This window comes from Panthera leo, chromosome B3 (assembly GCF_018350215.1).
Source record: "Panthera leo isolate Ple1 chromosome B3, P.leo_Ple1_pat1.1, whole genome shotgun sequence".
Taxonomy (NCBI): domain Eukaryota; kingdom Metazoa; phylum Chordata; class Mammalia; order Carnivora; family Felidae; genus Panthera; species Panthera leo.
In genome coordinates, this window is record NC_056684.1 from 129,021,087 (window position 1) to 129,093,175 (window position 72,089).

The 72,089-nt window shown below is 38.7% G+C and overlaps 1 long non-coding RNA gene across 1 annotated transcript; it reads right to left on the bottom strand.

The window, feature by feature from the left end:
• Window positions 1-16,173: 16,173 nt before the first annotated feature.
• LOC122221401 lies at window positions 16,174-43,434 on the bottom strand. The gene is made up of 4 exons (XR_006203193.1): window positions 43,340-43,434; window positions 42,003-42,206; window positions 17,815-17,965; window positions 16,174-17,670 (listed from the first exon to the last, which is right to left on the bottom strand). It is a non-coding gene; the product is annotated as an uncharacterized LOC122221401 (long non-coding RNA).
• Between the last annotated feature and the right edge of the window lie 28,655 nt (window positions 43,435-72,089).

Sequence of the window (72,089 nt, forward strand, 5' to 3'; positions counted from 1 at the left end):
GTTTTCCAGATCCAGGCACTATTATAGGAATAGATACACTAAAAAATTGAAAGAATCCCCACAATGGTTCCCTGAACTTTTATAGTAAGAAAGGGCATGTGGAAGTCCCTAGAAATGCCTCCCAAGACAATAAACCAAAAGCTATATGGGCTCCCTCAAAATATGACAAATTAGTACTTTTATCAAAGCCCTAATAGATGCAAACGTCTTGATTACCATATCATCCTTATTTAATTTGTACATTTTGGTCAGTAAAAAAGCTAAATGGTTCATGCAAAATGACAGATTATTGTAGACATAATCAGGTCATGCTGTAATTCACAATTATAAATCCAAATGTGTTATCTTTGCTGAAACAAATAAACAGAAATTTTTGGCACCTGGCATACAATTATTGGCCTAGAAACATTTTTTTCTACATCCCTACTATCAGAGACATTCAGAAATTGTTTGTCTTCAACTGGCAAGGACTTCGTGTCCCCATAGTCTCTTGTCTCTGGATTGTGACAGTTCTCTTCCTCTCTCATTATATATTCTAGAAGAAATTGGTGATCTTTAATCTTCCCCCCTCCCCCCAGCTTTAGTGAGGAATGATGGATAAATAAAAATCATATCTATTTCAGATGTATAATATGGTGTTTATATATATATATATATATATATATATATATATATATATGGAGAATTGATTACCACAATTAAGCTAATTAGCATATATATATCACCTTTTCATTTACCATGTATGTGTATGGTAAGAATACTTAAGATCTTCTTTGTTAGCATATTTCAAGTATATAATAAATCATTAACTCTAGTCACCATACTGTATATTAGGTGTCCAGAACTTATTGATCTCACAACTAGAAGTACCCTTTGACCAACATCGCCCCATATTCCGCCCCCTCTAAGTCCCATGGAACCACTCTTCTTCCTCTGTTTTTGTGAGTTCAACTTTTTTAGATTCTACATGTAAATACTGTCTCTCTGTGTTTGGCTTATTGCACATAGCATGATGGCCTCCAGGTTAATCCATGTTGTCATTCATGACAGGATTTCCTTATTAAAAAAAAAAAAACTGAATAGTATTTCATTGTATATACACACCGCATTTTCTTTATCCATTCATCCATCAACAGAAACTGAGGCTGTTTCCACATCTTGGTTATTGTGAATAGTGCTTCAGTGAGCTTGAGAGCTCAGATATCTATTTGAGATAGCCGTTTTATTTCCTTTAAATATAAACCCAGAAGTCAGATTGCTGGCAGTCCTATTTTTCATTTTTTTGAGGAACCTCCAAACCGTCTTTCATAATGGCGGTACCGATTTATATTCCTACCATACAAAAGTGTACAAGGAGAACTTGGTAATCTTGATAGCACAGAAAAGTGTACAAGGAGAACTTGGTAATCTTGATAGCACAGAAACACGGTCATTATCTTAATGATAGGAAGTTAATTGAACTGGGTAGGCAGGAAGTAGTAAGCATTCTAGGTAATTTAGTAAGCTGTACGCACATCAAAGAGTGACGATAATACTTGAGAGATTTCGGAGGCTTGTTCCATTGGTGAAGTTTCTAGGGATCGATTAATGTGATGTATGCAAGTTGTATATCACCTTTTTTTAAAGTTTGCTTGTTGTTTGTTTGTTTGTTTATTTAAAGAGAGCACAAGCAAGGTAGGGGCAGAGAGATAAGGAGAGAATCTCAAGCAGGCAACGTGCGGTCAGTACAGAGCCCGATGCGGGGCTGAGACTCACAAACCATGAGATCATGACCTGAGCCAAAACCAACAGTTGGATGCTTAACCCACTAAGCCACCCGACTGCCCTGCAAGTATATCATCTTTAAAGTGAGAAACGAGTGTTGCATGTTCACTGTTGACCACAAAGTAAGAAACACATTTGTGTTGGTCTGACCCATATACTGTATAATCTTCAGGGCTACCAATTCCAAGTGGAGTTCAGAACAAAACAAAAAATGACTTGAAGAGGATGTAGACTGTGATCCAAGTTTTCCTGCCACTTGGTTCTCATAACTCAACAGAATCCATCGTACGGGAAGTGTCTGTGGCATGTATACTGTATAGAGCCACTGGGAAACCCTCAGAAGAGAATCAGAGTAGATGCTACACTTTCGGAGAAGGACAATGCTTTCCACTGCCAACAACTATTCCCCATTGTTAAAGCAAAGGTTGACTTGCTCTGAGGCCAAGCAGAAATGAATGTCTTAACGTAGGATAGTTGGAGGCCCAGTGGTCATAACTGGTTGTGGTACTCACTGCCAAAACTTGAAAAAAAAGTGGAAATATTATGGAAGGCCAAACCTAGGAAGATTTTAAAGGCTGATGCAAACACCATGAGCAGATGGTTCAGGTTCTCGTGGTATCTGCTCTCACTGCTTTACTGCTTTACTCTTATTCCTTTATGGCACACTTACGGCTTCATCAGGAGTTCCCAATTATAAGTTAATGGAGGAGGAAAATATCAGACGAGCCATAAAATGGATCTTCATAATATGCTGGCACGAGCTAGAAGTAAACGCAACTCTACTTGAGGATGACCCTGTAACACAGCAGTGGAGGAAAATTCTCCCAGCGCGCAGGACTTTGGACCGATACCTGGTGTTCCACTTCATGAAGACTTGGCCTAAGGTATGCATCTATGGCACTTCAGAGGAATTGAGTGTGAGTTTTTCAAAAGGTTTGCAAGTTAGAATGAGACTGAAAGATTAATGGCAAGGCAATCTGGGAAGGAGGAAGAGGACACATCTCTTAGGATGTGCAGAGACTGTGCAGGTATTCAGGTCCTGGGTAAATGTCAGCCCGTTTTTAAGCACTGCAGAAGAGGCCCAAAATAATGAGGTGAAGTAGATGTTATTGGTAAATAACAAAGACTGAGCCCTGGGGTGTTCTCATATTTGGAAGTCCAGGAAATAGGAGCCACAAAACATTAACTATCTCTCTGATCACCCTGATCATTATTGTGAAAGTAATGATTTTAAGACATATCTGACCAAATTACTTTCCTACTTAAATCTGTCTTTAGCTTCTGCCTTTCAATCAGATAAAGTCCAAACTCCCTATTATGTCATATGAAGTATATATTGCACTTATTTCATGTCTATAGCTGTACCTCTGTGAACGAGATTCAATTCACAGTGTCTGAGATATGGGAGGACCTCAGTAAGTTCCTGACCACAGTTATCTAGAAGACTTGGATGGTGCTACTCAGCCGGTGAATGAATGTTGTGTTGGTTATGCAAACTTTTAAAGGGATACTTCTTGTGTCTATAATCAGACTGGAAAGTCTAAAGCACGATGTTTAATTTTGTGTGTCAACTTGATTGGGCCACCGAGTACCCAGATATTTTGTCAAACATTATTCTGGGTGAGGATGTGAGGGTCTTTGTGGATGAGATTAACATATGAATTAAGAAACTGAGTAAAACAGATTGCTGTCCCTCATGAGGGTGGGCCTGATCTAATCAGTCAAAGGCATGACTAGGAAAAAAAAAAAAAAAAGGCTGATGGACGGTCCCCTGAGTGAGAGAGAATTCTTTCGGCCTGATTACCTTCAGACTGGGACATTAAATTTTTTCCTGCCTTTGGACTCAAGCCAAAACTTTGGCTCTTCCTGAGTCCTACGCCTGCTGGCCTTTGGACAGGAAGTACATGATTGATTCTCCTGGATCTTCAACTTGTTGACTCACCCTGCAGACTTGGGATTTATGCACCTACATAATTTCATGAGCAATTTCTTATAAGAAATCTCTTTATATTTCTCCTAATGGTGCTATATTTATTCACTGAAGAAATACACTATAACAACAACAACAAAAAGGAGTCACCAGTTCAGATTTTTCTTTTCTGTATACAAATGCCTACAGAGGTAGCACTGCCATTCAGTAATTTTAATAATTTGTTGAATTGCAACAACGTAGGAAATAGCAATCTGAACCCCGTGTGTCTATGTAAATCCAAGACTCTTTCCCAGTATTCTAACTGGGTTTAGGCTAAGATGTGACTCAAGGTGGAAAGATGCATCTTCTTTTCGCCTCAAAAAGCATGTGGAGTTTAGTCTTTAGGGACCAAGGCAATATATTTTAGGTGTATTTCCAGAACCCCGTGAGCTTGTATAACGTTCTCTACACTAAAAGCACCGAGTGAGTGCTTATCAGAGGGGATCGATAAAACAATGACTGGGAACATGTGGATCCTAACAAGCAACAGACTTAAAAAATTCAAAAGAAAATGGACTTCGAGCTACAACCGACATGAATCTGAAGCATGTGTGAAAAAGAAACACATGTTCAGACCTGAAAATCTGCCATTTCATGAGATCCTCCCTTAAATTTTCTCTCTCTTGAGTGTACTCTGAGTTTATTTATTGCTTCTGAACCATTACAGAGAGTCTCCTGATTCTAAGCGGAGTCACCATCCTTAATGACGGAGTGACATGTCTATTGGATTATATTTCATCAACGGACAATTCCAGCCACTGTGTACTTTGTCCAATCCTCCAATGCATCCGATGATGTGTTTCTCTATCTAATTATGTTTCCAAATATTAGCAGAGATAATCTTTCCTACGTCCCTAGGAAAAGACGAGACTTTATACTATTCTGAGTCCTTTTTTAAAGGAGCAGTCCTCTCTGTGTTTTGCCCTGAGGCATTTTCATTATGTGTTCCCTGCTCAAAGGCCAGACGCCCTTTGCAGATAGAAAATACACACCGTCCGTTAAGGGCCGCACATTCAGTTGTTGCCACCTGGATTCTAGTTAAAAACATATTCGTGTTCCTGCTCATTCTGTGTCACAGGGTTTAGTAGATGTGTCAGCTGTATGAGCCATTGTGAGTTTCTTCTCCTATATACGGGCTTTCAAGCTAGATGTAAGGACCCAACCACTTACAATGTTTTATTAGAAAATAATTTCTAAATAGAGCTCTAATTCATTATTCTTTTAAAGTTCTTTGAAGCATGGAGGTTAAAGAACACCCTACTAAAGAATGAGTGGGTCAACCAGGCAATTAGAGAAGAAATTAAAAAATATATGGAAACAAACGAAAATGAAAATACAACAATCCAAACGCTTTGGAATGCAGCAAAGGCAGTCCTGAGAGGAAAATACATTACAGTCCAGGCCTATCTCAAGAAACAAGAAAAATCCCAAATACAAAATCTAACAGCACACCTAAAGGAAATAGAAGCAGAACAGCAAAGGCAGCCTAAACCCAGCAGAAGAAGAGAAATAATAAAGATCAGAGCAGAAATAAACAATATAGAATCTAAAAAAAAACTGTAGAGCAGATCAACGAAACCAAGAGTTGGTTTTTTGAAAAATTAACAAAATTGACAAACCTCTAGCCAGGCTTCTCAAAAAGAAAAGGGAGATGACCCAAATAGATAAAATCATGAATGAAAATGGAATTATTACAACCAATCCCTCAGAGATACAAACAATTATCAGGGAATACTATGAAAAATTATATGCCAACAAATTGGACAACCTGGAAGAAATGGACAAATTCCTAAACACCCACACTCTTCCAAAACTCAATCAGGAGGAAATAGAAAGCTTGAACAGACCCATAACCAGCGAAGAAATTGAATCGGTTATCAAAAATCTCCCAACAAATAAGAGTCCAGGACCAGATGGCTTCCCAGGGGAGTTCTACCAGACGTTTAAAGCAGGGATAATACCTATCCTTCTCAAGCTATTCCAAGAAATAGAAAGGGAAGGAAAACTTCCAGACTCATTCTATGAAGCCAGTATTACTCTGATTCCTAAACCAGACAGAGACCCAGTAATAAAAGAGAACTACAGGCCAATATCCCTGATGAATATGGATGCAAAAATTCTCAATAAGATACTAGCAAATCGAATTCAACGGCATATAAAAAGAATTATTCACCATGATCAAGTGGGATTCATTCCTTGGATGCAGGGCTGGTTCAACATTCGCAAATCGATCAACGTGATACATCACATTAATAAAAGAAAAGATAAGAACGATATGATCCTGTCAATCGATGCAGAAAAGGCCTTTGACAAAATCCAGCACCCTTTCTTAATAAAAACCCTCGAGAAAGTCGGGATAGAAGGAACATACTTAAACATCATAAAAGCCATTGATGAAAAGCCCACAGCTAACATCATCCTCAATGAGGAAAAACTGAGAGCTTTTTCCCTGAGATCAGGAACATGACAGGGATGCCCACTCTCACCGCTGTTGTTTAACATATTGTTGGAAGTTCTAGCATCAGCAATCAGACAACAAAAGGAAATCAAAGGCATCCAAATTGGCAAAGATGAAGTCAAGCTTTCGCTTTTTGCAGATGACATGATATTATACATGGAAAATCTGATAGATTCCACCAAAAGTCTGCTAGAACTGATACATGAATTCAGCAAAGTTGCAGGATACAAAATCAATGTACAGAAATCAGTTGCATTTTTATACACTAACAGTGAAGCAACAGAAAGACAATTAAAGAAACTGATACCATTCACAATTGCACCAAGAAGCATAAAATACCTAGGAATAAATCTAACCAAAGATGTAAAAGATCTGTATGCTGAAAACTATAGAAAGCTTATGAAGGAAATTGAAGAAGATATAAAGAAATGGAAAGACATTCCCTGCTCATGGATTGGAAGAATAAATATTGTCAAAATGTCAATACTACCCAAAGCTATCTACACATTCAATGCAATCCCAATCAAAATTGCACCAGCATTCTTCTCGAAACTAGAACAAGCAATCCTAAAATTCATATGGAACCACAAAAGGCCCCAAATAGCCAAAGTAATTTTGAAGAAGAAGACCAAAGCAGGAGGCATCACAATCCCAGACTTTAGCCTCTACTACAAAGCTGTCATCATCAAGACAGCATGGTATTGGCACAAAAACAGACGCATAGACCAATGGAATAGAATAGAAACCCCAGAACTAGACCCACAAACGTATGGCCAACTCATCTTTGACAAAGCAGGAAAGAACATCCAATGGAAAAAAGACAGTCTCTTTAACAAATGGTGCTGGGAGAACTGGACAGCAACATGCAGAAGGTTGAAACTAGACCACTTTTTCACACCATTCACAAAAAGAAACTCAAAATGGATAAAGGACCTGAATGTGAGACAGGAAACCATCAAAACCCTAGAGGAGAAAGCAGGAAAAGACCTCTCTGACCTCAGCCGTAGCAATCTCTTACTCAACACATCCCCAAAGGCAAAGGAATTAAAAGCAAAAATGAACTACTGGGACCTTATGAAGATAAAAAGCTTCTGCACAGCAAAGGAAACAACCAACAAAACTAAAAGGCAACCAACGGAATGGGAAAAGATATTTGCAAATGACATATCGGACAAAGGGCTAGTATCCAAAATCTATAAAGAACTCAGCAATCTCCACACCCGAAAAACAAATAACCCAGTGAAGAAATGGGCAGAAAACATGAATAGACACTTCTCTAAAGAAGACATCCGGATGGCCAACAGGCACATGAAAAGATGCTCAACGTCACTCCTTATCAGGGAAATACAAATCAAAACCACACTCAGATATCACCTCACGCCAGTCAGGGTGGGTAAAATGAACAAATCAGGAGACTATAGATGCTGGAGAGGATGTGGAGAAACGGGAACCCTCTTGCACTGTTGGTGGGAATGGAAATTGGTGCAGCCGCTCTGGAAAGCAGTGTGGAGGTTCCTTAGAAAATTAAAAATAGACCTACCCTATGACCCAGGAATAGCACTGCTAGGAATTTATCCAAGGGATACAGGAGTACTGATGCATAGGGGCACTTGTACCCCAATGTTTATAGCAGCACTCTCAACAATAGCCAAATTATGGAAAGAGCCTAAATGTCCATCAACTGATGAATGGATAAAGAAATTGTGGTTTATATACACAATGGAATACTACGTGGCAATGAGAAAGAATGAAATATGGCCTTTTGTAGCAATGTGGATGGAACTGGAGAGTGTGATGCTAAGTGAAATAAGCCATACAGAGAAAGACAGATACCATATGTTTTCACTCTTATGTGGATCCTGAGAAACTTAACAGAAACCCATGGAGGAGGGGAAGGAAAAAAAAAAAGAGGTTAGAGTGGGAGAGAGCTAAAGCATAAGAGACTCTTGAAAACTGAGAACAAACTGAGGGTTGATGGGGAGTGGGAGGGAGGGGAAGGTGGGTGATGGGTATTGAGGAGGGCACCTTTTGGGATGAGCACTGGGGTTGTAGGGAAACCAATTTGACAATAAATTTCATTTATTGGGAAAAAAAATAAAGTTCTTTGAAAGACTAGAGATTTGCCTTGAATTATTTCACAGCAATTTAAGTTGTTCAGTAAGTAAAATTAAGCTGACATACACTATAAAATACTGAAGCCACTGTTTCTTAGAGGTATTAAAATGTTGTGTATGAGGATAATAACAATGGTTGGTATGAACTGACGTGAAGATCTCAAAACATTTTTACATTTCTTTTACTAATACTATCCCAATTTTGCTGTGTTATTGTCCTTTGCTAGTTGTTTTTGATTCCACTTGAAGCACATTTAAGGGATTACATATGCATTATTAAAACGTAAAATACTCATCAAATTTGGCATAGTTCCTGGAAATCTGAAAGAGGTACACATATTCCTATAAAGAGGTAAATCTTAAAATGCTTCCTTCGCTTTTCTATAGACAAACGTAGAGAAATCTGGAGAGAGCTTCTGAAGATGATAGCCATTTCCCTCCGATGATCACATTATTTGATGAAGATGAAACATCATTCTGGGTTTTCCTTTATTTTCTTCTCACCTACACAAACTTTGCATATTTATATGATGCATGATCATGGTTACAAATGTTTTCAAAACCATTCTTCGAGACAGAAATACCAATATAACTCTAGTATCATGATATATGATGTAAGCTTAAGACTGTGAATTAATTATTTCCAAATAATATGCAACCTACTTGTATTTGGTCATTTTTTTAAAAAAACAAAATCCATTACTTACAATGTTAGGGGTGGATTCTTGGTCTTTCCTTCAAAAAACTGTTAATATGAGTATTTAGAATCTGAATTGCAGAACAGAGTTTGCGGAGTAGAGAGCACCTTGGGGGGGCGGGGAAAGCTTCAATCTTGGTGCAAACTACTTCTTTTTATCTATAGCTTTTTGTAGTGACCCTAACTAAAATAGCAAATGATGTGAGACTATTATTTATAAACACAGACAGCAATAAGAAAATTAAAAGGCGGGATTGAATTAGTCAAAACACAAGCATATATATGCTATATGTTCACTAATAGCTACACTAATATAGCTACACTAATATATAATATAAAATAGCTACACTAATAAAAAGTATCTGTCAAGACAGAGGGCCAGGAGTACAGAAAAAATAGGTGGAACCATCCTGCAAGCAGGGACATCAGGGCCCCAACTGCACATGGGTCTGAGAGTTAAGTTTGTTCCATTCATCGGATTATAAATTGATGACATGGCAACCTCTACCAAGATACCAAAATGGAGACACTTCCCAACAGTTTTTACTCTGGGTTAAAATCCTATGGGCGACACCACAATTTACCCACTCTCTTATCTACGATTATTGGAGATCTGTTGGCACTTGCTATATTAGCCATGACCTGTGGGTGGAGGCAATATATGGAAAGCAACATTTCATTTTCCTAAGACAAGGTCCAGGAACACAAAGTTTGCATGCCCTTTTCCTTCCTGTCCTTTCATCTCTCTTTAAAACATTGATTTCCTGGTAAATGGATAGGAAACATATTAATTGGTGTCCTGGCAGGAAGCAGATGGCATATTTAAACCAGTGATTTGAAGAAATTAAAGTAAAGAGAACCTCTAAAAAGAGCTTTGGAAGAATTCAGGAAAGTCAGTATGGGAAAGTATGAGCTAGTGACAGACCAGTAGGGGCAAAAGATTGAAGAAATTCAAGGAATTTGGAAAAAGGTCACTGTTAGGACAAAAGCCTGGTTGAGGAATGTGGCCAGACATCAGTCACCTGGCAGGGAGGAAGCTGGCCTCCTGTCCTCACTCACTTACCTCCTGTTGGCTAAAACCCACAAAATGACAGAGGCTAAGGGGTCCTTTGATATAATCCAAAGGGCTCATCTGTCAGGGGCCCATGCAGAGTGGAAGAGGAAGCACCAAAGATCGTCGGGGACAAAAATATTCTATAACACATAGAGTATAATAAAGTTTTAAGGAACCTTCACATCTGCTTTGGAGCAGCCCAATCTGACGCAAACAATACAGTAAACAGTTTTTCTTCAGATTTTTGAAATTCTATTACAGCCATTCATAACATTCAAGGCAAGGTCAATATAGAGAAAGGTTTTTGGGGACTGATCCAAAATATAAAAGGAGTTCAGAGAAGTTGGGGTAAAACAGGGGAAGATGTAGATTTAGAAGCAAACTGCACAGGTCTGCCGCATCTGAGTAGGTACTTGTCTGCTCAGAGTAGAATTCTCTGGAACCTGACCTAGGTTTGAGGGTGGACCTCTGTCTGACTTCACCAAGCTTCTCCTCTCTCATGACCCAGTGTAAGGATTTATTGAATGTCTTCTGAAATTATAGCACCTGGCCAATTCATTTGAATTTTTTTCTCCCCAGTTAGTTTTGTTGGTGGAGAACCTGGTAATGTCTTTGAATCTCTAGATGATGTTCATTCTGTCTTTCCTCCCCTCTCTGACTGTTACTTAGGGAAAACTTGGTCTGAGCTGCATGGAGGAATGGCTTTATCATTGGAGACAGAGTGACCCTTGCTTCCAGCACTTGCTTTCTCTACTTAGAGAGAATTTTTGAGCCAGTAATATCATGTACATTGCTCTAAGAGTGGCAGGGCAGGGACAGTCAGAGGGGGCCCATACGCAAACACAGCACTATAAGAGAGATATGTACAGTGAACACCCGGCATACATAGAAAGGGTAATTTGTGAAAAGGTGATTTTGGTGAGTCTTCATAAGCTATGTGATAACCTTTAAGCAAATAAATTCAATTCAACAATATGTTTATACGTGGTAGTATGAATTTGCACTCAGCGAATTGTTAGGTGTTACAGAGGCGACAATGTGTATAATACATGGTCTGTGCATCAAGGGCCTTTCCACCTGGTTAAGATGACATGAAAATCCATTAAGCGATGAATTACAGGCTGTGTTGCATTGCTGTTTAAGTGTCCAGTGAGTGGGACTGGTATAAAGTATTGAAAGAGAACTGTATGTAACAAGAAAGTCTAGACAAGATGAAGGTCAGACCATAAGCTTAGAAACAGGGACTGTAAAGATTGTAAGAGGAGATGGTTTTCCAAAGGAAGTATAAGCATCTACCCCTTTCAAACTAGAGCGATAAAGAATAAGGGCAGCAGCAGAGTTGGCAAGAATAATGATTCCTGACCTTCAAAATCTTCCCTATCTATAACTCTCATGGATTTCCATCTGTCTCAGCAAAGATAAGACTATGAATTCTTTTGCAGTGTGGTCTTATTGATTTGATACGTGTCATAATTTATGGTGTCTAAGAAATACAAAACTATGGCCATTTGGGGTTCATTTTGGAGTAAATCTAGAATGCTTGTATTAAATCTATCTCTATTTGTGTATGTATAAAATATCATATTTCTAAATATGAGTATCCAAATACACAATTATGAATATATTTATAGCATTATCAAGTGTTATGAGTCTTTGGTATTACGAATAATGTGCTATTAGACATATAAATACCACCCAGGATTTAGAAAACTCGTAAATGTTATATAATCATTCTAAACATTTTAGTAGAAATGTTCAGTTTCCTTTGCTTTGCTAACTCTTCATCCATGTTCAGTTCTCATAAAAAATAGCGTGTTTTTCCTGGTTGGACATAAAATTTCTTTCCTAGTGCTTGATTATTTAATTCAATATCAGATCTTGGCAAGATCTTTCAGCATCCAGGAAGTTAAAATCATGCACAGAAAATTACATTTTACTTTGTTATGAGAGCAGCTCTTATCTTTATATGTTGTCTCTATTGTAACATATAGTATAAGACAATCTTCCATTTAGAAACCACATGCGGGTACAGTTATTTTTATTTTGGAGGCATCCTTAGAAAATACGCAACTACCAGAGTTAGCAGTCAGATTCTGGATGCTCTTTGTTAATAAACATTACCTCCGTTCCGATGCGTGGCATTACCATTTCCTAAATTATTGGAAAGTCTTCCCATCCTCCTCACCTCTAAAGTGTTTGTAAAGTATAAAACCCCATTGTTTTATATTGACACTGAAGCAAATTTCCCCACCCAATCTGTCAAAAATTCTTACATGGCTCTTGAATGCCTGTTGTTTTAATTTCTTAACATGGTATTAGAAACTTTTCATACTAATATCCAACATCTCTTGTACATTTTGGTTTCTCAGTCCACCGGTTTCTCCATTGACCACATAGACGTGCCAGTAAGACTCTGCACCTGTTACTAAGTTTTGTAATTTGTTTCTCCATGTATTTAGTTATATTGTACTTGTTCCCTGCAATTACCTCTCCCCTCTCTTACTCTTATAAAGTCTGTCCTTGTAGGCCAAAATTAAATCTTCTGGTCCTAACTTTTTTCCTTTTCTATATATTCATGTACCATTTATTCTCCAATAAAACGTGTCATTCTTGGTTCTATTATAAAAATGTATGTACATATCTCTCTCTCCCTGGCTAACATTTTACTCAAGAAACATTTAGTATGTCTCTACCGTGGGCCATGTTATTTTATAAGGAATTTGGAAACCAATATGAATGCAAAAGAATCCTTGTGCTAATAGAGTTATTTTGAATTTAGTAGATCAATAGCTAAACAAATGGTTACAAAATCGTCTGATATATATATATATATATATATATATATATATATATATATATATATATATTTCTATCTATCTATCTATCTATCTAATTATTATTATAAAAGAACATATAAAATGTTATATAAAAAGAGAAGAAAAACTACCAAAGTCAGCCTATGAGAGTCAGGGTAGTCATCATTAATAACAGGTTAATCAAACTCAGTCTTTACAGAAGAAGAGAAAATTTACTAGTCAGACAAAAATGAGGCAAGACACCTAGTAGATGAACAGATAAGTTGGGAAATTAGATTGCCAGATGCACATAAGGGATTCAGTGAAGTTAGATTCAGAGTGCTGATAGCAGAAATACAGTAGTAGTCAGGTCATAAAAAGCCTTTTGTGTCCTACTAAGGTCGTAGAGGATAGGAAAGACCTGAAAACATTCTAAGCTGAGCAGAGATTTGTGTATCTGAAACACTGCCCAGACTGTGGTGCAGAGAGAGAATGGCTTTGAGTACATTAAACTCGAGAAAGAGAGGGTAAAATTATATGATTGCTTATGTGGTTCAAGTGAGCCATGATTAGATAATAGGCCATGGCAGTGGCCTTGATCATGGAGAAGGGAGATAGATTTGATAACAAAAAGAGGTAGCCAGTAGTAATGGCAGGTTTAGTGGTTAATTGACTACAAGAATGAGAGAGACAGAGAGTTGAAACCATTCTCTGGTTCGGGACAGGGCAACTAGAGAAGCGAGCAATCCATTCCCCAACACAGGGAATAAGAGGAAAGGCTAGTAGAAGGAATAAGAGAATGAGGTAGCTTCTGGACAGGCTGAGTTTGAGTGAGGTGCATTTAGAATTTTCATGGTAAGTTCTCAATTTGGAAGCTGGAAGAAAAGTTGAAGAGCTGAAGAGAGAGAGATGATAAGATCTCCCAGGGGAGTGTGAAGGTGTTGATTTAGGACCGGGAAGCAACACAGGTAATTAAAACGGTGGCATGCAATGAAATGTCCACAATAAGATTATGGAGTGAAAAGGGTCAGAGAGCACTAAAAACTGTCATCATAAGAGGAGCCAAAGGTAGCTTATGATCGGTAACAATAAAACAAAATGAACAAAGAAACAAATGAAAAACAAAGAAGGAGGTTTCAGGGGAGTGTGGAGTGATGGAACTCGAAAAAAAGAGAACGTTTTCGATGGTGTCACATGCTAGTCAGCTAAAAGTGAAATATTAGTCATTGAATTTGGGAGTTAGGGGTCCTTTATGTCTTCATCAAGCCATTTCCAGTGGGGACAGAGGCAATTTTCAACAACTCAGAAGAGGAGAAGAGGAGATAGTGTGTATTGGGTTCTGTTTTGATAAAGTGAGAAATGAGGAAATAGTGCATGATACGACAGCAGCCAAAATGAAACATTTTACTTCTGTTTTTGTTTTGTAGGTGAGACGTCTCAAGTATGAGTATATTCTTAGGAGAATGATCTAATGGAAAGCAGTAAAGTTACCCGCTTGAGAAAGAGGATATTTGATAGCAGTTGAGTCAAGATGAATTATACGTATTAGAAAGAAAAAAGTGATGGGATGGTCTTTGAACAGTGTATGGACAAAGGCAAGATTTTAGATGAAAAAGTGAGACACTCAGGGCTTTCCCCCCACCCCCCTTGTAGGAGACTAGGTTATCTACTGTGATGTGCAGAGGAGAAGGGGCCTTTGAAGACATGGCTATGTATTTGGAGTAACTACTGTGTGGATACGGACAAGGACTTGACCAAGTGCACGTGACAGGATGTCTGCATAGTTTTCTGTCTGAAGGCAGACACCATAAGGTTTTAACGGTACCTTTATTAAGGATTGGGTGATTTTTCTTCCAGGTGCAGAAATACAAAAAAGGATCATGGGACCGTTCAAAGCAGATTTGAAGAATTTTAGGCGGAACACAATTGAAGCATATGTGCAAGGAATGTTGAGGTGAATCTATAAAAGATTGCAAGTAATGAACCATGAGACATTAAAGCCTTAGATGTGGGTGGTAAGTTCGGGAAAAATGAGAATTTCCTTTTGGCTGACGCAGAAGCCTGTTGTTCTCAAACCTATGTGTATATAAGAATCATCAGGGATATCATGTTAAAAGTGCAAGTTTTCAGGCTGCCTCCACAGACTTTAGGGTGAGTTTTGGGGAACTACATTTTAAACCATACCAGATGATGATGCGGGAGGTCCTCAATCAACTTATTTTTTGTTGTTATTATTAAAAAAGAAAGAAAGAAAATACTGGGAAAGGATGTCAGCTGAGAACATAGATTGGGAATGAGGCTGAAAAGGTAAATAAGGGTTGTGTTGTCATGGGACTTAAGTGTTTGTGTGAGGAATGTAAAAATTTTCCTTCAGATAACATATTAGCCTAAGGAATTTACAAAACAAAACAAAACAAAAACTCTAAGAGCTAATAAGTGATTCAACAAGGTTGCAGGACATACAACCCACAAATATCAATCAGATTTCTATATATGCTAACAATGAACATGTGGAAACCTACATTTAAAACAGAATACTATATATAATCATTCCAAAGAAATGACATATCTATAAACAACAAAATATGTATGAAATCTGTATGCTCAAAATTATAACATATTGATGAAAGAAATCAAAGAAGAGCTAAATAAGTGGAAAGACATGTGATTTTCGTGGATGGAAAGACTCCATATAGTAAAGATGTCAAATTTTTTTCAAATCGATCTATAGGTTTAATGTGATTCCTATCAAAATCCAAGCAAGATTTTTGGAGACATATTCAAACATTCTCAAATGTATGGGGAAAGGCACAGGCCCTAGAGCAGCTAAAACAATCTTGCAAAAGAATAATGCAGAAGGAATTGTTCCGTACAATATTAAGCTCTGCTGTATTCCTATACTGACCAAGACAGTGTGGTCGTGGTGGAGAGACAGACACTTAGACCAACCAGACTAGAGAACTTATAAATAGAACCACGTACACATGACCAACTAATTATTGACAAAGGTGCAAAATCAATTCTTTTTTATTATTTTAAGTTTTTGTAATATTTATTTATTTCTGAGAGAGAGAGAGAGAGAGAGAGAGAGAGAGAGAGAGAGAGAAAGTGAGCAGGGGAGGTGCAGAGAGAAAGGGAGACACAGAATCCAAAGCCAGCTCCAGGCTCTGAGCTGTCAGCACAGAGCCTGACATGGGGCTCACACATACGAACTGCGAGATCATGACCTGAGCTGAAGTCAGCCTGCTTAACCGACTCAACCACCCAGGTGCCTCAGGAGGGAAATCAATGCAATGGAGTAGACAACCTTTCAGTAAATCGTGACAGAGCAATTGGACATCCCCAGGGGGAACAAAAAGGAATCCTAATCGAACCTCACACTACACACAAATGATACATCAGGTGGAAGTTTTTGTAAGAAAAAGGGGAACAGGTTGCCCTTGTCTGGAACAGAGCTGGCACATCTGGAGTCTTTCCCTCCCTGCCCAGAGCCCCCTGACAGGACTCCTTCACCAGCCAATGTCACTTCTGAGTTACTTCCATGGTCCTCAAAGTGCACATGCATCAGTATCACCTGCAAAGTTTGTCAGAAGACAGATTGCTGGGCCTCATGGCCAGAGTTTCAGATTCTTGGTAGGTCTATGGTGAGAACCAGAAACTTACATTTTTAGGTTGTCTCTGGGCAATATGGATGCTACAAGTTGGGAGGCCATACTTTGAGAACTGCTGTTTTAGGTGTTCACAGGATAGGTGAAAAATTGGTGTTCACACAATAAGGTATCAAAAGACAAGTTTCAGGAAGTAACCAATATAATGAAAATGATAATACTTTGTCAATATTTGGAAGATGATTCTGGGTGGGAAGATATTGGAGGAACAATGAAAAAAATGCTACAGCATTTAAGGAGCCAGATATCTAATTGGAAGTGATTGGTAACAAACTGGAAGTCAGGAAAGAGAAGGCGGCATGCCAGTGATGTATAGAACATTTTAGCTTGAGGAGTTAAGTTTCCCTTCAATGATGTTACGGGGGGGACTGGAACTTTAAATCACCAATCAATGGAAATAAGTTATTAGAGGAAAATGTCTATTTCAAGAAGCTTCATCTTTTTTTCAGGTAATTCTGACTATCTTGCTGATTCTCTATGCTTCTTGAAGGATGCCATGTTGCTATTTGAGAAAGAATGGGGAGTATCGTGTCCTAGGAATCTCTGATTATTGTGGCATTGCCAGAGGATGAGTGGTTGAACCTACTGAGGTGTGACTGGTGTCACTCAGCTTTGCAGTCTTAGATGTCCCTCCCTCTGGTCACTGTCTGCCATCATCTGTGGTTCCCAATGTTAGTATTCAAGATGGTCTCCTTTTTCTGATGCAGGCTTTGTCGGTCCACCTGCCTGCTCATCATTTCTTGGTTCCATTAACAAGACAGGTGGTAACTTCTGTTCTCCTTCATGTCATGTGTTGACCATGGAGCACCGGTGGTGAAGCCCAGCCTTCCTTCTAGTCTTCTTCTCCCAAACAAGCTCCTACTCTGCACTGCATCTAGATCCCAGCCAAATACTGAGCTCCCATCTGAGGCTATTTGGGAAATCATACTATAATGTCTTCAAATTCTTCATAGTTTAATTTTATTAGCATGAGTGTGGGGGAAGCAGAGGACCTACTGGGCTCTGCTCTTAGCATTCCTCTTCTTTTTCTCATACTCCAAGGAAACAAAGGCAGCTAAGTACTTCTGATCAGTATCGAGCAGGGAACTCCCTTGTATCATATCCTGTTCATTCCTGAGGTGGTGTTCATCCTGTCCTGCTTCCAGAAGCTACGATCATGGATGAACACAAAAAGAAATGGATTTATTAATAACGTAAGATACACTGGAAGGCATGACATATGCAAAATATCCCAGTCCCAGAAAGGTAAAGAATATGAAAAAGGATCTACTTTGTTAGGGAAGGCAGCTTACTCTGCTTGAGCAAGGTTGAATTTACGTCTTGCCATCAGTCATCCAGATGGACATAATCCAAGAGAATTTGGGGATATAGATGCAGAGTTCTGAAATAAGATTGTGCTGAAAATACAGATACGATAATTCTCCAAGTAATTCTTCGGGTTGCCTGGCCATTTAATTAAAAGCAAAACAATCAGTTAATTAAAAGCTGTCTCTTTGGCTGGAATATATTCAAGCTAATTGGAGTGGTTTTACGGTCATTTTTTAATTTTTTCGGAATGTCAGACTAGTTAACTCTTTTGACTATAACCCTGGGATACACTACATTTTTAATACTTAATTTTGACATTTGGAATTTGGAGAATTAATTTCACGTGGTTAAATTACAGATAGTGACACAGTATTGTAGAAATGACCTTATTTATTTCAAAACTGATGTGGTTTCAACTTAGTTCTGGGTTGAATTAAAGAAAAGTACATATTTGTAATTACTCCTACTCACAGTTACAGCTCAAAATTTCTCTTTGATGGAAGATTTGTGAAAGCAGTCTGATTGCCATGTTAGCCTTTCTGGACTCTTCTGCTAAATTCCCGTGTTCTCTCTGTCCTTGCTCCTCACTTTCCACATTCCTACCCCAGGCAAGATTTCTGCTCTGCAATCCTGTTTTCCTTTTCCCTCACCAGCCACTTCTCAGAAATTGTTTTTCCCCTGGATTTTCCTTTTTTTTTTCCTTCCAATATCTGAATGTTGGAGCCCCAAGTGTCCATAGTGGGTTCTTCTATCTTTCGTCCCCAGAGATCTCATCCTGTTCTCCAGATTTTTATACCGTATTAATCATCACAAATACAATCTATTAGCAGAGAATTTACCTGTTATATCTCTGACTCTGACCTCTGTGAGCTGCAGATATTTTAACACCTGCCATCATGGCTCAGAGCAGAACATCTTGAATTTAAAATATCTATGACAGAATTCTTGATATATCTCCTGTATCAGTCTACTTGCACTGACATAACAAAATAGCACAGACTACATTGCTTAAACAGCAGCAATGTATTTTCTGATCGGTCTGGAGCTGAAAGTGCAAATTCAAGGTTTTGGCAGGGTTGTGTCTTGAGAGGATACCTCACATGGGGTGTAGATGTACCTGGAATTTCCTCAGTGGAATTGTGTGGGGAGAGAGGGAGCTCTCCCTTTGTCTTCTCAAGACCATCAATGCTATCAGATTAGGATCCCACCCTCATGACCTCATGTAACCTTATTTACCTCCCCAAAGCCCTATCCCCAATTATTGTTACAATGGGGGTTAGGGCTTCAACATGCAAATATTGGAGGGACAAAATGTAGCCCATCCCCACCCTCCTCAGCATGCTGAAACTTTTGGTATAGAATCAGTTGAAAGCAGAAGTTATTATACGGATAATTCCATTCTCTGGTGTCCCCTTTTTTTGGTAAGGACACTAGTCCCATGCCCTACCCTTATGACCTCATTTAACCTTAATTTCTTCCTTTTAAGTTTATCTACAAATTCAGCCACATTAGGAGTTAGGGCTTCAACTTCCACATTTTGTAACATACAAGCATTCAGTCCGTATTATCTCCCCACCTTGAATCTTCCTCTCCCACAGTCACCCATACCTCAGTCAACGAAGACATTGGCGGTAAACTCCGATTCACCAGTAATGCCATGGGGTCCATCCTCAAAATCCACACAGGTTTTGATCACGTTTCACCTTCTGCACACCTGCCTCTCTATCAAGGCCTACTGCAGTAGACTCCTAACAGATTCCCCTGCTTCCCCTTATGCTTGTCCACAACTTGTTTTCCACAAACATAAATCAGATCCTTTCACTTGCCTGCCCCCAGCGTTCCGTGCCTTTCATGTCACTTGGAAGGAAAGCCAACCTTCTGGGCTGTGGCTGTCAGACCTCGGGTGATGTGTGAGACTACTGACTGAAGTCTATCTCCTGCCCCTGTTTATTGTGTTACTACACTCCACGTACATCAACCTCCTTACGAGTGTTCATGCTTCTCCTTCCCCTACCTTTGCATCTGTTCTTTCCTCTGTCTGGGATGTTCTTTCCCTGTCTCTGTGCATGGTTTACCGCTTTCATTCCAGGACTGTGTAAACAATGCTGCTGCTCCCGGGTTGCCATCCTCCAGTCACCTCCCAACCCCCTGCAGCCAGTACCACATCAGAGAATCTGCTCTCATTAGCCAACCTGCTAAATCTAACAGAAATGATGCAACTTGTGTACAACTAATGCTTGTTGCAGTATTTGACAACATTGGACCCCTTCTCTTTCTCCCTTGAACTACTCCTCTTTGCTTTTCATTGCACATTCCTGATATGTCACTCCTGAAACTTGCATTCTTCTGAGGGCAAAAATAATAAACACACAATGGAATGTAGAGCATGAAGTCACCTCTGTAGGAGAGGCCTTTTCTGTGTACCTTGTCTAAGCCACAGTCCTCCTTTTACTTTCCACCCCATTGGTTCTATACTTATCGCCACCTTGTATTCTACTACAAGCTAGAATGTAAACTCTCTGAGGGCAGGGGGGGCAAGAACGTTTTTATTAGTCCTTGCTATGATTCTGGTTTTCAAAACCACCTACCATGTGGCCATAGTGGCTCAATAAATATTCTCTGAGTTACTGAATGAGTCACTGCATTATGAAGCCAAGAAGAATACCATTAGTTTGTGCCTTACTTCTTGGTGTAGTTTCGAGTAATTTTTTTTTCTTATTTTTGATGTGGACGATACAAGTCCTTGCAAGTTTTTAGAAAGTCTATACAGCGTCCGCATAGTCCTGAGGAGGTTGGGTGCATTTACACCATTACAATAAAATTGGAAAGAGGAGAGAGACGTCTGAGCTCACGTCACTGCCTGTCCCCAGGGAGAGGTTTACAGGGCAAAAGGTTGAGATGAAAATTATAGACCGTTTTGTCTTGATTTGAACGAAGTTTCAGTGTGCCTGAAAAACTGTTGCGTACGTCTGTGGTTCTGTGAGGAAGAAGTCACGGTGAGCTCACATTCAGTCTGTAACCTCTTCTACAATTTCCAGAAATAACTGCAATATCCATGGTGGTGCTATCCTTTTTGCTGTTTTCCAAGTATGTTTTGATCAGTTGCAGGAGATGAAATTAATTCCTCAGGCTTCAAGATTAACTGGCAAACTCCCAGTGAAGCTGACCAGATTATAAAGTGCTGGAAAAATACCGTGGTGTAGATCGAATGTGATAAGAGAATCCAAGTGAGAAAATGAATACATTTTTTGTTGTTTTTATTGTCAGAAACATATCAAATTGAATTAATTGTAATGTGTCAATATCCCCCCTTTGAATCCATAATGAAATCCCGATTTCAGTCTATGAGGGATTCACAGACAGTCATATGTAGACACACACACGCGCACACACACACACACACACACACACACACACACGCACACACATTCAAAATGAAGCATCTCGAGGATCAAAACATTGAAAAGTGTTATTTATGGCAGGATTTTTGTCAATTATAACTGGAACTGCTACATGACAGCACACCTCCCCATTAGCTTTTCTCACCTGGAAGGAAGAAATAAAACCCATTTTCTTTGCATTAATGGAGGCAGCAAGCTCACTAATTGTACCTGGATCAAGTCTCCAGCAGGGTGATGTGGATGGTTGGTATCTCACTTAGCTCAACTCCCGTATCCGGCATTAAATACTCCCCAGTGAGTAGCAGTCCGTCTGTACTAAGTTTCAGAAGTTCTGCACCTCATACCTCATACTGTAACGTCACTGCCAACCAAACGACCCTCCTAAGTGCGAGGTCCTTCAGCTGCAAGAACTTCAGAGATAAGACCTATTTTTAAACAATTTTAAGTGTTGCTTCCTTGTTACTATCACTACTGTATGTAGGGGACTGGCTGGCTGTGGTTAGGAGAGTGGCAGTTCCTGACTTGAGAAGATATGATAGGCACTATTTTGAGATGACCTCCAAGACTGTTACTTCTCTGGTCTATATGAACTTGTATACAATTCTTTCCCCTTGAGGATGGGAGGAATCTGGAATTTGCCTCTAACCAGTAAGATACAGCAAAGGTGAAGAGGATGTTTTCAGATATGATTAAGGTCCTTAATCACTTACTTTTGAATTAGTCAATGGGTGGTTTTTCTGGGTGGGCCTGACCTAATCAGTCAAGTCCACCTCTGAACTTAGAGACTCTCTTTGTTTTTGACTTTGAAGAAGCAGCTTCGAAAGCCATTAAGAAATGAATTCTGCCAACAGACTGAGGGAGCTTGGCAACAGATCTTTTCTCAACCAAGTCTCCAGATGACGACACAGCTCAGTCAACATCTTGATTTTAGCATTGTGAAACCATGAGTAGAGAACCAAGTAAGGTGTGCTCAGACTCCTGACCTACAGGACCTGTGTGGTAATAAATGTGTGGGGTTTTAAGCTCATAAGCTTGTAGTAACTTATTACGAAGCATCGAAAACTGATCCACAAGGGTTCAGGAATTTAAAAGTGGTTGCTGAGTGGGGCGCCTGAATGGCTCAGTTGATTGAGCATCCAACTTCAGCTCAGGTCATGATCTCATGGTTTGTGAGTTCAAGCCTCACGTTGGGCTCTGTGCTGACAGCTCAGAGCCCTCAGCCTGCTTCAGATTCTGTGTCTCCCTCTCTCTCTGCCCCTCCCCTACTCACGCTCTGTCTCTCTCTCTCTAAAAATAAATAAACATTAAAAAAATGTTTTTAAGTCGTTGCTGAACAGAGGCAAGATTTTAGGGTATCAGATGTGTTCTCTGCTATCTGGGCCAAAGAAAATTTGATGAAGAATACTGAAAAAATTCTGAATTTAGTGTTTCTGAGAATCTGAAGATCTAAATGGTGTTTTAGATGTGTCTACTTATTTGACTCACAATATCATTTATGTAAATTTTACATTATCATTCTCATCCTCTAAACCTGTCTTATTATTTATCTTTTGTATACTCACTAAACTGTGTAATTCATTTGTTTCTCGATTGTAAAAGGCACCACCATCTGGATAAAAACAGAAAAGAAAATCACTGATTTGGAGAGCTTCAAATATATAGATGTTTAGTGTTGAATAAGCTAACATTCTGGATGGTTGACTGGTTTGAATTTGCTTTTATTTGGATGTTTTGAGACCATGCAGATATACCACTCGAATCTGTAGTTAATGAGAAGAAGCCAGATTTGTCTGTTAGTGACGACAATATGTAATATGATAACATGAATTACAAACTTTCTAAGCCTGTGTCTATGTGTCTTTGATAAAATGTTTCTACCTTTTCCCCTACATCAGAGTTTAATATATTCTTTTTCTTAATGATTTTTTTTAAATGTTTATTTTTGAGAGAGAGAGAGAGAGAGAGAGAGAGAGAGAGAGAATGACAGAATGAGTGGGGGAAGGGCAGAGAGAGAAGGAGACACAGAACTGAAGCAGGCTCCAGGCTCTGAGCTATCAGCCCAGAGACTGACGCAGGGCTCGAACTCACCAGCAGTGAGATCATGACTGAACTGAAGTCGGACACTTAACCGACGAAACCATCCAGGTGCCCCAAGGGTTTAATATATTCTTGAAGTGAATGAAAACAAAACTTACAGACTTTCAGATACTTCAAATTACATTTCTACTTTGCTTCCCTTAAATAGAACTTCTTCTTTCTTTCTCTCTTTTCCACTGGACCTCAGTTTCACTCATTTGTAAATGCCCAGTTTTGTTGTCTGTGGTATATTATCATAGAATAAAAAATAAAGAAAGAACTGGAGGTTCAAGTTGGCAGAATAAGGAAAGCCTCCTCAATGCCCGTTACATTGAGGAGGGCACCTGTTGGGATGAGCATTGGGTGTTGTACGGAAACCAATTTGACAATAAATTTCATATTAAAAAAAAAGAAAAGAAAGCCTTACTGTGTTTGTGGGAGGAGATAAGCTTAGGATCTTTCTACACCACCTTCTTGAAGCGCTTTCCCTGAATAGACAAAGTCTTGTTGGCTCTAGAGTGGAAGATTCTGATCTGGTAGGATAGATCCAGTCTTTCATAATCAGAAATAGAACTAAGTGCTTACATGTGTATTGATTTATTGAGGAAGTGACTCTGAGGATTTACTGGTCACTGAAAATAATTCACAGATAGTAACACAAAATCTGTGCCTTCACATTTTTTCAGTGAAGTGGGTGAGACAGTGTTATTTCATAAATAATTATAATTTAAGTGAATGTGATAACATTTTCCTTCTAGAGGTACAGAGACTGTGGCAATTCAAAAAAAAAAAAAAAAGAAAGAAAGAAAGATGGGCAAGAGGGTTGCTACTTGGAAAGGTAGTTCTCAACCAATTTTAAAATTTAGTTTATTTTGAATACTTGATGTCTGAATCTCTGTGGCGTAGAGGAAAATATTTTAATTGTATTGAGCACTGGAAGTTGTATATATATTTTAGCACCGAAAATTCTTAACCACTTAAATGAATTTTTAGGTTGCACCTTTATACTTTTATCTGATGAATGGAGTAAATGATCAGTTGCATTGCTGGAAAATTGCGTTTTGGGAGGACTGCCTTCCAGACAACCAACACTGGTATGTCCTAGGAATATAAGACAATTGCTTCTAGGAATTTGATGGTGGCAAAAGGAAGGGGTGAAATTTCCTGGATTTGGCATTTCTATATTAGTCTCTAAATGTATTACCCTTTGAGGTATTTCTCATTACAAATAAATACTACTGTCTCACTATCTCGAGTAACACTTTTTCATGCAATGGTAATACTTGAGTTTTCAAGTGCTTCCATATTTGTTATTCCAAGAAGACATGATCTCCTCTAGGAGGAGAGAAACATTTTTGTTTTTGTTTCTGCTGAAGGTCACCTTGGGCGATTGAAAAGGAAAGCATTCCTATGCATCCAGATTCATTTATTTTTTGGCTTGAATTTGTAGCAGAGAAAAACCACCAATTCCCCACTGCTTCCTGCTCATAGCAGGTCCAGCTGCCAGTGGGTGGTCTGTACACTTATGAGAGTAGAGCCTCGTCATGGATAGAGAGAGAGGTTGCTCATGGTCTTCCAACTTTGGGCTCCTCAGCTGGAATTGCTAATATTTGGCACAAACTTTAAGGAGAGACTCTAGTTTGAAAAACTCTTTGCTTTAATTAATGATTATGTCTCAATCTTACTATAATTTTCCCTTTTTTAAAGCTACACTTACATTTACATATTGATTTTTAACATTGGTTTTATTGTGACATTGCCTTCAGTTAACACTTCTATAAAGAAACGGAAATTATATTTATTTGTTGTTTCAGGTAAAGCTGAATGACTTTTGTTTGAGTTAATGGATAGTTTGGTATCTTATAGTTTATAGAACATGGAAATGAAAGGTCATTGCAACTTAAAAAATAGATAAAAAATTTCAAGTCCAATCTATATAACTTACAGGCCATAATGTTGAATTTATGTTAAATTAGCAATGTGTAAAATGTAAATATTATACCTTTCTGCTTAGGTTACATATTTCAAATACCAACTTTCTTTCAGGAGATAAATGGATATATTCTTGTCTTTGTGCTATTTTGTTTTTAACGAAACTTCTAACTCCAGTACTATTTTATTTAGCAATTTTTTTCAGATATTTTGTGTTCCAGAAATTGTGCTATGTCTTGGGTATTCAGAGATAAATATCATGCACCTAGTAGTCACAAACCAATGGAGGAAAATAGTGGCATCTAATAGCAACGAAATGAAGGAAGTAGAATGATCTGCTTTAATTTACGTTTTATGCTGACGTCGAAATGCAAAAGGATGGCTCGCTTACCGGCGGTTAATCATGTTCAGTCAACTTGTATTGGTTGGTAGCCCTTTGGAGTCTGGCTGACCATACATGAGTTATTATTATCGATGAGAGGTTGTGGGCTCCACAGTCACATGGGCTGAGTGTGAATGCCAGCTTTGCCCTTCTTAACTCTGTGACCTCAGGCAGAAGAGGAAGCCCCTAGTGCTGCAAGGCTCCATTGCAACAGGAGGAGAATAATCATATCCGCCTACTGGATTGTGAGGAGTAACGAAACGATACGTAGAAATCACCTAGGACACTGCGTTAAGTATTACTACTGAACATGCATCGTGGGTTTAGAACTGCAAATTCCACGTAATATCACAAGTGACAAACATTTTAAACAAGTCCCTGGGTCATAGGCAAGTAGAATATTTTGATAAATACAAGATAACCCATCTGAAATAAAAAATTAGATGCAAGTACCCAGCGTTCGGTGAAATTGCAGTAACCAGTAGGAGAACTACCACGTTATCAATGATGAGAAAAATGAAGCGAGTGTAACATAAACTTATAGGAATGTTTTTTCTACGCTTGAAATCATGGCCTTTGGTAGGTCCCTTAAGCAATCTTGTTTAATATGCACAGGGTCTTGTAAAATTTAAATGATCTCCCCATTTTGTAGGTAAGTATACTAAGGTCTGTGCCATTTAAGTGAATTGCTCACAGTTATAAATCTAACAATATGCAGTTTCTGGATTTGAAATCATGACTTTTGACTCTGAAGCCTGGCAATTAACCATTTCTTATCTCCTTCAGGGCGGTTGAGCCTAGGGCTCTCTGGCCTAAACTAGTTCACATAGCCTAAATGATAAGGGGACTGGTCTACTTTCAGTATACTAGTTACCTTTGGGGATGCATTAGGTTGCAGTAACAGACTACTTCCTCAAAATCTTGATGGCTTTAAGGACAAGGGAAAGAAGAACACTGTTCCCTAGAGCAATGTACTATGACAAAATGGCAAAGGGACAAGGGAACGGTTTTCTTTCATCAGTTTCTAGAGTTTGAAATGTCTCATCAATCTTTATGTGAATCTACAAAGAAAAATGTTTCCTGCATGGATCTTGAATAGAAGGGCAACATTAACATTTCTTTTGGGAAAATTTCTGCTACCGCTCACTGCTTTCAGTACTGATGACGGCTGCCTACTGTCCCCTTCCTGTGCCTTCAGGCTTAGCCTGTATGTGGACTGAAAGTTTGTTTCCCACCAAACTCATATGTTGAAACCCAATCTGACCACTGCATTCTTTTTTTTTTAAGGAGATTTTTTTTTATTATTATCTTTATATATATATATGATATATATGATATATATGATATGATGATATTATATTATATTACTATTTTATTATACATATAATATAAATATATAATATATACATATATATACATATATATATATATATATATATATATATACACACATACATACATACATATATTTTAGAGAGAGAGAGAGTAAGCTGGGGAGGGACAGAGAGAGGGAGAGAGAAATCTCAAGCAGGCTCTGCACCATCAGCTCAGAGCCCAACATGCGGCTCGAACTCATGAACTGTGAGATGATGACCTGAGCCGAAACCAAGAGTCAGAATTCCCTGACCCAATGCCTGTGAATCTACCTCTAGTCCTGCAGTGTTCTTCCCTAATTGGCCTCCTAAAGGACCTGAGAAATGACCATTGTCAGAACCTGGGAGGGGCAGAGGCATGAGCACAGACGAAGCTTAGAATCTAGCAGATGGACATCCACACACAGGCACAGGTGACCCTTTATGCTGAGTATCAGAACCTGGGCTGGGAAGGGAAAAGCCAAGGTCCAGGATCTCTGGTCGTCCTCTTGCCTTGGGCCTGACAATTTTTAAAGGTGGGCCTCACAGGAGAGGGAGAGAAAAAGGGGGTAGGTGAGAGGAGGGAGATGCACGAAGTACACTTGTAATTTCAGGTCCTTGAAATTGCCTTTCTCTTTCTTAGGAAAAAGAGAACTGAATCCTCTGTGAAGAACTTGATAGGGTCATATCAGGGAGTTTCTGTGGCTTAATTGTGCTCTGATAGGAAGAAAGCACACGCAGGCACAATGAACAAAGAGAGAGAAGCCGAACGTTAAGATGATTATAATTGCTACTGGGAAACCAAAACTGCTGTTGTATCTTAAAAAACAGAGCAAAACAAAACTGTCCAGTTCCATGAGCCTTTAGATGTGACTACTGAGGCAGCTGTATATTTCCATCCTCCCCAGTGTATCCTTACAATTAACGCTAATTCCCTGGGGCTCCGTTCTGTTCCTTGCAAACTACAAGGGCTGAACTAGGGGAATAATTATCCCCAGCACCACTGCCACCTTCCTCATGCCTACAGAGACCCACAGCTAAGATGTTATGAGAGATCCCTCTGTGGGGGTTTGACGTTTGCAAAATCAAAGCACTTTAGCAAACTACAAATCTGCCCCCTGTTCTCTTCAGCTGATAGGAGGCAAATGCTTTGAAAGCCTTGGACAGCTCTGCAGATGGAGAAACTGACCCCGGGGGGGGAGTTTCACTGGCTTCAAGCAATGGTGGAGTCCAAGGCACCTGTTTGCTCCTACTTCCTCCACACCTGGACGTTCACGCTTCCTGACGGTACACGTTCAGTGAACCACCAACCTCTCCTTGGTCTATGTCAGATGTTTGGTAGAAAACACGGTTTCTGGTTGAAATCTTTCTTTTTCTGCCTTCTTCCCTGTCTTCTTTTTCTTTTACTTTTTTTTCCCTTCTTTTTCCTTTATTTTATTTTTTCAGATGCTTTCTCAAAATGCTGAGAGAGTCAACTCATTGACCTTGCTGCACAGGCCCATCCTTCTCCTCCAGTCCTAATTTCTGACTCCTGTTGAGAGCTATTGTGTGAGGGCATTGCTCGGCTTCCATGCCTGCTGGATCCCCAGCCTTTCTTCTTAAACTGCCAACAGCACCAATTAGTACCACATGTGGTGTGAGTTTGCACAGTGGCCGTCGTAGCCAAGTCCTTAAAGTGTGGCCAAAATGCTAATTGGCCTATAGACAAGTTCTTGGGTGTGAGTTTAGGGGAAAAAGTTTGAGGACGGCAGCATAAATACAAGTCCTTTCATTCTCTGTAGCTCCTGGCATGCTTGATGCCTTTAAAGTGAAGTGTGCAACAGGACCTGGAGAGCTCTCCAAGAGGAAATATGAAGAAATACCGAAATGGAATAAAATTAGAAGAGTAAATCTTTTAAAACTTAGCTGGTGAGCTTTAAAGAAAGACAAGATGTGGGGCACCTGGGCGGCTCAGTTGGTTGAGCGACCGACTTCGGCTCAGGGCACGATCTCGCGGTTTGTGGGTTCGAGCCCCGCGTCGGGCTCTGGGCTGACAGCTCGGAGCCTGGAGCCTGCTTCGGATTCTGTGTCTCTCTCTCTCTCTGGCCCTCGCATATGCTCTGTCTCTCTCTGTCTCTCAATGATAAATAAGCAGAAAGAAAGAAAGACACATGTCTGCAGTTTTGAGCCTGTAACTGCTTATCATCACAACAGAAATCACGCAACTCTGTCCATCCAACAGCAAAGCAAGGACCACTTGCCCTCCCAACCCCTTGAATCTTTTGCCAGTTACAAGAAATTAGTGTCAAGAACATTTGTGTGACCCTGTGCATCTAGTTGTGATTTCCCGGAGTGCCGCTTCTCTAGGAATGTGCTCTATCATCCCAAATTGTCGCAAAGCGTCCTGAGTTTACGGCCACATATTCTTTTGCTGTAGTTCTATCTTCATGCAGAGCTCAGGTCTGGGTCTGAAGTCCCTGGAGAGTGAATAAGGACCCTTGACAGGTCTCCTTCTTCATCTCTGCCCTAATCTGAGAAAATTAAATAAATTTGGGGGAGAGTAATGACATAATAAGTGGCCACTATTACATGCTACAGACTCTCTCAGGCACTTCATTATATAATTGATTTAATGATCACATGATCCCTACAATGGAATTATTGTTTCTTCCAATACAAAGGTAAAGAAAGTTCAATGAGGGAAGGAAATTTGTTCTAATTCATACAGCTACGAAGAGGTAAATCTGGTATGCAAACCTGGTTCTGTCTCCTTCACTAAATGCTACTGTCACATAAAACATGAGTGATCATAGAGATTACCATTTATAAAACACTACGAAGTACCAGGAATAATGTTAAGTGCTTTACACACATTTTCACTAAGCCTTACTGTAAAACCAAGGGTATTACCCGCAAGGTAGGCACAGGCAAGTTAAATGAACTGCCCAAGGCCACACAGCTGAAATTTGCAGAAAGGAAGTAAAACATCTTTGCTCCTTTCATTGCACTAAACCTTCTACACCATTAAGAAGTCCCAGGTGCCTGGGTGTCTCAGTCAGTTGAGTGTCCAACACTCAGTTTCGGCTCAGGTCATGATCCTAGGGTCGTGGGGTTGAGCCCCATGTTGGGATCGAATTCGCCTATGTGGGATTCTCTGTCTTTCTCTCCCTTTGCCCCTCTTCCCCAGTCTGTCTCTGCCCCTCTCCCCCGCCCCACCATAAAAAAAAAAATAATTATATTTAAGAGGCCTCAGTTGTCTGTGTGATACAATGGTCATTGGGTCTTCTTGACCTCTCAAGAGGAACAAGCAATATGGTTTTCCCTGGCACTGGGGAATCAAATCCAAAGTCATCCTATCAATAGGCTATCTGAAAGTCACCAGTTCTGTGTGCTCACTCATAAACTCAGTTCTCACTTTCTCCTTGTGGGAGATCTGCCAATACCCCCTTCACGAACCCTGATAGGATGTCTCTTAAGCAGAATGCACTCAGCCCTTGAACATCGGTTTCCACAGTGCTCTGATATCCTGTTTCCCCAGGTTTCTCATTTGTATGAAATTGCTGTGCTAAATGGTGCCTCCAGGAGAGACTATCCCCATGCCCCTTTTCTACTTAGTGGAAGATTATGCCCATTAAATAACCATATATGGGCTCAACTTGTTACATCCCCTGCATCACTCAATGAGACATATTTGTAGTTGTGCTGGCCAGCTGGCATTTTGGCCAAAACAGATTTATTTCTCTGTATTTCTTCTACTCACTACACCAACCAGTTGCCCAGATCATAGTTTGGGCTTGAATGAGGAAAGAAAAATCTTGCTGACCAGATCAACTAATTTTCCTAAGGTATCAAGTTTTCATCCCAAGATTAAAAATAATCATTCCTGATTCAGCTGGGTTTAGTCAGTGACCTGGGCTCTGTCTATATCCTATTACCAACGCCAAGCGGCACAAACCACAGCCTGTCTTAGTATTTGCATAGAAAACAACCCCAACCAAAGATTACGCAGTTTGGTTCGGGAAGAGCAATCCATTCCATTTACAAACATCTGTTGAAAAGGTCAGACACAGGCTGGCCAGTCCTTGGACTCTGATCTGGAGTCTACTTTGATTGTAAGTACTGCGTCCAAGGGAAATCAAAATTCAAAGCGAACCCAACTTCAGGCAGAAATCTCTGATAGTTACATCAAATTCCGTCCAAACTAAGATTTCACAGTCTTTTTCCAAAGGTGTTGGGCCAGAGAGACCAGTGAGATAATTTATTACTTTTATTCAATACATAGACAAACAGTAGAAAGTGTTTGGGGGGGGGGGGGCACATGTATGCATGTGTGTATTTCAGAGACAGACAGACAGAAACATTACTGTTAGTTCTTCTTAAATTCAGGATTTTGTTTCCTTTTCAGTAAGTCCATAAATAAATTATTTTCAGGTAACCAATGCCCTGCTAGCAAAATATGGATCATTTGATTTAATTTTTTTTCATGGAAAGCTACGTTACTATCCAAGGTAATTTAAAATAAAGTCCCCCATAATAATGTTCAGTTTAAGCAATGAAGACAACAGAGACTATCAGTTTCCATTTCAGAGTATTGGACTGAAACATTCTTCCAACTTGGGGTCAGTGAACACATACTGTTATAATTCCTACAAGCCTGTGCCCCAAAGAGCTCATTTCCCTGATCTGATCTGACCAGCGATGTATCTGTCAGGGAAATTCATTACCAGTCTCCCAGCAATGCCAAATGAAGTGAACCGCTCTGCAGGGCACAGAGCACATGTACAAGAATCAGAACCTACTACTATTTATTGGCTTCTACGAGAAGTTTCCTTTTAGGATCTGCAAATATGGCTTTAATTTAGTGGGGTTTGAAGTGGTGGGGAGGGATGAGGGGAAAGGAGGAGGGGAAGGTTCAGAATATTCTTTCTTATGTAAACGGAACAGCATGTTTCCATCCCAATTCTACTAACAGGAGAAAAACACCACTGTAGCAATCTTTCTTACTCATATCATATTCCGGTCTGTGCATTTGGGCTTCAATGTGATGAGGGCTGCATCCAGAGTGGGCCTTGGGAAAGGCGCCTCAGGTTGGCTGGGAAACAGCCATCTACCATCTACCTCTTTATTTTTACCATCGTCATTGTTGTGCTAATTACAATCTGTGGCAACTGCCTGGTCAGTCAAAGTGAAGAGACAGGATCTGTTTCAGGCTATGTTTGGGTTTGCATGGGTGCTTGTCAGCATGGTATGAAGTCTTCTGCCTTAATCAGAATTTTAGCACAGGGAGCATTTGTTGGGTTTGTATCCAAACTGTGATTTGAAGTCCAATGTGCTACAAGAGTGTGGTAGATTAAAACTAGTTGCAAACTCTTTGAGGGATGGCGTCTAATTCTACTCCCCTTGGATTGGCCTACATGACTTATTCCACTAATAGGGTGTAAAGGAAGTGGCAGTTGGATATTCCGTTTAGGGTGTATGAAGTGTGGGCCATTTGGTCTCTTGAAATGTTCCCAGGTCTCTTGAAATGCTCCCCCTGTTAGCCCCGAGCTGCCATACAAGAAGTTTACAAATCCCCACCCCAAACCAAGACACCATCAACTTGTTGGCTTACAGGTCAACATTCTCAACTGAGTCTAGCGTCTGGGTCATTCAGAGATGGGTCTTTTAAGGTGGGGGCTCTGAAGATGCCAGAGATGGTGTGTTCCCCCTGGACCAGTCTACCTACCTCCTGAAAATCATGCAGGTGACACTTGGAGCAAGGACAGTTTTCCAAGTACCTGTCATCTGGAGAACTATGAGAACGAGTAATAAATTATTGTTTTCAGCTTTTAATTTGGGGTAATGCTTGTTAAGTAGAAAGGAACAACTGAACTAAGCTTGATTCAAAAATAGAAGCACACTACTTTATATGCTGGAATGGTGGTCTAGTTTTTATCTTTTTTTGTGTGCATGTTTTTACCCTTTACATCTCAGATCAATTGTCATTCCCTCTTAAAGTCTGTCTCTAGCCTTGCTCAGGACAGATTAGATTCTCCTTCTCCTTACTGAGTCCTCCTTTCTCAAATTCAGTTCTCTGAGGAGAGGTAATTTTTAAATTGATTGACCATTTATTCTTCACGTAGGAAACACTTGCTGCACACCTAGCAAGTAGGAGTCATTTTGTTCCCTACTGGAAAAATTGGGGAGCCTCTCATTGTTCTCTTTTGCACTCCTTGAACCTAGCACACCTGTGGGTGCAGCTTGGTACCCATCAGTTTTTCCTAAATTCAAACTGTGGGCATCCTCTTTTCATTTATCCTCTTTTGTCTTTGATAGATCTGAATCGCTGCTTATTATTGTGTGGTAGAGATCATGAACATGGATAGCAGCAAATAAAACCAAGTTCAAATCCTGACTTGACCAAAGACAAGGCATGTAACTGAAGGGAAACTTGGCTTGTGCTTCTTTCATGATAAAAGTTACTTGATGAAGCCAGAGGCCTTGGGGTTAAACCACATTCTCACCACATGTCCGCCCATCTTCAGTTTCACCAGTAGTAAAGTATTATGTGACTTCTGCATAGTTATGAACACTAACTACATTAATGTGTACAAAGTGGCTTAAAAGAGTGCCCTTTACATAGTAAGCACTGGAGAAATATTTGTTAAACAAAATTATTTAAAAATGTATTGCTTAGAATAGCATCTAGTATAGGATGATAATGATTAGAATCATTTTTTCTCATATCATAGTCTCTTATTTTTTTTCCATCTTGAGCCTCTTGGCTCAACCTAAGTAAGTTATTAATGTATGTATGATTTTGAAAATAATTTGGCTTCCATACTATAGGGAAAATGTATGTAAACCCAGTTCTTTGTTAATCAAAGCACATACCTGTTAATCCAGGATTGGCTCATGTGAGAAGGCTCTCAAATAGGTAAGAGTCCAATGATTTCGATTCTCTCTCTCTCTCTTATTTTTTAAATCACTTCATTTATTGTTGGCTTGCAAATCTAATACTTTTGAATGGCAATGAAGTGATACTTGGTTAAATTTTAACCAATGCATTTACTCTGTAATTTCTTCCTTGAGTATTATTTCAATTACTTGCATATATTTTTTAATTTTTTTTACAAATGTTTTATTTATTTATTTTTGGGAGACAGAGAGATAGAGAGAATGTATTCATGGGCAAGTGGGAGAGGGACAGAGAGAGAGAGGGAGAAAAAGAATCCGAAGCAGGCTCCAGGCTCTGAGCCATTGGCACAAGCCCAACATAGGGCTCAAGCTCACAAACCATGAGATTAGGACCTGAGCCAAAGTTGGATGCTTAACTGACTGAGCCACCCAGGTGCCCCAATCACTTTTTATTTGAATCACTGTATAGAGGAGAGAGTCAGGGGGAAGGGAAAAAACAAGGAAGATAGGAAAACAGAAAAGGCAGACATGTTATAGGTTATATGATTCAACATCATTGGCTCCAAATAATTTCTATTTCACATGAATCTTTGTACTAAAGTCACAGAAGTTTAGTGATATTAACCTGATAATATATTCTTTAACCTGAATAAATATAGGAGTAGGAAGGTCTGATTTTTACAATTACTTATGGGTAGTAGATACCCTTAGAACTTTCCATTACACTGGCAAATTATAGTCATTGTGTATAGCTATATAAGTATGGATATACACATAAATGTATACATTTATTTCTTTGCATATAACACTGACATTAAGTGTTTTATTTAAGTCAATCATGTCCCAGTAAAATCCAGCAGTCCATAGATGGGGAAACATAAGGGTTTTCAAAAAACTGTGTGTGTATCTAATTTCTAGTGGGACATCAACTAGTGATTGCCTTAAAAAAACAGGAAACAGAGACTAAATAATTACAAAGGCATGAAATTAAATAAAGCAACTAGTAAACATTATGTAAAACAAATCTTAGAAGGGATGGGGATGCATATAATGAGTGAGGAGTTAGGAGCTCTTCCTCTGCTTCTACTCTGTAAATTCCTTCCCAGCTGTTGCTTCTCTCCTACAGAACCTCCCACCCTGTTCTCTAACTGTCCATAATCTTGACTTTTCTGATGAGACTCTGGCTTCCTCAAGATATGAATCTCTATGTGACTGTCATTGGTTTCAACTACATTGTGCTGACATGATTTGTTTGCCTGACTGCCTTCTCCACTTGTCTATGATCTTCTGGAGGGCTTCAAGTGCATCTGTCTTCTCCCCGGCTTATTATCTCAGGTCTAGCATGTATCTCAGAATGTCAAGTGGAACTTGCCTTCATATCTCAATTTACCTAATAACCCCAGGCTTCAGAAAACAGGTGACCAGAAATCCTGTGCTATAATGATAGCTGCTACCTACATCTCTGTAAGATTTAGTAACAGTTGGGCAAACTGGTCCTCTGACTACCAATACACTTACCCACCTCCATTATGTATAAGAAAAGGCTAGATATTTTAAAAAGTATTTTTTTTCTTTTTTTAATGAAAACACATTGGAGAAGAAAGGGCTGTGGTACTTCTGTCATCTAAAGTTGAAGGAAACAACCAGGTATTTCTCCCTCCTCCTTCTCCTGCCCCCACCACGCAAAATAAAGAGAACACCAGAAGCACCACCCATGAGCACTTGAGATTTTTTTTTCAAAATGGTGCGTAACCTCTCATACCCATGTAGACTCTGGCTGAAATATAGGCTGGTCCCATACTGTTACAGCAGCAGGCAAAACATGGGAGCGTTCTCAGAATCTGACATTTACCTATGAAAAGGCTTGTGCTTCCTTTTTGCCTGAAAAAGCTAGAAGGAAGGAGCGTATCTGAACCTGGAAAGCTGAATGTGAGGATAGATCTGCAACAGGGACAACAATTTTTACTGTTTATAAAAGCAAGAAGAGCTCTTCACTGGTGACCAAGGATACTTTGGGAAGGGACGTGGGCTTTGATTCCCCAGTGGGCCAAAAAGATTTTAGCAGGAAGATGCTCTGGGTGCATTGTCTGGGTCAGGATATGAGGGAGTTACACGACATCAACCATAGTCCATTACTTTGTCAGGAAAAAGTGGAATCCAGTCATTGGAAGGGAAGTGGAGTAGGCAGTGCCTGGGAAAAACGTGCCACATGAAATCTATGATCAAGGGTTAGCATTTTTACAGCTGTCATGGCAGAGGGTACCAATCACCCAAGGCTTTGTGCTCAAGACTTTACTCTTTTGCTTGTAATTCTACTCCTAATCTAGAAGAGCCGCAGCATTGGAAGACAAAGTCACAAGGGTGGGGGAAAGGCAATGGAAAAATTCGGTAGTACTAGACATTTTATTCAAAAACATCTAGTTTTAAGTGCATATTTTGATGATTTTTTGAAAAATGCATACATCTGTGTACCCATCACAAAATCAAAATATAGACCATGGCAATCATCTTGAGAAGTTCCCTGGTGCCCTTGACAGGCTTTTGCTTGCTAGTCTCCACTCCTGGCCCTAGGCAACGACTGGTTTACTTTCTGTTGCTATAGATTAGTTGTTTTTTTTTAATTCAAATTTCAAATAAATAGGATGACAAAGTGTGTGCTTTTGTGTTTTGTTTCATTCAGGTTCTTTTTTGAGATTTATGAACACTGTTGATGTATCAGTAGTTTCTTCCCTTTTTAATTCTAGAATTCAGTGGAATTCTATTGTTGGGATAGGCCACAATTTGTTCATTCACCTGTTGATGCACGTCTGGGTCATTTCCAGTTTGGGGCTATATTGAATGAAACTGTTATGTACAGTGGAAACTTTGTGTAAACTTTGCTTTTATTTTCCTGGGTAAATACCTAAGATTTTCTGAGTTGTATGGTATGTATATGCATTTAAATTATAGGAAAATGTAAGACTATTTTCCAAGTTGTATCAGTTTACAATCTCACCAGCAAATGTATGAGAGTTTTATTGGTGCCACATCCTTATCAAATCTTGATATTGTAGGTGTTTTTAACATTATCTAAAAAGGGTTAGTATCCAAAATATACAAAGAATTTATACAACTCAATACCCCCAAAACAAGTAATCCAATTAAAAATGAGCAGAAAGCATGAACAAACATTTCTCCAAAGAAGACATACAGATGGCCAACATATACATGAAAAGATGCTCAACATAATTCATCATTAGAGAAATGCAAATCAGAAATACAGTGAGATAGCACCTCATACCTGTCAGAATGGCTAAAATCAAAAAGCACAAGAAAAGAAACAACAACTGTAGGCTAGGATGTGGACAAAAAAGAACTCTCATGCACTGTTGGTAGAAATGCAAAATGATGCAGCCACTGTGGAAAATGGTATGAAGTTTCCTCAAAATGTTAAAAATAGAACTCACTACCCTATGATCCAATAATCACACTACTTGGTATTTACCAAAAAAAAAAAAAAAAATACAAAGACACTAAATCAAAGGGATACATGCACTTCATGTTTATAACAGCATTTTTTACAACAGCCAAATTACAGAAGCAGCCAAAATGCCCATTGATAGATGAATGGATAAAGAACAAGTGATGTGTGTGTGTGTGTGTGTGTGTGTGTGTGTGTGTATTTATTTATATGATGGGATATTATTCAACCATACAAAACAATGAAATCTTGCCATTTGTAATGACATGGATGGAGCTAGGGAGTATAATGCTAAGTGAAATAAGTCAGTCAGAGAAAGACAAACATCATGCGATTTCAGTGATATGTGGAATTTAAGAAACAACACAAATGAGCAAAAGGAAAAAGGAGAGAGAGGGAGGACCAGAAAGTTAGACAGACAGACAAACCAAGAAACAGACTCTTAACTATAGAAAACAAGCTGATTGGTTACCAGAGGGAAGGTGGGAGGGGGACGGGTGAAATAGGTGATGGAGATTAAGGAGTGCTCTTGTCGGATGAATACTGCGTGATATATGGAAGTGTTGGATCACGATATTGTACACCTGAAACTTATATAACGCTGTATGTTAACCACATTGAAATAAAAAAAAAAAATACAACAACATTACCTAAGTTATGACTAGTGGTATTTCATTGTTGTTTACTGTTGACTATGAATTTTGAATTTCTTTATGTGTTTATTGCCATGAATGCATTTTCTTTTGGTAAATGTTCAAAGCTTGTGCCTTGTATTACCTTAGTATTGAGTTATGTGAAGTTCGTATATATACTCAATACAAATCCTTTGTAAGACAAATGTTAACAAATATTTTTTTTCCCAATCCTATTGAAAGACTATCTTTTCCTCATCTGGGCACCTCTGTCAAATATGAATTAACTACATACAAATGGGTGTATTTCTGAACTATCTATGTATACATTTATCCTTATACAGATACCATAAGGTCCTGGATCCTGTAAGATTATATAAGTTTTATAATCAGGTACTCTCAGTTCTACAGTTTTGCTCTACTTTATCAAAATTATTTGACTATGCCTTGTCTTCTGCACTTTCATATACATTTTAAACCACGTTCCTAATTTCTACAAAAAAAAAATCTGCTGGCATTCTATTCAGATTATGTTGAATGTGTTAAAACAATTCGTGGAGAATCGACACCTACTGACTCTTCCAACCCATTGGCAGAGAATGGTTCTTTGTGTAACTGTACTCTTTTAAAAATCTCAGTTGTGGGGCACCTGGGTGGCTCAGTCAGTTGAACGTCCGAACTCTTAATTTCAGCTCAGGTCATGATCCCAGTGTCATGGGATCGAGCCCTGCAACAGGCTCTATGTGAAATGTGGAGACTGCTTGAGATGCTCTCTCTCCCTCTGCCCCTCTGCTCTGCTCATGCCCTTGGTCTCTCTAAAATAAAATAGAAGATTAAAAAAGAAGTTTTTCTCTCTGATGTTTTATAGTTTTATTCTCTATCACTTGCACATATTTTATTAAATTTTACCCTAATTATTTCATATTCTTGAAGCTATTGTAAATGGTAATAATTTGTAAGGATGGATTTCTAATATTTATTTGCTGGTAAATAGGAATACAATTGAAATTTGTATATTGACCACATGTCCTGATTAGTTCTAGTTATTTTTGGAGATTCTTTAGAATTTTCTGCATAGACCATCAAGTCTTCAGTCTATAGAAACAATATTACTCCATATTTTGTAATCTCTAGTTTCCTTTTTTTTTTTTTTTCTTAACTCATTTCACTAGCGGGACCTCTACCTGAATAAAAGTGGTAAGAATACTTGTTTCCCATTTACAATATTACTTGTAAGTCTTATATAGATTTCCTTTAAAGGTTGAGGAACTCTCTCTTTATTCCTAATTGTTGAGAGTTATTATCATAAATTGGTATTGAGTTTTGTCAAGTGTTTCTTTTCTCTCCATTGATTAATCACAGTGGATTTTATTTTGCATCAGCTAATGTATATTAAATTGATTTTTTAATATAAAATAATCCTTGCATTCCTGGGATAAATCCCATTTGTGCATGGTATAAGATTCTTTTTATATAAAATTGGATTTAATCAGCTAATATTTTGTTAAGAATTTTGTTTATGAAGGATATTAATTTCTAGTTTTCTTTTCTTGAAATATCTTTATGGTTCCATATCAGTGTAATACTGCCATTATAAAATGAGTTAGGAAATGATAACTCTTTATATCATGAAAGAGGTGGTGTAGGAATGACAATTTTTTCTGCCTTATATGTTTGAGATAAATGACTAGAGATGTTATCCAGGACTACAGCTTATTGATATAGCTGCCAAGTTCCAGAAAAATCTCAGGGAAGTGTCCAGGCATGGTTAGTGTGGCTACGGGATGGGGTGGTGGAGAGGTTGGCATTTCTATGACCAGGTGGGAGGCAGGGAAACAGCAACTTCACCATAAGCCTTGCCCTCAGGCAGTGCCTGCATGGAGCCCAGGGGTTCAAAGTGCTCACTCCCTTATAGACTGGATGATTCAAGCCTGAAAGAAAACTTGTCTTGATCTCCCTGGGCACATGAGACCCTGGAAATCTATAGAAGAAGTACAAAAAATTCTAGGGAGTTAAGAATAAGACAGACTCTATGCCCCTTGAAGACCCTCATCAAGCCATATTCATTGCAGGGATGAAAGACAAGATAGTCCAGTCCACCTTAGTACCTGATATGGGACACTACATTCATGCTGAGCCTAGTCAGGGGACACAACATTTATGATGTTGGGCAATCCATTGGAGATATGGAAGAAACTGACAAATCCTGGAATGGGTACAGGCTGTGGGACAGACCTGAGACAGAGAAGGAATTCAGAAGCCAAAAGGCTATCTCAGTTGGCCATCCAGGGCCCAGGAAAAGCAACCCAGAGGTGAATGTGGTTTGACCTTGTGCTGCTGAGGCCCCACCTGAGAAGACAGACTTATAATTTGACATTGGGTTGTCCAGCCTGTGGAAAGCCTTAATACCTCAACAACAGCTCAGACCTGCCCCTCCCGCCCCCCCCCCATCCCTGATGCCCCACCTGCTCCAGCAGAGGTCTCAAGATACCATCCTATTCAGGATGAGTGCCTCTCATGCCCCAGGTATAGGATGCAGGCCAAGATACCTCCAGGTGGAGGCTGCTGAAGGTGATTGGAGGCCCATGTTGTGCTCACTATTCACTGGTCCCCCAGAAATAAATGAAGGTGATGGCTCTGGTGGATACTGAAGCTGCATGTACTCTAATACACGATAGCTGTCAGAAGTTTTGGGGGCCCCTCAACAGATTTGATAATTATGAAAGGCAAATGTTATGGTCGGGAAGATTCTTCTGATATTGCAAATTAGGCATTCTCCTCTGCCTATGAGAATACTAAGTTACCTCTCCAATACCAGAGAATATATTGGGCACGGAAATCCTACAAGGTCAAACTCTGCAAACTTCTATCAATGAATTTCACCTCTGGGTTAGAGTAATCAAACCAGTCCTGAAAGGGGACACGAAATGGGCACAGGTAAGTTTCCCACCCTTGCAAACAGTGGTGCCTGGGAGACGTAAGAAAGTAGGAGACAGCATCCAAGAACTGCACCAAATGGGTATTGTATACCCTTCCCAGAGTGCTTTCAATAGACTGATATGGCTAGTAAAAAATAACATTTGTGTTTTAAACAATGCAATGAGGCAACTTCCAAATGAGTCTGGAACCATCCACTGCAATTCTTAACAAATGAAGGATTAGCAAATTGATTATATCAGCCTTCTCCCTCTGACTGAGGGTTCTGAACATGCCTCAGATTTTGTGGACACTATATCTGGCCTAACTCAAGCTTTCCCCTGTCATTATGCAATCAGGCTGCCACCAGCAGGGAATTAGAGAATCCCAGTACCATGTACAGATACCCTCACTGAATAGACACTTATCAGAGGTCACATATCAAAGGTCATGATGGGCAAAACTGTGCAACGGAACATGGTATTGAATAGAGGTTCCATCAGCCCTATCATCCTCAAGCAGCAGATTAAATTATGAACAGGTAAACCCACTTTGGCCAGGTAGACTAAGGTACTATCCCAGGTTTTAATACCTTTGAAGGATCAACAGTAGACTCTGTTTCTCCTTATATCAGACTGGACGCCTCTGTCCAAACACCCAACCCCTTAAAGGTATGGAGTCACAGGAGACAGTCATCGTCCTGCCTTTCAGCATGGGTCGCGTGCTGCGGTGCTGAGCACACAAGTCCCATCATACCCGGGAAAGGAGCCATCTATTGGAATTTGTAATGGGATGCTCCACAAAAGTGGGTAAGTAACTTTGCACCTCTGAGTAAAGGAAAACTACTCAATCTCCATGAGGATCCCTCTGTCCTGCTGTAAGCAGGACCTGTTCAAAGGCATTAAATGTGGAATGGAGCATGTACCATTGGAAGAGGGGAGACGATGAGGGTCCTGGTCTGGCACATCCAGCCCCCAGGCCGTCTCCTCACATCCGACAGTGCTGCCATCCCCAGCGAACATGTGTGGTACGCATGACGAGGTCAAACTCCTAAAGTTACGGCCACATTAACATCTAAAGATCAGACCACGAGTGCAATTCTTATAAAAGGAGGAGACCTTACCTTACGAGTTCCTACTAAATACCTGTCTTTTCGATCTTGAAGTTCTGCTGCTCCTGTGGTGTCCAATCATGTGATGGGTTCCTGATGGAAATACCTTTCTGCAGTGGGTCCCCTTTCATGCCTGACAGACCAATCCAGATGTTGGCAGCTGCCCCTCTCTCGCTTGTCAGGGTTGCCATGGTGGGCGTCAAGCATTTGCTTTAGGGCGTCAAGTCCCTAAAGCAGTCTAGTAAGGAAGAAGAAGCTAGGATTAGAACTCGTAATTTATCCGATATTACCTATAGTGATCCAGAAACCTGGCCCCTGGCACACACTGGCCTGGGTATCTTTTACTGTCAATCAAACTACACAGGCTGTCCATCAAACTGCTGATAAGAAGTGCCGTAAAAATACCACCAGTAGATTTGGAATGTGGTTCACCGTGGGTTATGGACATTGGAGCATCTGGGCACCCCTATGTTGGGAACAGAAAAATCACTTTCAACAGAATCAACCCACTTATACCAAGGATACAGAATGGATATCACCAGAAGCATGAAGTCATTCTGTCATAGTAAAGGATAGCAGCTGGTTTGGCACTGGCTGGGTGGCCCCCAAATGTGACCCAATGTATGGCATAAATCTTTGCCCACGGGTGGTTGAGCCCTGGGTTTTCGCTGATGTAGAGAATTTGCCCTATAGTAACAACAATTTCCAGCCTCCCTCTCCCCAAGGCCAGATGGGCACGTTCTATTTCCACTGGTAGGATCATTTGGCTGCCCTCTCTGTCCCCTCTGTTGGCCTGGAGGACATTAGAGCATGAAAAGAAGCCCTTACTAAACTCACCCAACTGGCCTTAAATGATAGCCAGCAGAACCTGTCTGTACTGAACAGCTTTTCTCCTTAGAGAACAGAATGGCCTTGAACATAATTACTGCATTAGAAGGAGGCACCCGTGTCTTTGGTTAAATTTTTATTTTGATGTGTATTTATTTTTGAGGTGGGTGGCTGGGGAACAGGGAGGGGCAGAGAGAGAGAGAGGGAGACACAGAATCTGAAGCAGGGTCCAGGCTCCAAGCTGTCAGCCCAGAGCCTGATGTGGGAATCGAACCCTCAAACCACGAGATAATGACCTGAGCTGAAGCGGGACGCTTAACCGACCGAGCCACCCGAGTGCCCCAGCACCCATGTCTTTTTATCCCCAGTGCTGTACGTTCATACCTGAAGAGTCTGCTAATATATCCACTTTATTAAATCACATGAATACGTATGGGAATACCCTGAGTTACCCCACCTCAGCATAAGGGACTTAAATCAGTGGTTTGGATCATGGAGCTCTTGGTAGAAAAAAAAAAAGTTACTTCTTTTAAAAATCGTTACCTTGATCTGTGGTTTCTCTTGCACGTGCCTCTGTGGCTGCTGTGGTACCGGCCTCCAGGGCAGCCACATAGTGGCCCCCGGAGCTGGCGAGGCTCCCTGCGGACTGCTCAGGGCACAGCGCAGAAGAGGGGCCGTGTGAGGTCCTGAGAGCCGGTCACGAGGGCGGAAATGTTACAGGAGGTCAGCCGGAGGACGTGACCGCCAGTTGGCCCCGGGGGCGGCGGGCGGGGGGTTCCACCCAGAGAATCAGAAGCTCCTTCCCTCCCTCCCACCCCTCTCCCCGCCCGCCCGGAAGGAACGCTCGGCCCATAGTTCCCATGGTGGGAGCCATTTCCAAGGATGCAGCCTGGAGAAAGCAGTGTTTGCTGAGACCGTGGGGACCATCTACGTGGTGGCAAAACCCAGGTGAGGCTTTTATAGGAACTTCTAAGATTCCGATGGGCGGGTGTGGAAATCTGCTCGGCCTGTAGGCACGAAGACAAGCCTCCTAAATTCCCTTGCTGAAGGAACCTGCCAGCCAGCAATCTGGAGCGGCCCGCCGCTTTCTTCCTTGTCTCCTTGCCCTTCCAGAATTGGGGCTCACTTCAGATTTCACGGGGGAAGCTCTGAGTTGGCAAACCAACAGCGAAGCCTTTTGCATATGATTTTCATTTATTTGGTAGACATAAAGGAAGTTCTGTATTCTCTCTATTCTTTCACTCGTTTTGCCAATTGGGATCTTTTAAGGGGTTTGTCCGTGTAAACTACCAATTTGAAGTTAACGGCCTACTACTGTTGGTAATATTCTTTCTTATCCTTTCAGTGTTTGATGTCTGGTAAATTTGCCCCTTTCCTTCTGGATGTCTGTGGGTTGTTTCTTGATCTGTCTAGCTGAAGCTTTCTCATTTTTGATTTTCGGTTTTTGATTTCATGACTTTTGTCTATTGCTTTTTTCAGGTTTCTGTTTCATCAGTTTATGCTCTTATCCTCATCACTTCTTTTTTTTTTAGTACTTTGGATTTAATAATTGTATTTTTTTAAAGGCGGAAGCTTTTGTCATTGGTTTTATGTGTTGCTTCTTTTCTGGTGTAAATGTTTAAAGGTAATGAATGCGTCTTTCTTTCATCACGGATTTAGTTACAGTCCATAGTTTTGATGTGCTGTGCTTTTCATATTACAGGTTTTAAAATATTCTCTGATTTTGCATATGATTTCTTTAAATGTTTATTTTATTTTTGAGAGAGACGGCAATTGGGGGAGGGACGGAGAGAGGGGGACAGGATCCCAAACAGGCTCTGTGCTCACAGCTGCGAGCCTGATGTGGCCACTGAACTCAGGAAAAGTGAGATGGTGACCTGAGCTGAAGTCGGTGGCTCAACCGACTGAGCCACCCAGGTGCCCTTAGCTTGTGATATTTTTAAACTCATGTTTATGTATTGGACATATACCGCTTGAATTTCCAAATATTTGGGGAATTTCCAAATGCCTTTCTGTTATCGACTTCTCCTATAATTTTTTTTTTGCGGTTATGGGACATTCTACAGTTCAACTATGTTTCTATCTTGCTGGGAACTCCAAGTGCATCTATGAATGTGTAGTCTGCTGATGGTATGGAAATGTCAGCTGGGTCATGTTGATTGGTATTATTTAGTATTTCATCTCCTTGCTCATTTTCTATCTACTGTGCTTTCAGCATAGTCTGCTTGGGATTCTCTCTCTTTCTCTCTCTGTTCCCCTCCCCTGCTCTCTCTCTCTCTCTGTCTGTCTCAAAATAAACAAACTTAAAAAAATTCTGTAAAACAACTTTCTTATAGGCAACATTTTGCATTTTTGTTTTTACTGGCAATCTTTGTATTTTAATTGAATGTGTAAACATTTGCATTTGATATAACTATCAAGAAGATTGTACTTAAATCTGTCACATTGCTTGTTGTTTTCCATTGATACCATCCATTTTTTTATTCCTTTTTCCATTTACCTGATTTTTTTTTTTTTGATTCGTTAAGTGCATTTTACCATTCAGTGTTATTTCCGCCATTTACTTCTTAGCTATACCCTTGTGTTTTCCCATGGTTGTCCTCAGGTTTATAATACTTCATTTAACTTAGCGCACTTGATTTTGATATTAAATGTTGCCATTTCATGTAACTTAATAGATCTTAACCAAATGCTTCCATTTCCCCTCTTCCTTTCTCCTGTCTTTTACACAATTATACTGCTATGCATGTGTGGTAATCTCTCAAATGCATAGCTATTATTTTTGTTTTATTATTTATTTATTTATTTATTTTTTAATGTTTATTTATTTTTGAGACAGAGAGAGACAGAGCATGACGGGGGAGGGTCAGAGAGACGGAGACACAGAATCTGAAACAGGCTCCAGGCTCTGAGCTGTCAGCACAGAGCCCGACACGGGGCTCGAACTCACGGATGGCGAGATCATGACCTGAGCCGAAGTCGGCTGCTCAACCGACTGAGCCACCCAGGCGCCCCTATTATTTTTGTTTTACACAGTAAAAGATGTTTGAGAAAAATTTAACATGAGCGAACACTTTTAAATTTAGCCACATATTGGGGTGCCTGGGTAGTTCAGTCAGTTTTAAGCATCTGACTTTGGCTCAGGTCAAGATCGTGCAGTTCATGAGATCGAGCTCCGCGTCAGGCTCTGTGCTGACAGCTCAGAGCCTGGAGCCTGCTTCAGATTCTCTGTCTCCCTCTCTCTCTCTCTGCCCCTTCCCTGCTCATCCTGTCTCTCTCTCAAAAATAAATAAACATTAAAAATGTATATATATTTTTTTAATTTGGCAACATATTTAGCAAGTTAGAATTCTTCATCCCATTGTGTGTATAAATTTCCATTTTAACCTTCACCTGAAGAACTTCTCTAACATTTTTTGTACCGTCAAACAGTTGATGATAAATTATCTCAACATTTGTTTTTTTGAAAAATTCTTTAATTTGTCCAAGCTAGTGATTGATATTTTCGCTTGGTAAAAACATTCTAGTTTCATAGTCTTCATCTTTAATCATTTTAGAGGTGTCATAATATTTATTTTGGTTTGTATAGTATCTGATGAGAAGTTTGTGATTATGCTTATCTTTCTTTTTCCATATGTTCCTTATTTTTCCTGGTTGCCTTTATAATTTTTTTCTTTATCACTGCTTTTTAGTAATTTGCTTTTGATATACTTTTGAATGTGTGGATCTGTGTCTGTATTTATTCTGCTCTGGGTTCTTTGAGCTTTGACTTAAGTGTGTGGGTATTTTAAATCAAATTTTAAAAATGTTTATTATTTCTTCACATATGTTGGGATAGTTTGCTGTTGTTTCCTATTGCTATTATTGGAGTTGTTTTTGTCTTTGTCATTCGTTGATCTCTCTCTCTCTCTCTCTCTCTCTTTTGGAACCCTAAGTACACATATCTTAAACTACTTGATATATTTCTAATAATCTTTTAAATTCTGTTTATTTTCTTTCAGTTTTTTTTCTTACTGTGCTCATTACTAACCATTTCTATTGTTATGTTTTTAATATCAGTGGGATCTTCTTTTGCAGTTTTAATCTGCAGTGAATCTCATTCAGTGACATTTTCACTTCAGATATTTTACTTTTCATACCTAGAAATTCCAGCTGATACATTTTTTTTTTTATTTTTTCTGCTTACATCTTCATTATGTTCATATTTTCCTTTAAATACTTGAATAGAGTTCTAATAGTTGTTTTAATGTTCTTGTTGGCTAATTCCATCATCTCTCTCATTTCTGTTACTGTAGTCAGTTACCAACAGCAACAATCATAGTGTTTAGAAGTGAAATAGGCAAGTAAAATGAATCCTCCTGCCATGGATGTTTTAGGGGAAGAAATTCTAAAACTTTGGAACTAAAAGCAAACTACAGTGTTGAATATGAGTACTGGATTTATTCTACCCTTTTATTTTTAACATTAATCAGTCAACTTCCACATTAATGAAAGTTGACCATAGTTATCCCCCCCAAAAATACGAAACTAACTCTTAGAAAAATAACCCAAACTGATTCATATTTCTTTTGGTCATGGATAAGATTTTCCTGTTTCTTTGCATGTCTATTAATTTTTGGATACTTGTTAGACATTTTGACATTATGTTGAGTGTTTGGATTTTGTTTTTTGTTTTTTTTTCTTTAAGGATCACTGGGGTTTGATTTGGCAGCCAGTCATGTTACTGGCAGATCAATTTAATCCCTTTAATCCTATTTTGAAACTTTGTTAGTGCGTGGCAAGAGTAGCCTTTTATCCAGAGATAGACTCTGGTTTCTCTACTCTGGCTTGTGAGAACTCAAATATTTCCCTTTCTGATGTGAATATAGAGCATTGCTCAGCTTATGACTTTATGCTCCTTCTTTCCTTATCTTTTGAAGTTTTACTTTTCACATGTGTGATCGCTTTGTGATGTGCCAAGTTTTCTAGACTAAACAAGACTAAACTACAATTCCCTCTGTAGTGTGTTCCCAGTTAGAATGGGCAACAAATGGAGGAAGCAGTCATCTTGCAGCATGAAAACATCTCCCAGTTTACCCATTAAACAGTAAACTGGGTATTGCTGTAAAGATATTTTCCAGATGGGATTAAAATCATAATCAACTAACTTCCAGTCAATCAAAAGATGGTCATCTTAGACCTGATTTAATCAGATAGAGGTCTTTATTATTTATTTATGTATTTTTTTAAAGATTTTAATTTTAGTTTTTATTTGAGAGAGAGAGAGAGAGAGAGAGAATCCCAAGCAGGTTACACAGTGCAGAACCTGATGCAGGGCTTGATCCCACAATCCTGGGATCATGACTGAGCCAAAATCAAGAACTCCACCGACTGAGCCACCCAGGCACCCCTCAGACAGAAGCCTTTAGAAGAAGGTGTAGGCTTTTCCTGAGGAGAGGGACTCCAAACAGCAGCTGGACCTGATAGTGCTTTCCCATTTCCCTGGATTTTCTCTTCCTAACTGTCCGCCTGTGGATTCAAGCTTCATCAAGTTCATAGAGTTCTAGCCTGCTCATGATCCCAATTCCTTGTAATAATTATATACAATTATTTAATCATGCATACTTATTATTATATTAATTAAACATAGGTATATGTTGCATATATATATATATATATATATCCATATATATGTCTTGTAACAGCCTCATTTCACCAGCCCCAAAATTGCATAAGTCTATTTATTTGTTTATTTATTTATTTCTTATGTTTATTTTTGAGAGAGAGAGAGAGAGAGAGAGAGAGAGAATGAGTCAGGGAGGAACAGAAAGAGAGGGAGACAGAGGATCTGAAGTTGGTTCTGCACTGACAGTGGAAAGTCCAATGTGGAGCTTGAACTTATGAACCATGAGATCATGACCTGAGCTGAAGTCAGACACTTAACAGACTGAGCCACCCAAGTGCCCCAGCCAATTTATTTTAATAATTGCATATATATATATATATGTATATATATATATACACACACACACACATACACTTAAATACATATATACCTATACATTAATATAATGTAATATAATATAATAAATATAATAAATATAATTAATATAATATAATATAATATAATATAATATAATATAATATAATATAATATAATGTAATAGTTTGTATATCTGCATCCTATTCATTCTGCTTCTCTAGTTTAACCCGGGCTGATTGGAAATACTTATCAAATCCTGAAAGGGATGTCTTTGTAAATTTTTTGAGCTCATTTCCTGTGTGGCTCCCTTTTTTTATGAATTCTGATGCACAGATTTCACCTGCTTTAGCATCTTCAAATTCTGACCTTGCTCTCCTGAACTCAGCAGGACTTTAGGTTTCTGTTTGGATTTTTCCTTCCTGCTAATAATTGCTTCCAAGCACACTAGGACTGTTGTAGGTTTGCCTCATTTTTTTTCCCCCTTTCATGAAGTATTATGTCCCGCATGGGTTTTATTCAATATCTGTAAACCACCTTTTAAAAATATTTTCTTAGTTTTCTATTTGTTTTAGGTTGGAAGTTGAAGTTCTAGATAATGACTACAACATGCCTGAAAACAAATCTTTGGTCTAGATTTTTTGTTTGTTTCTACATGTTTTAAGGACTTAATTTTTTAGAACAATTTTAGGTTTGCAGCAAAATCGACAGAAATGTACAGAAATTTCCCATATACTCCCTGCCCCTACACATGCCTAGTCTCCTCCATTATCAACATTTTCCACCAGAGTGTTATATTTGTTACACTTGATGAATGTATATTGGCACACCATAGTCCTTCTTAAGTTCATAGTTTACCTTAGAATTTATTCTTGAAGTTTTACATGCTGGGAGTTTGGATGGTCTAGATTTTTTAATATGTGAAAGTTGACTGTCCTTAGCGCTAAAATTTACCATAATGTGCCCACTCTAACCCAGTGACAGAAAATGGAAATATTTCAGACTGTATTTGAAGGTATTGGTGAGGAAGGAAAAAAAAAAATCCTGATTGTGCCTTTCTAAGTTCATCGGATTCAATTATTCATTTGTATATATTACCTGGTATGTAATATACTCAGAAATTTTTGTTGACCCATACTGAGTTGGGCTTCCAGCACCTACTAACACAGAACCTGTTACATAATTCATTTAAAACAGTAGACTGTAGTAGTTAAGAACTTAAAAGCTAGATAAGATCATATTTGGATTTGAGTTCCTAATTGACTAATTATGTGACTTAAACGCAAATTTATTAATTTCTAGTAGCCTAATCTTCTTCATCTGAAATAGATAACAGTTACAATTTCAACCTCATTGGTTTGGCTGGTTTGGTGTGAAATTAAAGAAAAGAAGGTTTGCAAATTTCTTAGCACTAATGTTATTGTCACATTCCGAGCGCTCGACTTATTTTTAAAATACTGAGTGTATTTTTTTTAATTTAAAAATAATAAATATTTAAATAAAATTAGCCTGTTAGCAAAAACTTTTCTTCATGTTTGAAGAAAAAGGGAACCCGATTTGTTTGGAGCTTTGGATGTGATAGTGTAAGTAATCCAGATGATCCCCTCTTCAGATGCTTGAAACTTAATTCAGCAGGGAATTAAATTCAAACTGACTTATGCAATACAGACCACATATCAATTCACATAACTGAGATGTCCAGAGGTAGGGCAGGTCTCAAGTGGTTGATGAGCTGTGCTAATCAAGAATCTTCTAAAATCCACCCTATTCCTTATGCTGGTTTCACCCTCATGCTGACTTCGCTCAGGGTAACCAAATGGCTGTAGTAAATCCTGGGTTTACAACTATATATTTCACCTTCTAAAGTGTGAGAATTTCTACACATGTATAAAACAAATGCCCCTTCTTTTCTTGGATAGCACCACTTGAGGTCACACGCCCATCCCTTCTGGTCAAAGTAATGGCTTATCCTGAGAGATAATCTGGGATTAAATGTCCATATGGTTGAATCAACGAATGGTACAATAGGTAGCATATGGTACTTACTTTTGTGCCCCTGACCTATCTCTGTGTTGGGGCTGGAGTTAATCTTACTCAGTCAGCACTATTGCTGTTCAATGGGAAAAATTACAATGACTTCTACAAAGACCATGTGTAACATCCATATTTTTTTTGTGTGTAGAACCAGAGTGTGTTTGAGTATTTTCTGTCGTGGGAAACTTACTGCATGCCCAAGTCACATGCTTCGATTGTTGGCAAGATTTTGATCTGTATGTCTCAGGTTTTGTGTTTGAGAATGAGCTTGGACAAAAAAGATGTCTGCTCGTCTGTACTGACCAAGGCAGTCTGAGAGATATTTATTTAATGGTCCTTTGGTATAAGGAAGAATTTTAAGCGCTTTACATATATCTAATTATTTAATACTTTTTTTCAAGTTTATGAAGCTAGATCCAGAACCATTTGCATTTTACAAATGAGGTAACCTGCAGAACGTAAGGGTCACAAAGAAATTAGCAGAGCTAGGGATTGAAATCCAGCTAGTCTGGCTCCCAAATCCATATTCTTAACCAAATACAATAATACAATATTTATTAGTTGAAAACTTTAGTCGAGAGAGAGATGAAAGACTATAAAACCTATTTAGTTAGTAGGGAAAACTTGCTCTAGTTCACTCTACCAATTATCTATCTATCTATCTATCTATCTATCTATCTATCTATCCTCATCTCTCTACTCTGTTGATCTATCATCTATCATCTATTTTCCTATCTATCATCTATCTATCTTCCCATGTATCAAAATAACCTATTTTGCTAGCAATAGTAGGGGTACATTATTGAATAACTTGTAATAACTACTTCCAAATGTTCCACTCTTTATTTTTAATATGATGCATATATACTTTATTCATTCAGTTATTCACTAAAAATGCACTACACATGTATTCAACCCTAGACACTGAACTAGTTCCTTGGAATAGAAGGATTTAAGATAAGTCTGCTGTTCTTAAGGATGCCACAGTCTTGTCCCCTGGATGAATGTTTTTGAAATTGTAGACCATAAGTCATCATTTCAATTAAAAAAAAAAATAGAATGGAAAATGTCAGAATTCTTTATATGGAACAAGTGTAAGTGTTACCTTACACTTACACAAGTTTTGATGTGTCTTGTTGGTGAGTGTTCTATGTACTAGTTTATGGTATAAACTGTGTTTCTTAATGTAGGGAATGGCCCAAAATATGTTAGAATGACTACATTGGAACCTAGTCAACCAAATCTTTAGAACTTTCTTAACCATTTTACTTTATATCATTATATTACAGGGACTTGAGGAAAAGGGCTGTATCTTATATTCCACTTCATCCCTCCTGGCACACATTCTAATAATTTGTTCAGGATAACTGCTTAATGCAACCGGTTGTCTTCCTGATTAATGAAGAAGAAATGTTTTATTTGGAATTATTGTTGTCCAGTTTTGATTGATAACTACTTTCTTTGGATTTATTTTAGGAGTCATTTAGACAATATGTTTGAGTTTGTGGTGAGGAAAACAAGTGGTTGGTTGACCAAAATTTTGAGTTTTTCAACCAGTTTATGTTCTTTTTAGAGACAGAACCCAAGCCTAGTTTATGAGCAGCTATCACAAGGCAATAATTCTTGTTCTCTAACCTTATTAAAGTAGATTTGTTTTGTCAATGTTGAGGTAAAATGGCTTTAAATAGTATTATTAAACCCTAAGCTAAGCAATAGCTTTACCATCAGACTTTATGCTTTGTGGTTGCAGCACCTTATGGATTTATTCTCCTTGCTGTCAGCATAAAAAAAGACCAGCTGGAAAAGCCTACATTAACTGAAGACCACAGGATTCTGGACATGCAGATGACCCAACATTAGGGAATCTGGGATGGAAATTTCATGTGTGTGGAACAATTTCATTAGCCCAGAAATGCTGCTGACTATCTCTTTCTCTTCACCTCTCAAATTTGCGCAAGCACATAAAAATATGGAATAGTTTCTACCATTTTCTCTGAACTAACAGTATCCTTTGGCATCTCACCTCTATGGAAAGTATGGAAAGAAATAACCAAAGCAAACAATTTGTTCTCTTTGAGTCTAAGAAAATGCATTAGAACAACCTTTGTAGGAGGTTCATGGCTTTTCCACAAAGAATGTCTGTGTAGTTAATGTTCACATGTTCATTTTTAATCTAATTTCTTTTCTTTCTAAACTTATTGATAGTCATCTGGAAAAGTAATTCCTTACAAGATTTATTCATGTTACAGAACACTTCCTTAACTAATTTTCACTGTAGTTTGATATGAGTCTTTAAAATCTATCATCTATCTATCCACCTATCTATCTCTCCATCTATCAATCATTCACCTATGCCCTTCCTTCCTTCCTTCCTTCCTTCCTTCCTTCCTTCCTTCCTTCCCTCATTCATTCACTGGTTTAAACACAGTCAAAGGAAAAAACCTCAAGGAGCTTAAAAGATAATAATAGAACTCCTCAATGCTTACTCAGATCTTTCACAGAATTCTCTAGGTAGCTACTTTTACAAGGCATTTATTCTGGTAATATTGCATAAGTATAAATTGATGCAAAAGTCACAAATATCTTTCAAAAAGTGACTGTGAGAAAGTGCCTGGAAACCTTAAAAGGTAGCTCATAGCAGTGTGATGTTTCATTGTTATGTTTTGAAATTGCTTCTTAATAAAGTAAATTAAGTTCATATGGGAAGAAGAGATGGGAATTAATTTACTGTACCTTAAGAACTCTTTCTAGGAGCTTGGGAAATCAATTTTTGGTCACTCTTGTCTGTGCACTTACAGTGCAGCATCTAAAGCTCTCCATAAACATGGCTTTAGGCTAGAAGGAATATTCCCACTGGTCTTAATAGAATTAGTCGTTTGGAGGAACGAGTCCCACTTAATGTTGGCAGTTAATTTAAGGTAAGGGCTTTTTGGGTTCTCCCTTAGGCAAACAATGGGCAATTAAGTACATTTTACCTTTGAAAACCTGAAATGTGTTTTCATCTACGTCTACATGTAACCCAGACTCTGAGTCAATGAAACATACTTATGAATATTTCTGTCACATACAGGTTGGAGTGGTGTAGTGGTATTAATTGGGGGGTGTTCGACTAAGCAAATATATTAGTGTTTTAACGTTCAGAGATCCAGTTCTCTTTAAAATGACCCTTTAGGGGCGCCTGGGTGGCTCAGTCGGTTAAGCGTCCGACTTCGGCTCAGATCGTGATCTCACGGTCCGTGAGTTCGAGCCCCGCATCGGGCTCTGTGCTGATGGCTCAGAGCCTGGAGCCTGCTTCAGATTCTATGTCTCCCTCTCTCTCTGCCCCTCCACCGCTCACACTCTGACTCTCTTTCTCAAAAATAAATACACGTTAAAAAAAAATAAATAAATATAAAATGACCCTTTAGACAGTAGTCTAAGCCCCATCTTGCTTGACTAGTAGGTTTTCAGTCTTTTGTGAGATTCCACACCCCAAGGATTTCTGGGTGATTCTGAATAACGTTTATGTGTTTACAAATTCTTCCTGTTTGTCACTTGTCCCAGATCTTATGTCTATAGGTGATGACATTCCCAAAATAACTCCAACTAACCATCTGTTATGTCCTGGACTTCCAGCCCACACGTTGCAGGGGCCATCTTCATCAGTGGGGGTGCCTTTGATCTTGCCTTTACTACCCCAAATCTATTTGTGCCTTCACAATTCTCTTTGAAACGGAGCAAGAGGAAGGAAAAAGAACAAAACTGTTTACCTCATGCTCTCAATTATCAATCCATTTCCTAGTCAACATAATTATAATTTGCAGAGATAGAGCATAACTCTTCATGAAGATATTTTACATTTTTATGCTTACAAAATTAATTCACTATAATTAGGGCTGTCAGACTTAGTAACAAAAGTGCTATATATACTTTATACTTGCATAGAAGTTATTTGTTCTGTGCCTGAAATTTCAATTTAACCAGGCATCTGTATTTTCTCTGGCGGCCTTAACTAACTCAGAATCTTCCTCCTAGTACTGGTTACTTTTAAAAAAGACATTTTGAATCGGCAAAAATAATCCAATTAAGAATAAATCTAGCCTAAGGCATCTAAACCTTCCCCTAAAGACATAGAGAAATTTTTTGATCCTTAAAAATAGCAATTTCCATCATCATTTATCTATCAATGGTTCAAGGATATTCGAGTTAAGTTTCAGACCATCCTTCAAATGGCTATTTCCCTTCCTAAATGGCTATTTCGGTGCTTAGTGTGAAATTTCTCTTCAAGGTAGTGCCCTGACCTTGGGGATACTTCTTTTGTTTCAAGGTTGGTTGATAGGATGATTTCCTCAGATTCTCCTTTCTAGAAGTCTGAAGGATAATCCCTTTCCTATGTTCCAGTTTTTGCCACTGTAGTCCAATCATAAGGAATATAGAAAGCATTTGAAAATTATGTCAGCGGTATTTTCAGAACTGTCCAAATGAGAAAAGAATGAGATGGGAAAAGTCATGTTGCCCCCATATAGAAATGTCTTCACCTGTAATCTAAATGAAGGGGCTTCTCGAATACTGAAGCTCTTAGTTGTGTTAGAATTCTTACAATTCTTTGCATTTAGTGATATGACAGGGGCATTGGCTGAAGTTTAGCTGTAAAATGTTTGGCCAGAGTAGTATTTGGTGCGTTTGGGTTAATTCTGCATTGAGAAAACAGACACTCTGCTCTGGTGTGGATCACAAAAATCTGCAAACTCAGTTTTTATCACCTATTTACTGTCAGATTTGTATCAGTGCTGAAATGCTCTAGCAATCAAATTAATTCAAATCTGCCTTAGCATCTCTTTACCCTAAGATTAAAAGTATTCACAGTATTGTGTTACGGAATATGTTTGCATGGTTTCCTTGCACTCAGCTTACCTAGTTTAGACCTTGCTAATGCAGCCTTTCGATCTGTTAACTACTGACGCATTAGCTCTATTATCTGTTGCCTCAAAAATTTGTAACAGAGTCTGACCCTTTGACCCCATCCTGGCAAAGTAGTAATTAATGTCAGATACATTTTGATAACACTATTAAAATTGTTTTAAATGCTGGAGCAGCTAATTAGAGAGAGTAGTTTCCTGTATTACTTTACCAACCACCGTCCCAGGGTGAATATTATCTTTGTGATTAAACACAACAAAATACCTAACACTTCAAGAAAATAATCAAATAAAGCATATTTCTGTAGAGGGTGTGTTTATCTAGGGAGCTTATTTAACAAAGCAGCAATTCCTTCTCCTGTACGATTCAGAGAGTGAAATGGCACTCTGACCCAAGACATTCTTTACATGATGATGGCACTGTTTGTGTTTTGAGAAGTTATGAAACTTGGCGAAGGTCATCGTTGGGTCCTGCAATCTGGTACAAGATTAATTTTTCCAATATATTTTGTGGGTGTAGAAAGGATCAGGGGAGGCATGTAGGTCATGAAAGCTACAGGCATGTGGGCTAGTGTCTGATGAAATTTTCCTTTGACACCTGCTGCCTGTCCACATTTTTTTATGAGGAAATGTTGCTTATGCTTGATGAGCCAGGAATATTTTGACTGTGACGCTATTCACTTATGAATAAATCCTAGAAACCTCTTTATTTTCAGATTTTGTAAATGCTAGACTAAAGCTGGGAAATCAAGACATAATTTGGTCCCAAATATTTTTTTTTCAACATTTCACATTAATTAAAGCCTAAGATGCATTTGGCTAAGCTGTTAAAGTAATTTTAAATCCAAACCAACACTTGGTCAAAGTAATCTCATCTTTAAAAAATCTCATGATTACTTCACACAGTATCATTGGATTTCTTTTTTTCTCTTTAATAAAGTGGATGTGGTATGCAGGATGCAGGATTTTTTTTTTCCTCTTCCTTTTTTCTTCTAACTGAAAACAATCAATAAATGGGTTAAGAAAACAGGTTTACTTTTTGAAACTTTCAAACTACTATTTTGAATACTTTGAAAAGTATCATCAAAACATGAAATGAATAAGTGGACTGAGTTGTAAATTTTCAATACCACTAAGGAAAAATTTTGTGATTTTATGTTAGAAAAAGAATTGGGGATATCTGATATTAACCGCCATATTGGTTTATCCACACCTCCCTGGTATACTCAGCTCCATCAGTATAGGTAGATGCTGGAACACACTCTGGTCGTTTCCATTTTGTCTTTGAGTATATGACTTACTTCACCTCACAATCCCTCACATTTCTCATCTAACCCTCCAAACTCTATACCACTTTCAAGGAAAGGTGTCTACCATGAGGACATTTCTGACCATTCAAGCACACAGCAGACTGTCTTATGTCACCATTCTCCTCCAGGTCAGTAATACCAGGACCTTACTACGCATAATTAATGCAAATTGATCTCTTACCCTATGCCTGGAATGTATTGATTTATTTAGTCTTATGAACAATCAAAGAAGGTAAGTATTGCCATTTCTGTATTCCGCAGAAGATGAATGTTTGCTTTAGAGATGTTGAAAAATTGACCTAAGGATACCTAGCTGATCTACACTGATTCTAAGCTCCTTATACTATGTCATGTGGCTTCACAACAGGGATCTAGTCAATACCGCAAGGCAGCTATGGGTGTGGCTTGGAGGGAGAGGAGAAATGGTTCCAGAAGGCTTCTGATTTACCTAAGGGAAATCTGATTTACCTAAGGGAAATGGACTTCAGAAGATAGTGTGCCCCAGTCTTTTGAAACCCATTCACATAAGCTTGTCCAGGTGAAAACCCATGGGACAAACACAAACACACAGGGGCATACACACACACACAGGCACCCACACACATGCACAAGCAAACACTGAGGGCCTGTATATAGGGTGGAGCAGGCAAAGAAGCTCATTTAATCAATCCCTCATCTGTATTTTGGGTCTCAAGTCAAGAAAGAATCAGTATTTCTGATGGCTTCCTGTTTTAGGCTGCTTTACCTCCTGTCTCTCCCTTTAGAAGCTGAACATGCTACTAACTATTTTGTGTCTCCCACATTTGTTGTTGGATTTACTTATCATTAGCTTATTTATCCTAAAATATGCTAAATGTGGCAATTTGGGCTGCTAAAAGAAGTTTTTGTTTTTGTTTTTGTTTTGTTTTGTTTTTTTAATACAAGATCTTATCTTGGGGGGGGAACACAAGAGTTATATTTGTGGCTTTTACTATCTTAGTCCTTACAGTTTAAAATGAGTCATACTTGCTGTTTTCCCACATATTCTAAGGAGAAACTGCCACAACGACATCTTCAAAACACTCATATTTAGTCATATAAACGCAAGGCCTGTGATGACTGCCCAGTGATAAGATGTGCTTATTACTTGAATCTTGCATTCTGTTCTGGAACTTTCTAGGGCCAAAGAGACGATGATGATAGGAAGCCCAAGAAACCGGGGTGGCCACAAAATTGTAAGGACCCAAGAAATATTTTGGAAACAGCTCTTAGGTTTTGCTAAATTCTGAGTTCCTCACTAAGACCTCAGTGGCAGCAAGGATCACTGAATACTAAATTGGCTCAGGTATGGATCTCTGAATTTTGAAAACTGATGTATGTGGATAGCTACCTTTCTAAAATAGCTATGATTTCTTTCCCACATCATATCAGTGAAGGAATTTACAAGGGTCCAACAGTACTCTGGCCTTCTAGTGTCATGCATTTGTGACTCAGCATTCTGTGGATTGCATATGGCTGCCTTCTGTGGGCACTGCTTCCAGGAGACTAGCTGTTGTCTGTGGTGCCCACAGCCCTGAGGTGGCCTTTTAAGAAGTCAGACTGGCACCATAGCTTAGCCAAGGAAACAACTGGGCACCATAGCCTAGCCAAGCTGACATAAAATTAACCATCAGACACGCTCTGCCTCCAGATTAGAATGATACGGAAAGATAAATATAAAGAGAGGAAATGTAAATTGTTTAGAAAGTGAGGTTTGGATTTTTTTTCTTGACCTTTAATGTTTTCTTTAATCAAGAACATGTGAGCAATAACACCGTCCCCACCTCACATGCAGTTACAGTTACGCTAAAATCAATAAATTGGTGTCTAGTGTACTATTGCATGTGAGTCACTTGAGCTGGAAATAAAATATAAACTGGAGAAGCTGGTTCTCAGCGTTCCTTTGTTATGGAATCACTTTAATCAAATCAGCATATTTTAGTCTTGCAAACTTATTTATTCCAAAATATTCATTGAACGTCCTGCGCGATTTTCAACTCTGGATACATGGCAAAGAGCAAAACAAAAAAAAAATCTGTTTTCATGGACTTCATATTTCAGTGGGTGTTGGCTGATGATGAAGAAGTAAAGGCGACACTGGTGGGAGAGGGAAAATTTTAAGGTGGCTTATTATGTGAGGTGTCTCTAAGGAGGTCATGTTTGAATGGAGATCTGAACAAAGAACATGAGTTCTATAGATATCTGGGGAAGGAAGAAATGGCAATGTACAGAATATTCAAGAACCAGCTGGAGATAAGTGTGGCTATAGTGAGGAAGAATAAGATAGGAGATGATGTTAGAGGAGAGGGGCAAGGACATCCAAGCCTTAGCTGGTGAGGGATTTGGAACTTAAGTCTTCATGAGAATTTTGAGTGCAAGAGAGATTCCGGTAGATTTTGAAAGGATTCTTCCGAAGCTCCGTAGAGAAGAATTTCTACTTGAGGCCAGGCTGTGGTATTTAAAGAGTCGCTTGAACCAAGGACATAGCAGTGGAGAGAGTGAGAAGTGTCAGATTCCATATATATCAAACACATCTATCCAGCCTGAATGGTACAATGCTACAATTTGTATTAAGGTGCCTCCCCAAGGGCAGATGCAAACATGGAAGCTCTCGCTGGCATAGTGGGTCCCCTTCAGTTAAAAGTGTGAGACATCTGTTGGGGTTAGGAGGAGACACAGGAAAGACATGAGGCGTAGAGATGAGGTGGAGTTGCGGTGTTGTGTCTCTTCCCAAGCAGATGCAATGAGTGAGTCATCTTCTGCTTTACTCTTCCTCTGAAGAGAGAGAGAGAAAGAGAGGCAGAGAGAGGAGAGTGAGCAGACCTGGAATCAGCTTGTCTGTTCACTGAGTAATAAGCTTTCCCCTTTTCCAGATGCTTTGGTTTTCTTATGTAGAGTTCACATCCTTCCTCCGACCCCTTTGCCCGCTCCTTCAAAGTATCTCCCTTCCAATTTTTTTAAATTAATTAATTTATTTATTGGGGGATAATAATTAATAATTAATATATAATATTAATATAATTAATAATAAATAATTATTGGGGGATAATATTATTGGGGGATAATAATTAATTATTATTAATTAATTAATCTATTTATTGGCAGAGAGAGGGAGAGAGAGAAACCCAAGCAGGCTCTGTGCCGTCAGAGCTCAATCCCATGAACTGTGAGACCATGACCTGAGCCCAAAGAGTGTCAAGAGGCAGAAAGTTAACTGATTGAGCCATCCAGGTGCTCTGCCTTCCATCATTTTCCAGGGAAGCACAGGAACCACAAAAGCTACACATACAGACTGACTTGCGAAAGATACCAAAGCTCAAAGAGTAACTGATTCCACTAAGGGGGCGTGCTGGGGTGGAGAAGATAGGACTTGTGAGGCTAAGACAGGACTGAGGCATCACATCCCACAGCTCGTTGCAAGGTGAGTTGAGAGTGGATTGGTAATCCAACACCTGGGGATAGAATTCTTTGTATGAGTGAATGTATTGGGGAGAACATGTTGGATCAACCCCAGAGCCGGTTTGTTACCCAAAGAAGAGGGTAAGGGGGTCACCTGGCTGGTCAGGTGGTACAGCATGTGACTCTCGATCTCAGGGTCATGAGTCCCAACTCTATGTAGAGTGTAGAAATTACTTTGAAACAAAACAAAACAGAACAAAAACATTGAAGACATACTAAAAGGTAAGGGATTTAATAAGATTCGAAATATCAACCCTGCTACACATCTTGATGTAAATGTGTGAGGAAGAGGAGAATGTTGTTTAAATATCTTGTCTGGACCATAACTTCTTTAAATGATACATAATTGATTCCTGTTATTCACAGTACTTAGGTTCTATAAAGTTGCTGTGGATATGAAACTAACAAATATGGACCCATTGCAAATAGATATCTGTAAGCTTTTGGTCAGGATATTTTCATAAATCAGTTAATGCATAATCTTGTCTTACATGTGTTTATCTTTATAGACACCTTCTTTAATATATATTGTTAATGCATTAACACTGAAATCATGGCCAACAGCACTATAGCTCCTGTCTGAAGGAAGCTTCTCTAAAACATATATTTTCTCTGTAAGGCACATCACAGCTGTCTTGCTCTGAGGAACAGTAGACAGCAATCAGCACCATACTTGGAGGCCATTTTAAATAGCAAAATCTCCAACAAAAGCCCAAAACTTTTAAAAAATAGGGAAACGTAGCTCTAAATAGACCATGAAAAGGACACGTGTTTACAGTATGAAAGCTGAAACAAGAAATCAGGGCATCGCCTTACTTGACCTCGTATGGGCACATGCACATCAGGCAAATGTGAGTCAGTTTTTCACCGCTCTGCATATGTCCATGAATAATCATGAAAGCACTGTAAATATAGATTTGAGGTTACAAATACATTTTTGTGAGTGGGATTTGCAAATATGAATTTGCAAATACTTTAGATCACCTTTACTTCTCTGGAAATGGACTACAGTGAGTCAAAAATATTTATTAAAAAAGTTATGAACAACACAAGGACTACTTATTTCTTCCTATCTGTGATTTGCACTTGTACAAAAGAATCCAGGGTCTATGTAATTCTCCTGGAGTTATTTTAGAACTCAACTGGAAATATGAAGAAGTGAATTTAGGCAGTTTGGAGTGTGCACCTTTGTCTGTTGGTTAGTCTCTGTGTTGCTATGACCACCCATTGTCTATTTCTGGAATGGGTACAGTAACACATATTTCAAAAAGTTGCTATGAAAATTGATTGAAGTATCTAGCAGTTTTGAGCAGCTAGTACATTTTTGTCGATGCCATGCCATGTTTCCAAACCCAGCTTTTGTTGTAGCTTCATAGTCTCTCTTGATTCCTCTTACCCTCTGCTTCTAGGAAACACCAAACAAAATAAAGGAGTATTTTTCAGTAATCACTACCCTAAGATTGTGATACGATAATCTTGTTCCCATTTTACGCATGATTATTCACCCATCTAGCAAGTTCTTTTGGAACATAGTAGAGAATAAATAATAAATGTTAAAAATAAGCAAATAAATGTACGAACAATGAAGTCATATTTACTTTTTTAGGCTTTGGTGGAACTGGCTTCATTGTGAGATGTATAAAGTCTAGCATTTCTCTTCTAAATATTTATAAGTAAGAAATATAAACATGAGTTTGTGGCTAAGCACCACGCTTAGGATGGTATATGTTTTGATGCAAACAACATAATAATAAAAGAAATGGAACTCTAAAACAGAGGATTTGCCTATTTTTATGAAAGTTATATGAAGATGCATTTAGAGTTTATGAAGAACAGGTCTAACATGGCCAAACCCAAGTATTTTTCTACATTGGAAGCATCAATGAAATGAAAGGACTAGCACTGAATGACAATTTTAATAGTCCATTAATAGTAACAATAATTGAATCATTTATTTTAAGCACTCATTATTTATTAAACATTCTAGTGAAACTGTGCCTTATGTTACATATATTTCATATCAATCTGCAGTGGAAGCAATTTCTATCTCTATTTTAGAGAAGAAAGTAAAGTTAAAGAAGTTATGGGGGCGCCTGGGTGGCTCAGTCAGTTAAGAATCTGCCTTCAGCTCGGGTCATGATCTCGGGGTTTGTGGGTTTGAGCCCCGCATAAGCCTCTGTCCTCACTCCTCGGAGCCTCGAACCTGCTTCAGATTCTGTGTCTTCCTCTCTCTCTTCCCCTCCCCCACTCACACTCTGTCTCTCTGTCAAAAATAAATAAACAAAAAAAAAAGAAAAGTTATGGAAATAGTCTAAGGTCACGTAGCTCTTAAATAGCACGGCTGTGATTGGAACTCAGGTTCTGTCTCTAAACTTCCATTTGTCTTTTCTAAACTTTCATTTATCTTCAATGACTGGATTAGTAATGAATTCTATGAAATATTTTAATCAAACCGCTAGGTTTGTATACAGCCTGCAAAAAAGCGGGATCCCAAAACTTCTAAAGAGGATCTTCAAAGCCTTATATTTTTAAAAGTGTTTTATTATTTATTTTTGAGAAAGAGCAGGGGAAGGGGCAAAGAGAGAGGGAGAAAGGATCCCAAGCAGGCTTGGTGCTGTTGGCAGAGAGTCTGATGTGGGGCTCGAACTGGAAGATCATGACCTGGGCTGAAATCAAGAGTCAGATGCCCAACCTACTGAGCCACCCAGATTCTTATTTAAAAATCTTTGCTAGACAAACAAGTCTACTTCAAATATGGGGCTGTTTCATCTGGGAACGGCAAGTTAGAAGGGACGGCCCCAGCCATGTAGAGGCTAATTGTCATTGCTAGAATGATTATCGACATAGAGGTTTTGTTAGGAATAACAACGTAAAATTGAGATGTAACTACATTCAGATAGGAAAAATGAAAATTATTAAAACCAGAAAATATGCTCTATATAAATAGAGTAAAGCACTTTTTCTTTCTTCCAGATTTTCCATCCTGACCTACAAAGTATGGTTTATGTTGGAAAATGTTTTTATCTTAGTCATTTTGGTTTTGGGGATAGGTATAACACATTAAAACTCATCTCTATCCTGTATCGTTTCCTTTTCAATCAACCTCAGCTTTCCGTGAGTAAAAAATAACAGAGTGCCTGTGTGAGAACACAAAAGATAAAGCTCTAAGATTTTTTTTCCCCCTCTCTAAAGAGGCTTATGCAATGATTGGAGCAGACACCAGGAAATTAGACCAAATGGTAGTGTTAAATCCATTAGCCAACCTACATTCTCCAGTGAAAAATGACATAACTTTTAACAGTTTGGGTGAAAAAATTAAATATGTGGCTAGGATCTTTAATTCCTTTGTGGGTTACTCCCCCAGTAAGTATTTGCTAAAGTTTCACCATATGTACTTACTTGGCTCACGGTTGAGATCACGTGCAAAATTTATTTAACAGGCATATTCTCAAAACCGTTTAAGCCATGAGAGGGTCTTTTCCATTTCCTTGGTAGGTTTTTATTCCTTGTATTTTATTTAGGATTTGGGGACTATGTGAGTGTGTGTGTGTGTGTGTGTGTGTGTGTGTGCGCGCGTGCACATGTAAATGAGTTTTGTAAGAGATTTTAGGATTAGTTAGACAATGTAAACATTCAGTTATCTAGTCTTTCATTCCTTGGACTGAAATACTTTCTTAGAGTTAAAAGAAACACCATTTATCAAAATGAAAGGGAAACCTGCAGAAGAGAAATATTCCCTGTTGTTAACCAAATGAAGTGAGACTTTAAAGTCTACCTGTAGTTAAGGAACGCAAATCAATACCATCTATAAAAACCCAAGCAAGGCCAAAAATCAGATGCCTTTTTTTTCTTCTTTTTCAAAAAGTAAAACACTTCAACGGATTTTTGAGCCTGATGGTTAGAACAAAACATTAGCCGTAGGCGCTAAGAAGTTGCTTACAATACAAAATGGGAAAAACCCATTTTTCCTGAGGTCAGAATAGCAGGCTCACCACAGGACGCAATTTAAAGGATACTCAGTGGTCTCCACCTGTCCAGATTCTTGCTTTCCCTGCTTGCCATGGTACCTATCATTATGAAAGAGATTCTTCAACATCTAGAGTGATTTGGATTGACAGTCAACTGAGAACAAGTCCCTTCAAGAATATGCCTTATTGGGGGAGGGGGGGCAAAGGGAAGTCACCCAAAGGGCACCCTGAGGTAAAGATTGAGGCTGCACGAAAGATATTTTGTACTGCTTGGTAATGTGACTTGGGGAAGGCATTGAGTCAGGTGTTTAGTTATACTGTTGTGGCTTCTCAGTGGAATCCATAACTAACACAGAGGAAAGGGTTACTCTTTTACATCCTAGGCAGAAAGCGCACACTTAACTAGAGAAAAAATATGGCAGGACCAATTCTTTGGAGGCATTCTGTTGAAAGTCTTTCTAATTTCATCATCATGCCAATATTGCATGTGCATCAACATCCGAAAGAGGGCTAGTTGACCAGAAGACAGCAATAAGCCATGTCCAGCTCATGAGCATATGATCACTTTGGTTTATTTGAGGAGAAAATGAGAATTGTATGTGATGGAAAGTCAGTTCACATAAATTTAAACAATAGAAGTGAATTTATTGGCTCATAAAGTTGAGAAGTCCACTGAGGTACAGGTGATTTTAGGCATGTCTCAATCTAAATGTTCAAATAAGGTCATCGAGTTTGATCTACTGGTGTCTTTCTTTTCTCCCTGTACCCCCCACCCCTTGTTTTTCTTCTTCTTCTTTTATCTGATTTCTTTTATGTTTGGTTACAGAAATGACCATGTGAAGCTCAAGTTTGTAGCATCCTTATATCTCTGATTCTAGAGAACCAGGGCAAGTTTTCTCTTTCTGGGTCTTTATCATTCTGCCCCAAAAGGATTTACACGGGCACTTCTTGTTTAGCCCTAAATCAGCTTTAAGCTTTTGTTCCTGCAGTTATACTGTACAAGCATGGAAAATGTTTTGGTTTATTTTGATATTCAGAAAAACGTGCTGAGGAGACATTGCAGAAAATTATTTTTGGCAAATGCTCAGGTCTTTCCTTCAATCATAATGACAAAAATGGCTACATGCTGATAACTGCCATATTATCAGTGTTTCACCTGATCCGACAAGTTCATACTGATAGACATGTGCACCGGGGAATTTCATATCTGCATACTATGCATAAATTCCTTCTTTGTCAATCTCCATGGGTTTCTGCTACTAAAACAATAATTTTTATTCAAAATTAAAAAGGCTGTAAAGCAAAACAATGGTAAGGAACACAAATGTTCCCCTTTTCCTTTCTGTTAGTTACAATAAGGGATCTAAACCTTATAAATATTTGAGGAATTCCAGCAAGTTTACTGTTCTCTTTGACTCTCCAAACTCTTTAGACAAACAAGAAGGCATGACTGAGAGAATGAAAGAGGTGGTGAAAACAGTGTTCAGGAACAAAACAAAAACAAAAACAAAAACAAACAACAAAAAAAAACTTGACCAAAGTGTTTGTCAGTACATGAGAACTTGAGGAAAATATAGATCAAGTGACAAAGCATAGAACTCAGTAAAATAACTATTGTGAAATATTTACTACCAGACTTTTAAAATATATAGGTTTTGGAATGCATTCAGTCATTTGATCATGGAATAAGCCTTAAAAAATGTTGAAGGCCAGGCAGAAAAATTTACAATTTGGAAGTAATGTTTCTTGAGGAAAAAAAAAAGAATTAAAAATCTGAAATGTAAATCTACTTTCATTCAATTCGGGAAAGAGTTTAATTTTCAAGAACATGTACCAAACATACATACACACACAACTCTTTAGGAGCAAACCTATCATATAATGGAAGTATCCAGTCTGTGAGGGACTTGCTCTGAAATACAGAGGTACAGCAGTAGTTACCCAGACATCCAATAAAATGCAACCCTTGGGAATGGTAATATTTTATCATTCATTTCTCAGCTCCAGAGAACATCAGTGAATGTGCGTCAACGATGCTTCAGAAAAGCTTGTGTCACCAGAATTATGTTTTATTTACAATAATTGACTCTATTTGGCTTGTGTTCCAGTTTTTAAGAGACCACAGTAGAAGGATCTTGATACATGTGATCACTGTAGTCCATAATACATCTAATTATGCTGTAGTTTGCAATGGGGAGTCACTTTTAATCTGAAACTGTGACATTTTTTTGATGTGTAATGACAGTTAATAGCATAGCAAGGCTTTGAAACAACAATACAAATGCCAGGTGACTTATTCACAGTCACACAAGGGTAGAATACATAGTGAGACTTCTTAAAATTTACTCATCTTTACAGAAATGCTAGAGGGAAATTATATTTGGAAGCATCAATCAATCAATCGATCAATATTTATAAAGGACCTCTGCTGGGCCCACAGTACTATGATAATTACTTTTCACAAAACAAGAGAAACATAAGATATGATACTTTCAGGTATGCTAAATTGTATCATATTGCCTGTAAATGCAATTTCTTATCACCAAAGTCGCTGTCCATGATGGGCTGGAAAACAGAGAATTGAAGCTGAACCTTGAAGGATTTGTTGAATTTAGAGAAGCAAAACACATAGATTTCATGGAGAGGAAGGGAAAATATGCAAAGGTGAAGTGTTAGATGTGGGCATATCCGTACGAGGAAGAGGCACGAGATGGTTAAGGAAGAAGTGGGAATGTTTTGTTTGGATATAGCAAGCTTGCCTAGGTAAGAAAGGATGAGTGTAAGACAGGCTTTCAAATTCCCTCAAGGAATTTGGAATTTAGATTTGATATAAGAGAAATAAAACATTTATCTTTCTGGGTAGGAGAATGATATTTGGACAATCATAATTGGCAATGATATTTGTTCCACTGATACAGCAAAGTATAAAATCTGTTTTAGAAGGAAAACAGAAGGTCTATATGTAGAAAGGAGTTTAAAGATTACTGTATGCCCTGTTGGGGGGCTGGGTCAGATGACAGTCAAATTTAAACTGAACATTAAATTGAACCCCCCACTCTTAAGAACTTAACTTAGTAGTATCACCTATCACAAAGGTATTTTTAAGTAAGCCTGATATGAAGAAAATTCCTATAAAAATTCTATTTTTGATTACCTTTAATGCAAATATCAGAGGTGTCATTTAAAATAAAAGCAATTTCCCATGAATGTATCTGAAATATCAGAGAAAAATATCTATCTCTTCATGTTCATCAATCAGAAGTTCTTTGTACTGATTCTACTCACACCAAGGGTTTAGTCACATGCTAAATCAAGACACAAACTGAAATCTAGATCATGCATTTGCATTGTAGTTCATTGCCCAATTTACAAACCAGAAATTTGTTTTTAGGTGCAAATCACTAGTTTGTGGGATCTGTTTTATTTTACCCCTGGGCCATTAACTATTGCACTTTCTGGGGGCTTTCAGTTTCCCTCTCTAGACAACTACAGCTTTTAATGAAACCTTTTCAACCTTATTTACTTCCAACTAGCTTGTTGTATCCTAGAATCTGCTGCCTTTAACACTGGAGACAACTTGATATTTCAATACCTTGACTTTCGTGGTGGTTAAATTTAAGTGGTATGCCACGTGGGAACAGGCAACCAAGAATTGTAAAGAACTTTATTTAAAAAAAATTTTTTTTTACATTTATTTATTTTTTGAGAGGCATAGACAGAGCACAAGTTGGAGAGGGGCAGAGAAAGAGAAGGAGACAGAATCCAAAGCAGGCTCCAGGCTCCGAGCTGTCAGCACAGACCCTGACGCGGGGCTCAAACTCACAAACGGTGAGATCATGACTTGAGCCGAAATTGGATGCTTAACTGACTGAGCCACCCAGGCGCCCCTGTAAAGGACTTTAAACATGTAACACTTGTGGAAATAAAGATGATAATTTAGTGGTGAATCCAAGGCCAAACTCCATTTCTGTCTTCTCATTTCCCTATTCCAAGCACACTGATTAAAGCAACAACAACAACAAAGCATGAATGAAATTTGCAAGATTTTAAGACTTTAGTAGGTTTGGGCCCCTTGGCATACAGCATGCAGATAATTTAGTGTTATGTGCTTGCATATGCACAGCCAAAGAGAAACAGAAAATAAACTCTTTTGGGTTGTTTTGGTGAGACATTTGCAGTAAGTATCCCAACGAGTTATTGCGTTGATTTTTTCTCGCTAGGTTGTGGGAGATCATCAGATAATTATGCAATAATGAGTGTTTAAAAAAGAAATAGTCTCAGGCACTCGATACTGATTTGCAAAGAATTCTAAAACAAAGTTTTAATATTGATGTTCCTTTAGGGTTTTTAAGTCTTGAGTAATGCTGGGAGTCACTAAAGGTGTCCAAGTTAAATTAATCAGTAGAATATTTTGGTGGAGATTTCTAGTTCTAGCGATCATTGGCAAGGAGGTTTATGATACTCCTACACAATACTATTATAAACAACCAACTTGGCAAAACACAAAAAGCCAAAGCAAAACAAGATCCAAGCAAATGTAATTTTCTCTACAACATGGATTCAATCTTACTATTTCCCTCTGTATATATTGTATTCTATCACTCTTCCACACGATTCAACTCTATCAACTAGTCAGTGATATACCAGATGACCTTTGAATTGGGCCCAAGATTTTATGCCTCAGACCTTTGCTGTTAGCGTTTCTCCTACTGAGAAAATTTTGTTCCCATCAGCCTCAAAATCTATCCATTTTTCAGTTCTCAGTTAAAAGATCATCTCTCTTGGGAATATTTTTAATGCTCCCATTAGAATATGATGTTCATCTGGCTTGCCCTGAAATTATTTTGGTGCCTGTCTTACATTTACTACTAAATTAATAGTGACAATAGGAAGCAGCTATTGTCCTACCTTCAAAAAAAATCTCTTGTGTTTCTGATAAAAAGAGTTCTTTGGAAATACAGGTGTTAAATAAGTATTTGACAACTGGAAGTCAACTGAACTATAAATTGTTAATAACACCAAGAGCAGTTTTGAACTGTTACTTAACCCATCATATATCCATCTTCTTTTCTGTTTGCCTGTAGTTTTGAGCTAGAAATGGATCATCTGTCAAACACAGTGTTTGTTTTTACTTTGAAAAGACTAGCTCTAGGGTTCCGGTGGTTTCTCAGTCATAGCATGCTAGTAAGAGGATGAACTTGTGGGTCAGACTGACCTGTACTAGTGTGACGACTTCACTGGCTGTTAACTCAAATTCATTAACCAGCCTAAGACCATTGTTTTCATATGTAAAATGGGGGTTGAAAGAGTTCCTGTTTCCCAGACTGTTCTGAAGATTAAATGCTCACGTGCTGGCAAGTGGCTTCACACACTGCCTGTCTATATCCAGTGCTCCAGAAGAATTCAGTTGCCTCGAAGGCTTTTGAGTGTTAGCTAAATATTCAGATTCTTCCATGCCTAACGTATGTTTTTCAACCCTGCACACTTCTAAATTTTAGATGCGTTTTGCCTGAGGATTGTCAGCAAAGATTTTCGAGCTATCAACTCTTTTCTACCATGTGCAACTAAGAAGAGGGATATCTTGTTAAATGTCATTAATTTCTCCTTTGTCTCCATAGACTTCTCCAGCCCAGATCTGAAGTCTTTAGGGAGGTGATGGCCGTGTGTGAGGGAATGGTAGGTTAGGAAAACAAGATGGGGGTGGTTGATACATTGGAAACTTACCTCGATTCAAGATTAGTTGACCTTAGTTTAAATCTAATATTTTTCTTCCCAAATGATTACATATTTTCCTACTTAATAATGACCAGTGCAGAAAGGCTGAGAGAGCTTTGAAGTTCAATTGATAAATTATCTCCAGACCTTGTAAAACTATCATCATCCAGCTGGCTTACTGTATATTCAAATTCAATTTGGGACAATAAGAAAATTGTAGCCATGTGTCGACTTTAGGGCTGTGTGTGTGTGTGTGTGTGTGTGTGTACATGGGGTACATATGCATGTATGATTGTTAGTAGTGTGTGTGAGTATCTGATTAGAAATTTGGCCAGTTGATAAAAAAACAAAACAAAACAAAACAAAACAATGTAGCTTAAATGATGAATGCTCAACAGGAGGTTTCTATGATCCAGGAACCCATCTGACTTGAAGCTGTTAATTTTCTCTGGTATGTTCCAACACACTGCCAGGGACATATAAGGTTTCTCCCCAGTCACTGCTATTATGCCTTTTCTTATTCTGCTGCAAGGAGTGGGGGCAAAGGCCACAGGATCTTTGAGAAAAATTATTTCATAGTCATTTCAGAAAAGACACTGCATTTTTCTGTATACAGATGAGGTTTTCTTTCATCCCAGTGGCCTTCTGTCGAGGCTCTGAGAATTTTAGCAAGTGGTGTATCCATTCCTCCAGCTAGCACACACAGGCATGATGCTGGCTTTTTTAACTTTACTTGTTATGATCATTTATGGTCTTTCTAGTCCTCTCTCTCTCTCTCTCTCTCTCTCTCTTTCTCTGTATTTGTGTATGTGTGTATACAATGAAATTACTGTCTGCTTTTCATAGTAGAATCTACAGTTTGTGTTTCACTTTTCAGTTAAGAAGTTTCTTTTTCTCCTCCTTCCCAACTTCACTCTTCTAGAAATTGAAAATTTACTTCTCTGCTAAATGGCAAGGTGTGCCAAACCCCAAATAGCTCAGGGATCATAATTCAGAGCCGCTGGTTTAGTCTCTTGTATGCGAAGTCTGTAGAAGTAACTATGGGCCCTGGGATAAGTTTCTCAGGACAGCCAGGAAACCCAGCAGGAAGATACTGAAGTTGCCTGAAAGAACTTTCCAGAAGAATTGTCAGGATAACTGCTTCATATTTTAAACCATATGGTAACACAGACTGTGTCTTTTTCAGGTAGGCAAAGGCTCCTTTTGCAAGAAGGTAAGTGATTCCTTGGGAAATAGCACTTCTTTCCCACCTTTTCTTAGGATTTAAGAGGCTGGACTGGGATTTAAGAGACTCAAATTCTAGTCCCTGCTGAAAAGTTAACTAGCTGTGACCTTGGGAAAATGGCACACTCCTTTGTCTGTTTCCTCGTCTGTAATTTGAGGTCTTTGCAAGGTATGATCTCTACGGCCTCATTTAGCTCTAAGCTTTTGCGATTCCCTATGACTCCTTTCCTGCACCAGGTCCCTCCAAACGAAAAAGGTCAGAAGACACTTTTGTGTTTGTTTTGTTTTGTTTTGTTTTGTTTGTGAGTAGGTGTGTGCTTCATTTCACTGTTTCCCCACTTACAAAAATAAAAGGGGATTCCCCTGTGGTCTATAAGAAGATCTCCTGTTGAGTGTTCTGCATTACAGCCAGTTTTCTCTTTTAATCCTCTAAAAATACCTGCTAATACAAAACAAGTGCAGATTGTTACAGAGCCTCTCCCTGACTTCCAGCATGCTGAGCGGTCTTCCCTCCATCCAGACAATTTTCAAGTGCTGAAAGAGTCAGAGTTTCAATATAGCCTGACACCCAGGGTCCAACGTTATAATGTCATTTGGTGACCTCTAGATTTCTCATCCCATATGGTGTCCAACACTGGAGTTAGAAGAAGCTATGATGAATAACTGTATCTTCCATTTTGTGTTGATAACTCTTCCTCTCAAGAGTTT